The sequence below is a fragment of the Trichogramma pretiosum genome, unplaced genomic scaffold (genome assembly GCF_000599845.2).
Source record: "Trichogramma pretiosum strain Unisexual culture from Peru unplaced genomic scaffold, Tpre_2.0 scaffold67, whole genome shotgun sequence".
Lineage (NCBI taxonomy): Eukaryota > Metazoa > Arthropoda > Insecta > Hymenoptera > Trichogrammatidae > Trichogramma > Trichogramma pretiosum.
The window spans coordinates 1-51686 of NW_019641691.1; the positions used below are offsets into that span (position 1 = coordinate 1).

The window sequence follows — 51686 nt, forward strand, 5'->3', positions numbered from 1 at the left end:
ATACTATCAAGGGGCGAAAGGAACTGGAAATATTAAAAAAATTGAAAAAACCTTCAATTTCCGCCTAAAAATATTGCGATTTGGTCTTAAACGGCCAATGCGCGTGCACTGGACGGTCCATGCGCACGTTCAGCCCTCATAGGCGTGTAATGGAATATTTTTAATTTGGAAAATTGTGTTATTTCGCGATAACTTTGTCAATTTTCATCCGATCCTCTTGAAATTTACAGTGAATACATATGAAAGCACTAGAAATCTGTAGGTTTTACTATCAAGGCGCGAAAGGAACTGGAAATATTAAAAAAATTGAAAAAACCTTCAATTTCCGCCCAAATATATTGCGATTCGGCTGAATTGGGTCAATGTGCATGCGCGGGCCTTATTAAACGGAAACGTAATATTTTGAATTTGGAAAAATGTGTTATTTAGCGATTACTTTGTCAATTTTCATCCGATCCTCTTGAAATTTACAGTGAATACGTATCAAAGCGCTAGAAATCTGTAGGTTATACTATCAAGGCGCGAAAGAAACTGGAAATATTAAAAAAATTGAAAAAACCTTCCATTTCCGCCCGAAAATATTGCGATTCGGCCGAATTGGGTCAATGTGCATGCGCGGGCCTTATTAAACGGAAACGTAATATTTGGAATTTTGAAAAATGTGTTATTTAGCGATAACTTTTTCAATTTTTATCCGATCCTCTTGAAATTTACAGTGAATACGTATCGAAGCACTAGAAATCCGTAGGTTATACTATCAAGGCCCGAAAGGAACTGGAAATATTAAAAAAATTGAAAAACATCCAATTTCCGTCCAAAAATATTGCGATTTGGCCTTAAACGGCCAATGCGCGTGCACTGGACGGTCCATGCGCACGTTCAGCCCTCATCGGCGTGAAATGGAATATTTTTAATTTGGAAAATTGTGTTATTTCGCGATAACTTTGTCAATTTTCATCCGATCCTCTTGAAATTTACAGTGAATACGTATCAAAGCACGAGAAATCTGTTACAAATGCGACCTAGGCCCAAAGTTGACTATAACTAGTATACATTTCATACTTAATTTAGTGCCGGATCTACCTTCAGGGTGGCCATAGGCCTAATTTTTCGGAGGCTTTTATAAAGGCACGAAATAATTAGACAATTTCAAATTATAATTTCATTTTTTATTAATTATATCACATTCACTTAGAACAGTTTTCGGTACAATTAGCTAGATTTATCGTGTAAACTGATTTAAAATCATAGATAAAAATTATATTAATACTTTTCTTCCCTTTTTTCCATTAAAATGTTCAATGAAGTCCTCAAGAGACAAGTTTTTTTATATATCATTTTACATATTCACGGGCCAGTGCTGAAAGATATCCCTTTGCAGAACAGAGCAGGAAGGTGCCACTTCACGTTACGAACTGAAAGATGACACATCAGTGCCCAGTATTTCTGCGTTGGAAGCTTCAACTCTAATTATCATCTTCATTTCAATGCCAGATTCTGGAAGAGCATCTAATTTTAGTTTCAAAACATGAAACATTAACATAGTGTCACTTTAAACACAAAAAAAATCATCCTTTAGAATTACGCGCTGAGAGGCATTTTTCAGCTCGAACGCGAAATGGCATCTCTTCGCCCGGAGCGCGAAGTAGCATCTTTCTGTTCTCTTCTGTGAAGCGTCATCTTTCAACACTACGACATACCTGAAGCCCAGGGTAACTCTTACATACCTCATCTCCTGGAGTTTCATGGGAATATTTAAGATATCTCGTCGAAACTCGTTTCTAGGAAGTTTTCGAGGTCGCTGAAAACTAATATCACTGTGAAAATAGTTTCCAAAGTATCTAGGGCCATGTCAGGTATAATCGTCATTACGAATGAAATTATCAAAACCAACCTTTAAAATTAAGGTGATGCCTTGGCCACAATTTTTACCGACCGAGCACGGAAAATGTATATTGAAATAACTTTTTTACTAGACCGATTTTCGAAAAATGGCTCTGTGGAGCCTTCTGTATTGATGCTGTGAACAACTGCACCAAATTTCAGCCAATTTCATCGAGTAGTTTTCCCGGAAAACAGGATCAAAATTTTTGACTAATGTTTGCAGGATTAGTATATTCTGTAACAAGTGCGCGAAGCAGTTGACTCATCCAGGAGTTGTTTTCACCCGAGCGTAGCGAGGGTGCAAAGACTCCTGGGTGAGTCAACTTCCTCGCGGACTAGTTGCAAACGATATTTTTTAACTCTGCTTGCGAGAAACTAGGGTTTTCTGACGATTTAAGGTTAGAAAGCCCGTGTTTCGCGCACGCAGTGTTAAAAAAAAAATTTTGATCCTGTTTTCCGGGAAAACTACCCGATGAAATTGGCTGAAATTTGGTGCAGTTGTTCACAGCATCAATACGGTGGGCTCCACAGAGCCGTTTTTCGAAAATCAGCCTGAAAAAAAAGTTACGAAAATATACATTTTCTGTGCTCGGTCGGTAAAAATTGTGGCCAAGGCATCACCTTAAAAGTGATTTTGTTTTTAGAACTTGTATACAAACAACCAAACGAAATTGATCAAATATTTACGATACAACTGAAGAAGACAAAATGAATGGGGCCTGGTACTAGGACATGGTAGTTCATTTTCGTAGTGATATTCATTTTCAGCGACCTTTAAAACTCCTGAGTAACGAGTTTCAACGAGATATATTGAATATTCCCGTAAAACTCCAGGAGACGAGGTACATACGGGTCACCCTGGGCCCCAGGTACGCTGTAGTACATTTTCGTCGTGATATTCGTTTTCCGCGACCCCAAAAAATCTCCGAGTGGAGAAATGAGACTCATTTTTATCGATATTTAGCGAAATACACATATTGACAAAACCGTGAGTTCAAGATGCATTTATAAAATGCATTTTTCTCATCCAGGGATGAAATTTTTCATTTCTCCCTCATAAATTTTGTTCAAAAAATTTCTAGGCGCTCTCCCGAATCGAATGTCAAAAACCGCATCTCGATCTGACTTACTGTTCAAAAAATAGGAGAGTTGGCAGTTTTTAGTGCTTTATTTCCTCAAATATTATAACGCATATAATATATTAGTTAGTTAGTTAGTTTATTAAATAGTATATACATAAAATATGTGTAACTTTCGCACTTCCTAAGTGTTTTTCCCCGATCGCAAAAAAACAAGCTTCGATAAACGTGGACTTCACACATACAAAGTTCAAAGATCAAACCATTTGTAACTATTTTTTTTTTGTTTGTCTTAAAATTTTTTTTCAATCTTGGTGGTAGCCTCCATGATGGGGTGATCCATAGGCCGTGCCTATGAGGCCTATGCTATAATCCGGCACTCCATTGCTTGTGCATATGAGACAATACGTATGTGCTGTCAATGCGCGGTATATGTCGCGAGACTCTACGCATTATCATGCATGTTTTCAAATCTGATATTGATCAATGTAGGGTAAGCGGGGGTATTACTGCGTAGCACCTATTACTGCGCATTGCAGAAAATGATTGTTTATGACAATTGTATTGTAAATTAATGAGTAATAATGATTTTAAATAATAGATATTGTCCTCCCACAATATTAATAAAAAAAAATTAACAATAAAACATCAATTTATTAATGTAATATCGATTTGAAATTGAGCTCCTCAATTTAGCTATTTTTTACAAAAAAAATTGCCGATAACACCCATAGAAAAATACTTGTAACTTTTTATGTATGTGACAATTTGGTTTGCAAATATCATTTTTACTTACTTAGTATATCTATTTAATTAATACGTCCATATTAGTTTAATTAGTTATATTTTTCTACAATAAATTTGAAAAATAAAATTAGTTACGTATTTTGAACCGATGTATCAATTACTGCGCACTGTATGTACCTATTACTGCGCATATGTATATAAGGCATTTCATTACAAGTGTCTGCGCGGCCCAATTAAACGAAATCACTCAGTTTCTAACTCACGTAAAAAGTATCGAAATGCACCTAGAAGAAAAAGGGATTCCATCATTTCGATGGGAAATTACCTCAGCTTTCCGACGGTGTGGTCAGATTTTCCGAAATTTTCCATTTTCACCGAGAAAAATTGACATAAAGTTTAAAATGCAAATATCTTAAAAAGCCTATTTTTAAGATTTTTTTAAATAGTCGCAATCGATAGCCGAGGAAATTTCCTATCAATATGCTAGTTTTCAAAGTGTGAAAATGATTATTACTTAGTAAATACTTAGTCATCACGGAAAATTCAGTGCGCAGTAATAGACACATGCCCGCGCAGTAATACCTACACCCGCGCAGTAATAGGTGCATCGGATTTTTTTACAATTTATTATTTTTTGAATACTTTTATCTCATAAACCTCCAAAAAAAACGTTTTTTATGCTTCAACGAAGCTCTCATCTGTTGGAAAAATGATTACCGATATCAAAATCATTTTTATTTTTTGTTAAATCTACTTCAGAATTAGAGATGCGAAAGGTGCGCAGTAATACCCCTCTTTACCCTATACGTGTCTATGAGTGTGTCTTCTGAAAGGAAGTCAACATTGTTATTATGTTATTTTAACACACAGCAATGACCGCTCGCTCCGTCATGATAATATTTTAATTCAATAGATAATTTTGAAAAACCATTAAAATATTATGATTTGGAACTTATTTAGAATAAATAAATACAATAATTAAATAATCCTAAAAATCAATTAACAAATCAAATAATTAAGCAACAATAAATTCTTAAGAAACTACTTAGATTTTTAAAGTGAGCACTTATTCATTATGCACTAGATGGGAAAAAGAAAACCAAGAGATACTATCAGCATCCAGGGCGATTCACCATGAATATTACTACCTCGATAGAATCTCGAAGAAAGTCTCTGAAGCTCTTGGCTCTGCTTTTTTTAAAACAAATCGGTAGAACTAACGGAGGTTCAGTAGTTTCTTTGTAAGTCAAACTTGCACATATTAGATGAACATACGAAATATATTTTTACCGTTTTCTTTCATTTTCGCATAGCTTTATCCTGTAAACAAACTATATTCATCTTTTGGGCGCTACTGCGCTTCTTGATTCTAAATTAGATTTCATTGGAATTTACAAGCTATTTTGTTCACTAATTTTCATAAAAAATGTATTGTATTTTTTTAAAATAAAAAATAATTGTTTTGTATAATTAAACATTGCATTTAAGAAGATTATACACCTCTTTTATCCTGATGTGTATTATAATTTCTGCTATGAAATCGTTTCAATTTAAAAACGTGCAGATATTTCACTGGAAATTAAACGTATATGATTCTATATTTGAAATTTGTGTCAAGTGATAATATAGTACAAGTTGCTGAGCTTTCTTTTATAAATAATGAATATTAGTACAAATTAATTTGCGTGTGGTGGGGTGATTGCGAGTAAAGGTGTAGCTATGGAAAATCTGCGAAAGTAATCCACACCATGCTTTGCAATTATAAAATTGTTCGAGTAAATTTGCATTCTTAAAAACATTAAAAAACTATAACGTTTTATACAAGTCAAAAACTCGCGTCTTATAATGCATATTATCAGGTATCTAAAAATGTAAGCTTACTTTATATATGTAAGAATAAATAAGTCTCAGTTTAGCACGTATAACAAAGAAATAAAGTATTTTTAATTCAATAAAATTTCATTAAATTCATATAAAAAAGTGTGTTATGTATCCATAAATAAACCTAATATCGCTTTTTTGAAGCTTACTTCTATATTTAGCAAGTTTGGATAAATTGCCACTGGAATTGCTGAGAAAAAAAATTGTCAAAGACCATATATTTATTACTTCTGCTTAAGAAAAATTATTTGATAGTATCAACAACTTGTTTCCAAACAAAAATGTTCTTTAAATAACTAAAACTCTGTTTTTTTATCTAATACATGAGTAAATTTTTAGTATGAGTTCATCAGTTTATAAATTATATACGAAAGAGTTTCAGTGAACCAAAGTAAAATTCATTATTAGAAACTAGCATAACAGTTTTTTGTAGAATATTATACTAATTCAATTCATAGATGTATTGAAATAGACGTGCGTTTCAATAATTGATTTTCTTGTTCTTGATTCAACAAACACTCTACTAATAGTTTTAACATTTTTTATAAAAGAAAAGTAATTTTATAAAGCTTGATTATAGTTTTGAATGCATATAGCAATGCCTAAAAATGTGAAAATTCTTTAAACAGACTTGCAGTAAAATCCAAATAAAACTTCGCCGACTATTTATAAATCCTTCATATATATTAAATTAATGAATAAATAAATAAATATCGGTTTTTTCTTAAGAAAAAATAGAATTTTAGCTAAATCCTTCTGTATCGTCATAAACTATGATAATCTCTTCATTTGAAGAAATAAGATATTAATTTTTGCCATAATTTTCAGCTTACTTGTTATTGTGAATACACTAAAAATACACAGAGTAATTGCTGAATCAAATGAAAAAATAAATTTAAAATTCGCAAAATCTAGTGATATTGGCGGGTTGGATCACAAGAAGCAATCAGATATGAAATTATCAGTGACGTCTTCAGAAGTAAGATTTTTGCTTTGGTTTGTGATTATTTTTGGTACATCAATCTTACTAACTTACTAAGACTAGAAATTGTCATTTTAAAAAATTGTGATATCAATTTTTTTAAGAATTAATCATCTTAATAACTGATGGTTCTTGGCAACAATTACTCTAATTAAAATGTTTAACTTAAAAATGTGCGCTTGCAACCGCCGATTCTATGTATCGTCTATGCAGGTTTCAAGCAACTCATTTCCACTGTTGGCAGTGAATATAGATTCGTAAACAATCTTTGACCAATTGTGATGACAAACTGGCTTGAGTCCCATTTTTCCCGTTTAGATAAGAAATCACATGATTTCTCAACGTCAAAAGAAATGATAAGAAATGAGATGAGTTTTCATCTAATGAAATATCTACATTTTTTGTGAATAAAATTTGATTATGCTGTATATTTTTGAGTTGATCATGTAATATTATATATATTTCAAGAAATTTTGGTGTAGGAAAACACGCAGAAATATGATATGGTATCATAAGTATAGGAATAAATTTAAGAACCTTCATTTGAATCTCATTTTTATCCATAATTTTTCTTGAAATACAATTTTTGATTATTAAATAATACTGGATCACTTTCAATATTATATCATAACGTGCCTTCAAAAATATTACATCAACAAATGGAATTAATATACAAATGTACATATTTTATAAAAAACCAGGTGAAAACTCACACGATTTGTGAACTTATTTCATCTAAAAAGGTCTAATCTCTTCCCCCTCTTTTTATGTTCTTGATTTTAGAATTTAGTTAATATCAATAACAGAAGTAGATAGTTTCATAAATTTCGTATTGCGAGTAGGTTTGGACAGGACATTCACAACATCATCTGGATGGTCAACTTAAAAAAATTGATGTTTACTCACCCTCGTACGATCAAGTACATTCGACCCTCAAATCGATTTCAAGCACTCAAAGTGTACCAACAATCAACAGACTTCTACTTGATCAATTAATCATAGTCAAATACGTAAGTTAATCGTTTTCATGGATTTTTAAAAATAATTTATTAAGAAAGTTTATTTATAATTTACTTGCTTAAGATATCTTGTACGATACTAGGGCCCTAAATCAGTACATTATGAAACAGTGGCAGAAGAAGCAGATTATGGCACGGCAGAGTAAAGCGCCCGAACGCAGCGAGTGTGCTTCTGCCGTGCTCATAATGTGCTTCTTATCAAACGTATACAATATACTGTTTTATAGCACTGTATTAAGCTCACATTTATGCCCCCTATTCCGAGTTATAAGTCGCAAAAGCATATTGTGCACGTGTCGTAATGTACTATTACGGCACGGCATAGTTGTGGGCCATATGCTTCTGAATAAATGACGCCATGTGTGCTACCATGTGGTATACTCCATAGTTAAAACTTGAGATTACATATATATATATGGAGTATTATATACCTTCTCTCAGTACGGAATTTCTTTTTTAACTATTGGCTTCGTTCATCACGTCACGACTCTTCGTTAGGTAGTCAATATTTGAGCTGAAAATTTAAATCATCAATTACGTGATGGTAATAATATGATTAGAATACAATTTGATTATTGCCCTACCGAGAGTGAGAGAAAGCAGCAAATATTACAGTTGTCATAATCCTCACAGTATAAAATAAAATATAGTTACATTATATTTCCTGGACGACTCAAATTAACTACTCAAACTATTTTCAGAAAAATAATAATTCCATCAAACTACAGAATCCCAATTTATATGGAAAAAATGGTTGTAAAGAAAGAAGATGTTTCATAAGAAGAAGGCTAGAGGCATCGGATAGCATGAAAAAAAATTTTGATGCAAAAAAGCAACGCAATAGTTCAAGGAAGTCCAGGTAAAAATAATTACACAGACACACAAAAAGAGTTCTGTCGTAGCGATTACAGTACTACATCATTACGTTTTTTGGGACAATGATTACGAACTTGTATCTGAAGGTTTTTTTGTCCTTAAAATTTTTTTAGTAATGCTCATTATTCTTTCACAAAGAATTAAAAAAAAATTTCAACTCGTGTCAATCAAGTGGTCCTAAATGATTTGGATTCATTAATATCACTTTTAATCTTGGATTAATTTTGATTTCGCAAAAAATTTTTAGAATTAGTCAAAAACAAGTGTACATTTTTTTCAGAATGTCTTGAAAATTTTTTGAATTATTCAAATGGCCTTTTCCATAGCAGAAAAATAAGAAATACGTTAATACAAAAATTTTTCAAATAAGCTATCTGAATATTATCAGGTACCATTTGTTAATCTGACGTAATTTAAGGAATTAATAATGTTGTTTGTTTTTTCAATGTTATTTTAGAACAAGTTATAACCATTTGAGGAAACGTTTTGCTGAAGATAATAATACGCGGCTATCTTTTATGGAAAATTCGAAAGATAGATATCAAATGGTGACCCATGGTCCAGCTTTTCCGCATCATTTACCATTTGGTCCATCTAGATTTCTTGGCGTTACTCCGAATGAAAAGAAACCTCTTGATGAACAGGACAATGCAAATGAAAGTGAAAAAAGCTTAAGAAGAGAGGTAAATATTAGAGAAAACCGTTATTCTGCAACTTTCACGATCAAACCCCTTATAAAAATTTCCTATAGGATCTCGCGAAATTCCTACAGGAGTCCTATAGGATTCCAATAGGAATTTCGCGGGATCCTATTGGAAATTTTTATAAGGGACTTAATAATAATACAAGAAAGTTAAAGCCAAGCCCCTAGTTGAAAAAAATTGCGTGGACTTTCATATGGATTACTTTTTTTTTTAAATGTGCATAGATTTTTCGATTATCCCTTGAAAACTCGAATTCACAAGGCACTGTTTTAATCACAATTAATTATCAATGCAGGATCTAAACCCGAGATAAATTATTTTTATGCCCTGAAACTTTCAAAAGTACAGATAATAGATAAACTATAGAAATATTATTAATCATAAAAAAACAATCGAATTATATAAACCATGTGACTCTTGATTTTTTTATTTTTTTAGTAATTGGAAATTGAACGATACCGCAACGCTTTTAGGCTCTTAATGTGAGATTACCTATAAAGACTGGAGGAAATAGGTAAAGCTAATTTATACTGAATAGTGACATTTGGCAAACGTAAAAAGCGGTATCGTTCGGTACCCAATAATAGTATGCATCTATATTAACATTATTTACAAGATATTATGAAAATAATTTATCATTTCAGGAAGAGATTCAATTTCAAGAAGAACAGATCGAAACAAAACCAAGAGAATTGATGCTGAACTATTTGTCCAAGTCGTCCATGATGGATAAAATAATATCTGATATGTATATTTTTGTACAAAAATTGTATGCTAATTTTTCTTAAATAAATTGTTGAAATATTGCATTAAATTTTGAAGTGACTTAAGTTTACGTACATGTTATATAGCTTATTTAACATTTGCTTCATGTTTTATTACCACAGTATATCGTAGTCACATTGTTGTGACACAGCTGAAAATTATACTTCAGGAATTTTTTTCTCGTTCATCATCATACACTATCATCGACTTTGAAAGGCGATGTTAAGTGTTATTGTTTATTTTTTTCGGTAATCGTTGAGGAAGTATCTGCGAGCGAGCCTACCACTCTAGTTATTTAATAAGGTATAACAATGCAAAATAAATATTTCATTTTTAGAATTTATTAAGAAATTTATTTTTTGCATAAAAATGAAAAATATAAGCTTTTCAATTTCTTAATGTTATGTTTTACATATATATATACAGTAATTTTTCATTATGTAGCTTATATCTATTTTCTTAATTGTTCTACTTATTATAATACATTTACATAATTATGCGTGATGTAGCTTGTTCATCTTAAACATTACGTTTATTATTCATTATTTTATTGATCTAAAATTCATGTATTAACTTTATGCATATAAACACTCAAACATACATTCATTACAGCTAAGCACAGTGTATAAATTTTTATTTCTTAAAGTTTTAAAGTAACTTTTATTTGAAAAATATTTAGACAATTATCTAAATGATTCCTCTTTTCTTTACATTACTTATTGAAAAATGCAATGATTTCAATTCATCGTTGAGATACAACTTTTTAAGAGTATTTTTTGGCCGTGTGAAAAATTTCTTTCTTTTGCTTTTTCTGACGACCCGAGATTTTCGTAAATTTGTTCCATTATTGTCTGTTTCGGAGCAAATTTTTTTGAGCTCAAGCAAAGTTATTACAATTACGTTTGAGGATATTGAACGAATAGGTAAATTATTATGCAAATACGGTGGATTAATACTAAATATAATTAAATGTAAAGTAGACTTTACAAAAATGTAATTTTAATAAATTGTCAACGGACATTAGCCGCTGTTTTAATTTATGGACATAGCTGGTAAGACCAATTTAATATTTTTACAGGAACTCTCGGGGATTTTGTGTTTTTTTTTTTTGCAAGGTTTAGTGTTAATGGATTACATATCTATGGAACGAAAAACTGAAAAGCCTCAGAACACATGTAACTATGAGTCAGGGCTGATAAACATGGGTTCTGAGGTTTTTTCGCTTCATAGGTGCGTATACCGTTTTTAATAAATCCCTCAACAGAAAGTAACTGTTTCTCGTTGGCCGCAGCGCCGAAATAGTAGACTACGCAACGGGGGCGGGAGTCGATTTGCACGAGTGTTAAGTTTGCAGCCCGAGCGTAGCAAGGGTTACATTGACACAAGTCCAGTCCCAGTTGCGTATACTAATTTTCATTACAACCTGCAGAAAGTAGATTTTAAGATTACCAGCCGTGCGCGAAAATAGCACTTTCCGCACGCAGTGATGAAAAGGTTAGTTTTGGCTAGGGTGCCATGAAAATGATATTAAGAACTTTTACTGATTGATTCAATAGATATTATGCAATAATATGACGAAAAATGTCTTTTTTCGCACATTTGTTAGTGCGCGAAAAGCGTTTTTGGACACTTGTGTGCGGTAAAATGCCCCATTTTGGACACGGGTGTGCGGTAAAATGACTCATTTAAATGAAAGTATTTTTCGCTTACTATTGCATAAAATTTTGTATGCAACACGTGCCCAGCTTTTTCCGCACACTCGTGCCCAAAAACGCCTTTTGGGTACTTGTTACATAAATAACTATTACAGATGTTTTCATGAGACTTTTTCGTATACTTTATGTGTGAAATTCTTCTTTCTCTAAACAACGTTTTTGAAAAATGTATCGCACTTGTAATATTCGGACCGAATTCTTTGAGATACAAAGCCCAGTTGTGTAACCTTCTTTAGAACATTAATGGTTACGGATGCAACCTCAGAGGAGGCGATCGGACCTGTAAGTTGTTTTGAACAAGCTCTGAAGGATACTTTTTTCACATATTAAGTTTTCTTAGTCATTCCTATCATAAACGTATTATGCTAGGATGGTCTATAGGTCGAATCTTTACCTCGCTCGAGATAGTGGTCATGAACATTTATCAATGTTCCGAAGAAGTTAACATCACCTGAGCACAGTACCTTGAGCTCTGATTATTCCGACACGTGAACGTGTTTTCGGAAAGTATAAAAAGTTGTAAAGAATAATAAAACAATTTAACACGAATATTAAATTTATAACACAAAAGTCGCATGGGATCAGCTGTATCCTAGTAAGAAATCTAAATTTTTAAATTTCTAAAAATGTAATGGAAAGGGGGAAAATATCCCCTTTAAGAATGATGTAAAAATCAACTTCGAAGTATAAATAAGCTCTTCGGTAGAGTTAATTATCCATTTTTATGGACTTGATTCGTCTAGGATTGGTTTTGTTAGTCTTAATAGCATTCTAAAGCGAGCATAGTCTAAATGGTGTAAATAACAGGTTGCTCCAAAACTAATCATAAGAGACTTGAAGGAAAATCAAAATTGTCGAAAAAGCGTAAGAAAAGAAAAAATTTTCACACAGAATAAAGCCCAAAGTGTAACTCTAATCACCGTACCCCAATGAAGATTTAATATATATTACTTTAAACGAGTATTGAAACAAAATTTATCCGAAAAATTGGACACATTCTTTTTCAATTCAAGGTATTTTTGATCATTTATATGAGAAAATTGATTTTCGAATGATGTCTTGCATAAATATCAAGACGGAAATTAAATTCAAAGCCAAATAAGCCACTAATACATCGAATTAATTAAATCAAATTATATTAACCCGAACATTGTCGGAATGAATTAAATTTATAAGTACAATTTAGTAAATCTAGACGGCTATTATAATTTTTCACTCAGGGCAAATATAATTACAACAGCTAGATTTTTTAATATAATTATTAATACATATTCCCATTTAAAGTATTTAGTTTTTAATTGGGTTTTTGAGTTCCGAATATATTCGTAGATTATTTTTATCGTAACGTAAGTAAATACAAGCGTAATTTTATAATGACTACACTTCCTGGGTTCTAAAAACCTTTCAGTTATTACTACAATATTTCGAGAAAAAGATTGTGATCGATTTTTTGACACGAATAATAAATTGTAATTAATACTTATAAATAGACTAAACGCCTTGAAAATATGAACTTAAAATTTTGCGAATTGTACGCTTTCTTTGGACTATTTAGAATTGCTTTGTGGTATTTGAAAGTTACAACATAAAAAGCAATTCAATAAATTAGAGTCTTTTTATGGCCAAACTAAATCCATACGAAAAATATAATTTATGAAGATTTATCGAGTAGAGTAAAAAAAATATCAGGATTTTCTTTTTTTCCATAACTGAAAAGCTTTCCGTTAGTTAGGCATAATTATATAAATTAGATATAACCTATGATGTGTAAATTAAAATAATATTTAATATTACTACGAGATCAAAAAAAGGTGACAAAATATTTAGTCTAACTTAACGAATGATCCAGTAGCACTAGATGTTGTTAAAAAGAGAGGTGACGATTTTCGGTGTAATGTTGGATTGACCGTTTGATATACAAAATTAGCTTGAAGAGTTTCGGTGAGATTAATTTTTTGACGTTTAGTATTTTTTCGGTTCAAATAATCTAAATTATTTTTTATAGAATTCGTTTCTCCAATATTTATCTGCATGTGCAAACTTTTTTCATTTCTTACGATGTCAATTTCATCTTGAATTTGGTCATTGATATCTAAGTCTATATCTTGACTACTTTCATCATAGCTATCACTTATCGAGTTGGCAGCTAATCTATTAGTCATGTGTAATGTTTTTGCAGGTACTAGTGAAATCGTTTGTTGAGAAATTGTCTGATCTGAGATATCACCCTCATCACCTGAACTTTCGGTTTCCTCCGTTGAAAAGTCACCTCCAAATCCATTATTACTGACATACTTCATTTCTCCACGTTCTAGAAGTTCCAATTGTTCCGGGTAAATCATAGCTTTTTTAATGGCCAAAGGATCTTTTCTTGACCATTTAAGAACTTCTTCGTCCATTTTGGCGACTTTGGCAGGATTTATGGCCCATAAACATCCTTTTCGCTGATTACCATTTCCTGCTGGTTTCTCTATCTTCTCAAAACATTTGTTAAGCGATAAATTATGTCTGACAGAATTTTTCCAGCCATTTGGCGCAGTTTTGAAGTATGGAAAATGCTCACTGTAATAAAAATAATTATAAAAATAGAATATATGAAATATTAAAAAAAATGAAACCAATGGGTCAATAAAGTATAACACACCTAACTCCACATCTTAAATCGGGTTTTGGGCAAGCTACAATTTGTTTAAAACGGTCTTTTTGTACAAAGTTAATGGTGCCATGTACATATTCGGTGATAACATAATAGGGTGTAGTCTTTGTGTTTGAACAAAAAAAGTCAAAACGGCGCAAAGCAGCGGAAAGTAACAAAAAATACCTTTATTCCGAAGTTTCAAGCATATTTTTCGATACTCCAAGATTGTTCGTGTCGATTAAAATTTAAGACAAATTACAAAAATTTAAATAATTTACAATGAATAAAGCTCTGTATCGTAAAAACAATTGATAGAAAGTTTTCAAAAATTATAATAAAATTTAAATGCATGCATTATCAATAATAACAAGTTTTTCATGCAGAAACAAAATTTTTTGGTCATTCAATTTTACAAAAAATTGGTCACACTAATCCTATTCTATATGAAAGGGGAGATTTCTAGCGTAAATAGTTATAAGTGTTGTGATTGATTGTTATCGGCATGCTATAGAATGTTTAGTGCCACGCGATTTCGAATGTTGTGACAATTGGAAAATGTATCATATCAGTCTATTGAAGGCTCGAGGCTAATTTTGATTGAAAGTCTTTACAAGTCGTTTGTGTGATAAAAGCTGGTCTGTTGCTTATTTGTAAAAGTTATAAAGGTCTATGAAAACCAAAAAATTTGGCGTTTTAGCCACGCTCGAATATAAATCATTTAAACCGGCGTCACTGAAGGTAACTTATGTCTGGAGGAAAACAAAGAAATAGGCGAGCGGGAGGTTACCCAAAAAACAGGGTTGACCGACCACGGAGAGGGGAGTGGGTAAACGACATGATTCCTTACGTATTTTTCGTCGCTGAATCCGAATATGAAATTTATTTTACTCTAAAATGACAGCGTCATGGAGAAAAACGCGATTTTCATGAAAATCGCGGTATAATGAATTTCTCATTTTTTCGAGTTCAACTCGCTGTAACTTTTTTTGTAGTAAATATTTTTTGATGAAATTTTAACAGCATATTCTAGCACTCAAAAGGAAGAAAATAGCGTCAAGCAGGTGTCGAAAAGTTTATTAGAACCGAAGATATGATTTTTTGAACATAAAAAACGCGAATTCATGAATTCTTAACTTCGGATTAAAAAGTTGAGTGACGAAATTTCGAAATTCAAAATATAAACTTCACAGCACTAAAATATATAGTATAAGGAAGTTTTTGGTAAAATTTGAGATCAAAATATCAATTAGGGAAGAAATGGCAAGAGTTTCAATATTAGCGCACCGAGCGCGCGCTCGCCGCGCGTGCAGCGCAGCAGCCGCCTCGCCGGCTAGCGTTGCGCGTTGGCCCGTGTAATGGTGCATACAGTTTAATAATTAATATATGAAATCCATTTAATTGTTTTTATTGAACATATGGTCAAATCTCAAAATAAAATTCCGTTTCGTTAACAAAAAAAGGTGAAATTTTTTTTTGCGTGCCCAGTGGCCCGGACCCCCGCAAATTCTTCATAGGACCTCCAGGAGTGAAAAAAAACGCGTGAACATGAAATTTGTAAATAGTTAGTTTTTTTTGGGTCACTTTTGTGTTTTAGATGCCGAAAAGCCATCTTTTCACGCAAATACGACTTATTGCTCGATTTCCAAGTCGTTGAAAAAGTATAAAAAATCATCTAAAAATTTTAACTGACCACTGTATTCGATAGGAAATTTCCTCAGCTTTCCGATGGTACTATTTGATTTTCCGAAATATCCAAATTTCACCACGAAAATCGCCATCAAACATTGAGGGCTAAATATGTCGAAAAATGTAGTACGGAAAAAGTGCTTTCTATGGCTTATTTTTGATTTTTCCTTGGGAAAATGAAATTAATCGGAAAATCCAACTGCACCATGAGAAAGCTGAGGAAATTTCCTATCGAATACAGTGGTCAGTTAAAATTTTTAGATGATTTTTTATACTTTTTCAACGACTTGGAAATCGAGCAATAAGTCGTATTTGCGTGAAAAGATGGCTTTTCGGCATCTAAAACACAAAAGTGACCCAAAAAAAACTAACTATTTACAAATTTCATGTTCACGCGTTTTTTTTCACTCCTGGAGGTCCTATGAAGAATTTGCGGGGGTCCGGGCCACTGGGCACGCAAAAAAAAATTTCACCTTTTTTTGTTAACGAAACGGAATTTTATTTTGAGATTTGACCATATGTTCAATAAAAACAATTAAATGGATTTCATATATTAATTATTAAACTGTATGCACCATTACACGGGCCAACGCGCAACGCTAGCCGGCGAGGCGGCTGCTGCGCTGCACGCGCGGCGAGCGCGCGCTCGGTGCGCTAATATTGAAACTCTTGCCATTTCTTCCCTAATTGATATTTTGATCTCAAATTTTACCAAAAACTTCCTTATACTATATATTTTAGTGCTGTGAAGTTTATATTTTGAATTTCGAAATTTCGTCACTCAACTTTTTAATCCGAAGTTAAGAATTCATGAATTCGCGTTTTTTATGTTCAAAAAATCATATCTTCGGTTCTAATAAACTTTTCGACACCTGCTTGACGCTATTTTCTTCCTTTTGAGTGCTAGAATATGCTGTTAAAATTTCATCAAAAAATATTTACTACAAAAAAAGTTACAGCGAGTTGAACTCGAAAAAATGAGAAATTCATTATACCGCGATTTTCATGAAAATCGCGTTTTTCTCCATGACGCTGTCATTTTAGAGTAAAATAAATTTCATATTCGGATTCAGCGACGAAAAATACGTAAGGAATCATGTCGTTTACCCACTCCCCTCTCCGTGGTCGGTATGTCCCCTTTCTAAGCGACTTTTTGGCAACCTCCCGCTCGCCTAAAAGTGTTGCGGGTTAAATAAATGAAAGCTTTTCTTTGTTTTTCTCCAGTCATACAAATTAGGTAACAATTAGTAACGGTTTTGAAAACAATCTATTCTCGGTAAATACTGTTACTATTACTGTCACTATTCGAGCGAACAGTCACCTTGCGCGGCTTTACATTAAAAACTTTATCAAGAGTGCCGGTATTCTACAAAGTATAAAGGAAAAAATTATAAGCGTACTTTTGGTATTTTGGAGATAAAATTAAAAGTTTCATTAATTCTACTTATTTTACTAAACGAAATAATGTTATAATGCTTGAATACAGCTATTTAATGGTAATTGTTCGTTCATTTTTATACGCACCACATGAAGTTATAAATTTCAGAAACTGGTAGAGATCCGGTTTGACTATTTTTCAAAGCCATGGCGATCAAGCATGAGTAAGAATAAGCTGGTTTTGGGAAAGGCTTACTATCGTATTCCAAAGTAACCGAGTCAAATTGTGTATTGGTATTTGTACAGTTCAAATTCAATGAATTATCTATGTTTTTATGCTGCAGTATAATAGATCCTGACTCAATTTCTCTGTCATATATTTTTTGCCGTTGAGTTGGCAGTAAATTGGAACTCTGATATAGTTTAAGATTTTGTAATTTGATTGTTGAAATATTATCTTTATTAGAGGGTTGTTGTTGACATGACTTCTGCATTTTAAGGGGCACTAAAGTTAATGATTTAGAAGAAACTGATGATGTTTTGATATTTTTAGAACAAATTTTAAGGGTGAATTTATTTTTATCGTCTAAATCTTCATCTTCAGATGCTTCATCAACTTCCGAATCACTGCTTTCTATGTTATGATCTCTGTCAGAAAATTCATTGGTTTCTGAAATTTCTTTTTTGAGTGTATTTACAATAGCGTGTTTTTGTTCCAAAATATCATGATTTTTTTTCATATTTGAAGTGAACACAAAATGCCTCCTGGGTGTGTTTAAGCACGAAGAGTTAACTGCAGAAGTTGTAGATGAAATGTCTGGTGTGTTCGATGTAGACAACGCTCGGGAATTATTCACCTGCTTTTCAGAAGGTGACGTGATGGATTGCGATAAAAATCCACGAGCCGATGAAAAAGGCATTACTGAATTTGGATTTACCATAACTGAGGCAGCATCGCAGCTGTTGAGGTCCAAATTAAAATTACTGAAAATAAATAGAATTTTGATTTAGAAGAATTAAGGAGAACAGTTATTATATGTTTATTTTCATGTATGTACATTAAGAAGATCACTTTTTCCCAAATTCCGAAATTGTTTATTCCACACTCTTAGAAATTACTAGTTTGAACGTTAATAAAATGGTTTAGAGAACGAAGACGAGTGCCTAGACCTTGGCTGCAATTCAAAATAGTTTTCAATCCTATTTTTGCTGATTTCTTACGATTATGGTTTTCCCTGACGCCCAAAAGTAATTTGAAGGGCCTACGCTATTAGAAATTGTTTTCTTAGGGACAAAATGCAATCCAAAGATATGCGTAAGTATCACAAAAAATCAGCACCAACCAGTACGATATAATAACATTAAAAACTCGAGAAAAACCACCTTTGTATAATTTGACTGTTATTTTACATTTTCAAAATTAATTTTTTCGATTCTGCAGTATATAAAAATGAAATTGTTATCACCAGCGTATGGCCCATTTTTGAATGTTGGATTTTTAATGTCACTTTTTGAACTTTAGTTACTAGAAGTCTGTTATTCAAACTAGTATTTAAATCAGTTATTGTTTACTTCTTTGTCAAAATTTAGATCTACAGCTTGTAAAATTTGAATATATTTAAGAAAAGTACAAAGAACTGTCAAGTTGAATCAACGTCGTTTTTTCTTAATTTTTTGACGTTATTATATCGTACTGGGCTGGCAATTATTTTTCATGATACTTCGAAAATCTCTAATTCATATCATGAATAAAAATTTTTTATGGTACAGGATCTTTATCTTGCTTTTGGGAGTCTGGGAAAACCAGAATCGTGAAAATCAGCAAAAATAGCGGATGAGACATATTTGCAATGGTAGGCAAGATATAGTCTCTAAACCATTTAGTTAATATTTTCAAGCCATAAACTAGTTATCTAAGAGTTTACAGCAAACAATTCTGCAATGGGGAAAGAGGTGACTTCACTAATGTACATCTGGGGTGAAAATAGTATTGACGATCATTACTGCAATAAAATCGCGAAATCTTTCGTTCTAGTTATTCAAAAAGTCAATTAGAGTTAAACAACAAAAATTACTGCCTGTTTCATTTTTATCTCGTATTTTTGAAGTTATGTTAAAACCCAAACACTAAAAATTCGAGGAACAATAAGTAAATTTGTTTTATTTTCGTCCCTTTGTCATTTAACACCTAATAAACTAATTTTAAAGATAAAGAATATATTACTTTTTAAATACATTACAATTTCAAATTTTCCGAAAAAATGTCAAAATTGAGCATGATGGGGAATCATATATTATTTATTATTCAAAACTTCTATATTAGGATAGCATTAATACAATGATATGTAAAAAATGTAATTACCTGTTTGAACTATTACTGTTGCCATTTATAAGACTTTGAGACGTAAACCAATTGTTTAAATCAACGTGTGAATGAATTGGATCGTCATCTAATTCTAGAGGAGATAAGTCAGTAAAATTAAAACCAAGTTCAGGATGGCCTCCTATTACACTATCTATTTCAGTCTTAATATCACAGTCTAGCATATCTTGTAATGATTGATCTGTTCCCAGAGTCCAGTCCATGATGAAAGATAATTGTTTCTAAGATAACGTTTAGTGTTTCTAACTCAGCAGCATATCTATAAAGTAATTATATTATTATGAAATTAATATTTTTATCATGTTTGCATAGGTACTGTATAATGTTTGATTCAATTATAATAGTAATCAAATTTAAGAACAATTTTACATTAATCAAAGTGTACGTTTGGGTTCTGACGATATATAAGTCGTAGTCACCATAAAAAATTTACATGACATAAGAAGGTACATCATACTATCAGAATGGTCCGAGACTGTCCGCAGGCAAATGGGCTATTGTTAAGCGATTAAAAGACAAAATGGGGCTCTCATTGCAAATGAGAAGCATTTAGAGTTTATCAAATTGCGCTCTAGTTACTAAACTCTTCAGTCGGCTTTTTCTTTGCCTCTGATGCATATTATCGAATATTGGGCGATCCTAATAGTCCCAAGGAAGGTTTTTGGCGTCAGTTATTTGATCAGCCATCTCGTATGCGACACCCATTTGGCATGGGGCGTTAAGGACCATTATGCAACGAACATTCTTACGAGTTAGTACTGACTTTTGTACGATCTCGGAAGATGTGGTATGTGTTTTTGCAGGTATACTACCATTAGATCTTGAAGCGAACAAACGGGCAAGGTTTTATGCAATCAGTAAGACGGAAGATTGTGTCATGGACAGAAATAAAACATTGGAGAGATTTTCCTCTCTGAGTTTGAGACAAAAACACTGAATCATGTGAAGGAAGGGGGAAAACAAAACTGAGCCCGGATTTAAGATCATGGGTTTACGGAAAACGCGGTAAAATGAGCTACTATTTCTCTCAACTTTTTTAGGAGTATGGATACTTTAAAGTGTACGAGTACCACTTTAGGCACGATGAATGAGCAGGCTGACACTTTTGTTCTACAGAAGATGCGAAACAAATACTGTGCTACTGCCTGAGGTTGAAGCATAAGTTTAAATCCTTGTGAATTAAATCCTGGCAGTTAGGAACACCCGTTGGGCACATGCTTAGATCATGCACAATTCAAGGAACCATACATTTTTTTACCTCGACGTTTACGAGACAGTTCAGGATCCTCTATACCCACTCAGTTGGTAATACCTGTCTACCAAGCCATTTTTGTTAAATCTGAAAAATTGGATACTTCATTCGCAAATTTTCCAATTGACGCTCATTTGAAATAAACTTATTGTCATTTTGGTCAAATTGTATCAAATTCTATGCATTACTAAATTAGAAAAACGATATATAACAATAGCGTATAATTTACAATTAAATATTGCATAAAATTTGACTTAAATATTAATGGTGTCTTGAAAATGAATGTCCACTCGAAAAATTTTTTAATAAAATATCAAACTTTTCAGATTTAAAAAAAATGGCTTGGTCGACTGGTGTTATCAATTGAGTGTGTATAGAGTATATTATATTTTACGATATATTTTTCAGATTATGGGAACTTATCTAATATTACATACAAGATAAAATAATTTTTCATAAATGGAGGATCTCAAGGAAGCATGGATCATTTAAATTGAATAAGTAGCATTTCTTGTGCTCTTGTGTTGACAAACATTTTTCTTGTGGTTTCAATTATTTTTACCTATCACTGATTAAAACTCTAAAATTTATTAAATCACAAATATTATATCAAACATAAAAATAAAATAATTTTTCAAACAACATTGACTATTGCATATGAAATGTATTTTTTGTATATAACGTAATCAGTTTCATTTTCAACTATTGAATTGAAGCCTAGTAGTAAAGAGTTTATATTATTATAGATCATTGAATTTTATATAAACTTCATAAAATTGATTATAATTAACTGTTGATTTATAGACTGATATTGTTGCTTATATATTATTTTTACTTATAAGAATAGAAAAAGAATAATTCCAAATAATCAAAAAATGATTTTTAATAATTTTATAAAAGGAATTATTCATTCACAAAACTTAAAAAAAATCTATAATATTATTTTTGAATTTAATTTCCAATTATACTCAAGATTCAAACTTAATTAATATTGTATTCATTAAATAAAAATATTTAATATATCTCTAACTCAAAATTTATTATGCACCTGGTTACAAAGTTTATTATGCGAATTGATAACAAAAGTAAAACATTTCTTTTAACAAGCGAGAGATACAAAATTTCATTGTACAAAAACTTTAATTTAATTTAGATTTGTTATAAATCAAGGGTAAAAGAATTATAGGATTTTAGTACAGAAATAATAATGAATGTTTTAAAATATAATATTTTTATTTTAGAGATCTAAAATTTTGTTTGTAGATCTGGTTAATTCATGGTAATCATCCATTTAAAACAATAAGTTATTGCTTACAAATTTTTTTGAAAAAAATTTGCTCAACCACCTCATTTGTCAAGTAATATTGTGCTCAAAAATATATTAAATTATTTAAAAAATACTTAAAAAGTAGTTAAAAATATATTTAATTATTGGTGTAATAAAATTAAATCTCTAAAAAATTACCAAGAACAACAGTAAATGAAATGTATTATTCACCTTTAGAAAAACTTAATTAATTAATATTGCATTGGAAAAATGTATAACATAAAATTCATGTGCTTTTGCTTAGATAAAATTGTTTTTATCAATAATTTGTAACAACAAAAATTTATTTTATTTTGAATTGGTTTGTAATATTATTTTTACTTTTATCTGTCCTGTAAAATTTTAGATATCGTATTTAAAAACAATGAAGTAACTGCAAGATATTATAGAAAACAAAAAAAATCGTAAAAAAATGTCTGCACTTCATGAATATAAAGGGAACTATATCTATATATATGTACATGTTTACAAAATAAACACGAAAATAAATGAAATATTGCAGTAAAACAATGTAAAATAGTATATAATATTTAATAGAGCTCAATTAAAATGTCATAAAAATGTTTTTGTACTGCTTTAATATATCGCATTCAAGTTGAAACAATAAAAAAAATAAATAAACACGAGCACATTAGTTTGCGCGCGAACGAGAAAGAGACAGCCGAGTATCAAGGGAAATGGATGATACAAATTAGGATGCAGTTCAAGTTTATTTTTTATATTGAAATACATAACAGCGATAAATGAAATAGTTGTACAACTTACCAAAAAGCGATGAAAAAGGCAGTCATTTATTTTCTTCTGACACAAGTGGAGTAAACAGAAGTACGCAAGAAAAACCACATGATAAAACCCGGTGTGAATGCAAAATTTGCATTTAACATTTGATGATGCACCGTTATCGTGATATTAATTTCATTTGGTTTCAAAATATAATTGCTGCATAAAATTCATACCAAATATTCAACTGCACTGCACATGATATTATTTAAAATAGATATGTATATAGATATTGCAAAGAATCTAAACGCGCGCGTAACTTGCAACAATTGTTTGAGGTAATACAGATGAAGTTACTACCTTCACCTTATGAATGATATTGTGTACTAACAACGGCGCTAGTGGTCTTACCGCCAGCCACCGCCATGAACACGAAGATTGAACGAAAATAATAAATAATGAAAGAATTTCACTTCTCCCTGCAACGAAGGGCATCGATATTGCTCTCGCAGTAATAAAATTTAATTGTTATCGTTTTCTTTTGTTTATGTTAATTCAATTTTCACTGAATTTATCAACATGAAATAGGCAAAAATTTAGACCAATAGAAGAATATATCTGTATATGCACAAACTGAATGTATCCACATACATGCAGAGGGAGGGCGTCCGCTGATATGAATAAACCTTAGATCTCTTTTTCTCCCTTCTTTCTCTGATATATGGGTGGTTTTCGTCCATAAATGATCTTTTTTGACATTCAAATTGGCTCGAAAGAGGGATAGGCCTCAAATAACAACGGTCTTTTTCTGAAAGTATTCAATAATCAAGTCTCTGCTGGTTTGGTTTATTGCGATGCAAAATTATCGAAAATGCTCATATTCGGTAGATTTCAGTAATATAAAACTAAATAGGCCCTTTTTTACAAGTCGAAATAGTGACTGAAATATGTGCTGACATGTATTTTAAAAATTCACTAGGATCTCACAAATGCAACATTGCCAAAAGGCAATTGATTGATTGCCGGCTAGCTACAAATATAAGAAAATATTTTTAAAATACCTTTTTTGCGGGTATTTTTTTAGTAGAATTGGAAAGAAATTTCTATTTACGAGATTAGAATAATGAATAATTTACTAAACGTACATTCCAGTTTGTTTTTGAAATATATTTTTTTATAATTTTATATAATCTATTTTTCATGGAAAAATTAATTGATTAACTAAAAAAATAATTAATTTCGTTTTGATTACAATACCCACAAATTAAAAATGAGACATGCGTTTATTAATTTAAACCTTGCAATTTATTAATTGAATTTCTGATATTATATTTTTCTGTTATATATGGAAGACAGTATAGACTGTAGCATGAACTATATTATGGAGATGCTGGGTTCGAACCTCAATTCAAACTGTATAAACGTATATTTTAATTGAATAATTGCACCAAAATATCGTTTTACTTTATGATTAATTATACTCGAAAATATGGAAATTTGATTAATTTTTATAATTTTGAGCAGCGATCAGCCGTACTTAAAAAATTCAATAAAACAAACAACTGGATTTTCACATGGTATTTAACAAAGATTCTGATAGGGTTTATAAAACGCGCAGCGCATTAAAATTTTCTGATAATGCTTTTATGTTTATTTCATAGTACAAATGTAATGAAGAAGATTGAAAATTTCCGAGGAAAAACAGCTATAATAATTAAGAGAAAATTAAAATTTTGTTACGTATTTTTTAAAATTTTTATTTTATATAAATACTCTACAATTTAATTTACAATTATATATATTTTAGAATATTTATATAAGGTCTATTTGTGTATACGGCAGTCGGTAGCAATTTTCGAATCAGTCCAGTATTTTATTTTCAACGGAAAGTAAACAGTCAGGACAAGGCCGGGTGTGCAAATAATCAAACATTTTAGGTGTATAGACCTTTATATGTTGCTATTCTTTCGATCATCTGATACCCTTAGCCTCGAATCTGTAAGTTTTACTGGTCAATCGTGGAACGCAGAAATGAGTTTAACAACACGCTTGCCGTTGAAAAGTAAATCGCAAATAGTAGTTTGACAAACTTATAAATATTTATTTTTGAACAGAAACAGAATAGTATCAATACGTTTGCTATCGTCAATAGTTAGAAATAATAGTCGTTCCGTTTACAAATAATAGTTACATTTTTTGTATTTTTGTACTAACCATGGAAACATTCGATCCTAAAAACTGTAAAATTCTCAAAGAATTTTTGACTTCTGATGAAATAAAAGTGATAGATGATCAAGTTTGCTTCAAATTAGAAAATTATCTCCAAGACAAATGTGAAGAACTATTCACCGCTAAAGCAGTGCTTGAAACATATCGAGTTAATACAGGTAAAAAAATTTTGTTTTTCATATTTTTCACTGATTAATAGTAATTATTCATCCATTCTGCTATGTCATAACCATTTAACTTTCAAGATTTATCAGTTCAACAATCTTGAATTCAATTTATTTACTCTGGTCTAATGAAAATGATTAGCAAAATAAGTAGTCAGATCTTAGTGATGTTTATAAAGTGCTTCCTTATATTACTTGTGCTGTTTCATTTGTTTTAGTCAAAAAATTTGCACTCAAGTATTCTACAAGTTTGTGAATTTGTCTTGCCTTCAAATACATTTATTAAAATTTTGCATGAACTCGAAAGCAACTTAATTAATTTTTTTAGTATACTTACTATGGTTAATATCATTGATTTCTGTGCGACAAAAATTGTTTATAAAACTTATTAACTTGATAAAAATTTGTATGCGATATTCCAATGTGTATACAACAATTAAGGGGAATTTTTTATAAAATCATTTTACAATAGGTAAATTATAAGATGAGCACTGATTTATAATATGCTAGCTTAAAAATAACTCTTTATATAACTTTTGAAATGATGTTTTTTTGGTGCTTTTCATAATGTATTATTGGAAAATCTCTATTGTCAAAATGAAAATCTGATTAGTTTTCTGAATTTAAGTAGATTATTAATAGATTTAACAACAACTTTAGAAAAACTATTGAATTGGGTCTCATCATTTTGGTGTTCAGTTAAGACACAATAATATTTGATAAAAATGGAACAATAATAAAACGAACAAACAAAGCGAACAATAATAATAATTTAAACCTAAACCGATTACATTATTTTTGAATTTCACACGCTTATATCTTAACACATTAGCTCACTAGTGCAAAATTAAAAATATTGATATAAACAGCTTTAAATATTATAATTTAAGTATAGCCAAGTTTAAAGTAATTAGACTTGAAAAAAAAAGATCTATTTCAATCTGTTTCAATATCTATGTGAAAAATAGATTTAGTTACATATTAAAATACTTTTATAGTTGAAGAAATAATCTTGATTATAGTGATATATTTTTCTTATCAAATTGACTAATTTAATTTTAAAATGGTTCATAGATAAAAAATCAGTGAATGTTTTGATTGTCTATTAATATAGTTAAAACTATTGGATAATTTTTTGACTTTTCATAATTAACTACCATATTAGTCAGTTAAATAATATAGATTGCAATACACCAGCATACTGAAATATAATGGTGATGTAAGTGAACTTTTAAATATTCTGGAGGCCTAATTAAAACTGAATAAAAAATTAAGGAAAAAATCACATTATAAAAGCATAAAAATGGTCTGTGAAAATTATTATTGGGAAAGTATAAAAGTAAATGTAATAATTAAAAAAGGGATGAATCGATTTTTCTTGTTCTTCAATTATATGAACTATTAAGGAGTACCAGTCAAGTAGGACCTATTTATTTTGAAGTAACACAAGAAGTGGAGGGGGTAAATGACCGTTGAAATAGCTAAACTTCTTTTGGGGTCTAGCGTGGTCAGAAACACGACATCTAAAAGTGTTTCTAAAGGGGATTAAACGATTATCAGAGCCTTCGGTAAATTCAATGCGGCCATCCAATTGGGGATAACACGATAGTCAGCGCCCTCTGTAAATTCAATGCGGCCGTCCCAAAAGAACCTTAGGACCGCCTCTGATCCAGCTGAAACAGTTTACAGGCGGTTCTAAGGTTCTTATGGGACGGCCGCATTGAATTTACAGAGGGGGCTGACTATCGTTTAATCCCCTATAAGAACCTTCGAACCGCCCGAAAATTGTTTCAGTCGAATTTCGGGCGGTTGGAAAGTTCGTATGGAACGGTCGAATTGAATTTACAGAGGGCTCTGATTATCCATTAATCCCCATAAGTATCTGAATTCGCCTCAAGAAATACACGTTCAGTGTTTCGTTTTAGAGGTACCTTTGAGATTGTCATTCTATACAATCTTATGGTGTAATAATTTGAAAATAGGCTACACTTGACATGTCGGTAACACAAACGATCAGCTGTGCGCTGCCGCGCATGGCGCTAGTTATAGTCGTCGTGTTTCTGACAACGCTGAGTCTAAAGTGACACCGTAGTTGCTGTACGCTCCTACCGTGTGTACACTGTAGATGTAAAACGATTTGTTTCCCAACAGAAAATGTAAACCCAGCTGAATAAGGGATGCCTGTGTGTATAACATACGTACCAATAATAACAACAGTATACAGGCTAGCATAGAAAGAGCCCCTTATTCGCTCTGTTTACGTTTTCTGTTGGAAAACGAATCTTTTTACATGTGGTGTACCGGTACAAACTTAAAAATATGAGTATACTGACTTTCAAAACGCTGCGCTGCGACATCGCTAGACCCCTATTCAAGTCTGACTCTTGGAACGGTCACTTACCCCCTCCACCTCTCTTGTGGGCTACAACTGCTTTAACCTCGCTTTATTTTACGTTATTTTTTCGTAATTATTATTTATAACGAGTTCTTCATTCACAAAATCGCTACCTATTACTAAAAAGTGTAAACAATTTGATCTTAACCTGAAAATATATTTTCTTTTTATTAACTCTCTCCGATGTTAGTTTGAAAACAATAGTTTTCTCAAGGTTTGAATTTGAGTTAAGTAATGACCAATACTTTGGCAGTTCGGGGGCGCTGTACAGCGCTCACAAGGCCAAAGAAAAAAGAAGAAGAATGACCAATACTTACAATAGTGTCGGGAATAATATCTGCTGCTTTTCATGAAGTTTGAAAAGATCTTAAACTCGCACCTTAAAATGTCTTAAGAACGCATCTTGAAATGTCAAACTTTGATCACTGTTTTCTCTTGCCTTATTGTGAAATCATGCCTGTTTTCTTTTTTCGTAAATAATTAAGCCCATATATCCAATTTTTCAAGTTTCACTCTATGATCTCTTTGAATTAATTCTCGTGGACCGCATTAATGTGACTCACTTCGAATCTGTACAACTTACACGATTGGCATTAAAAAAATGGAATGATATTATTCTGAAAGTTTAGAGGTTCTCATTTTCATTGATAGTGTTTCAAATACGATTAAATGTTGTTAACATAATGAAAAATTGGTTTTAAGATAAAAAGTTTTTTCGCGTTTTCTATTATTTTTTTTTTTTTTTCGATAAAAAAAATTTCCAATGCGTTCCTGGTTTACCTCAAAAACTCATCAAATCATAAATGTTTAAACTTCAAAATGACATTGGTTTTATACTGGTTATTTGTTGTGGAGCCAAACGGCGCCCGGAATGCAAAATTTTTCCTTGCACCTCATGAATTTTTTTTCTCGAGGAAAACACAGGAAAAACCACCTTATTGCTTATACTGGTCTGCATTTTGGTCTTATATCTAGTAGGCAATCTTTTTTGACGTTTTGCGACAAACATATAACATCAACCATAAATATACTTAAAGCAGCAGTGTTATTACTATTGCATAAATAATTTACACCCTCATTGTTTATCGCCCTTCAATCTTAGCCATAAAATTGAGAAATGGGATGATTATACGCACATACGTACGGATAGTTTTTGGGAATTCAATTTAGGTGACAAATATTTAAACGAAATTGACCTGTGATGCGTGGTTCGAAACCTCGTTTTTGAGCCTATCAGAGAGCTTCATTTTTTATGAAGCAAAATGCAGATTGTACTCTTGAAAATTTAATTTTTATCCCAAGGTCTTATACTAAAATCACCGGCAATAATATCTTGAACATACCAATGAAACGAATCATGTATGTATAAATAATAAAAAAAAGAATTTTAAAAATATTTGCATACATCATTAAGTTCTGTAAACAATTTTGAAATAATAATTATAATCCATGTTTCAGAACGTGACGTAAAAAAATTGGAAGAAACCAACGAATCATGTCAAGAAAACTTGAAAAAATGCGAAGAAAAATTAGAATTAGCTAAGAGATACACGAATGATCTTCATGGGCAAATAGAAAATTTGTCAGCCGAAGTTCTTCAAAGCAAAGCAACTATAAAAAGGTAAAATTCATGAATTATTTATGTACTTAAATACTATTTACAACATAAACGACAATGTCAACTCGTGGTACGACTTCCACACTGCTGTTGAAGCGCGTGCAGACCCAAGCGCCAGCAGACATTTAGGTTTGCGTTGCTTGACTACAGTTCTCTCATCATTATTTATCCACGCTCAAAATTTCCGCCAAACCATCGCCCGCCAACCTACGAGCAAACCGAATTTATACTAGAGTGTCTCTTAGTATTATTTTAAGTTTTGCTCTCCTTATCCCCACCCCCTTTTATATCGAAAAACAGAAAAGTGCCATAGTACCTGTAATATTTTTTATACCCAGTGACCCGAAAAATGCTCTTCCCGCTTTGCGCAGATACAGGAATATAAATAATGTCCCAATGAGTTTATGACCCTTAAAAAATTTAATCGTGGTGGAAAATTTATAATAAAAAGTCATTTTTTTAGCTAATCTAGCTCTGTAATCTTATTAATAAAAATTAACTAAACTTTTATCATTTCAACGAATTAAAAAATTTTTCATGATTTCTTCATATAGACCAGACTGACGTTAAATTTATGTTTCTATACGTAACCATGTTAAAGCCAATCAAATGTATTATTAATGAAAATAAAGAAAGCTAAAAATACAAATTCGGTTACAGATTAGAGGGAGAAAATTCCGAGTTGAGAAAGCAAAGAGATGTTGTCCAAGAAGAAAGCAATACTCTTCATTCTCAATTAGACCGCAAAGAAGCTGAACTGAATCGCCTGAATAAGGAGCTCGCGTCTCTAGGAGCTCAGTTGGAAAAGGCCATCACAGAAAAATGCAATGCTCTCGCACAATCCGAAGAAATTCGCAGCAAGGAACTGTCTCTGGAATATAGGTACGTCCCTTACAAAGAATACTGAACACTTATTTTATCGCATGATACCAATCCGAAGCTCGTAATAATTACTGTTGAAATAATTTTAAGCTGTTAAATGATGAAACTGCTTGAAGCCACTAATTAATATTATATTACTTCTTAAAATTACATAATTTGAAACGTCCTTCAATATTTTTGTAACGCCTATTATTTTCTTTTTCACCTGTACTTTAATTACTTTAAATTTTACTTGAACGCAGCTATGAAACAGTAATTAACGATACAAGTGCCGTAAGTTAAATTTTTTGGCGTGCCGTAATTTTGGGCCTGATTGCAGTGAGAACTTATCTTCCGCTCGAAAAATTGATCTACTACTCATTACCGAGCTTTCAGTGATTGGTGACAAATCGAGTTATTTTAAAATTTTTAAATTATTCTTAAAGTTTAGTTGTAAATGTACAACGGAGACGTTTTTGTTATTGAGGAGCACGTTCGCGCTCCCTCTGGCAAGCATGACAAAGAGAGCTATGGCATTACGCCCCTTATATACAACGCGTTTGCCATATTCGTTACCCGCAAAATCTCTTTTTTTTATAAAACGTTATCATTTTTTTGTAGAGAAAAACGTTTTCATCAGGAAAAAACGATTCTGGTTCAACAAATTTCCGGTTTGGAAGAAGAGCTAGCTAAACGCACAATGGAATTGCAGAATGTTAGATCAGATTCGTCTACACATTTGTTACTTATTCAATCGCGTTTGTCGCAATGTGAAGAAAATTTGAAAGTGTGTAATGAAACAATTACAAATCTCCAAAACAATAATTCAATTTTGAATCAACGTAATGAAGAACTGAATCAAAAGTTGGAAGAACAACGAAATAATGAATTGACAATGCATGCCTCATATGAGGAAGAAATATCATCTCAGAAAAAATTAGCTGAAATTTTCAAAAAAATTTCCGAAGAAGCAAACGAAAAAGCCGAAGAATATGGAAAAGCGATTACTGAACTGCAAGTATTGTTGAAACAAGCAACTGAGCAATATGGTATATTGGAAACGAAACATCATCAAACTATCATGGAACATAAAAATGAGATGGAACATGAAATGCAAAAAATGAATGAAATTAAACAAGAATTACTCGATTCTCGCAATTTGATAGAATCTCTTCAAAAAGGTAATATTAATCTTTTCAATTTACTCATTTTAATTTACGTCAAGTGTAATAGTTCACCAACGCTTTTCCCCGAATTAATACTTGAAAATAGTTAACAATTAAGATCGTTTTATGTAACCGTGCTTGTAAAGATTACTTTTACACTTTTGAATTTCTGCTGTCAAATTTTACCAATGGCGAATGACACGACTTACTTGTGCTTAACATTATTTTAAAAAGGGGATCTTTCATATGGTGTGATGGGTTTTTCTACCATAAAAACGAAGCGCGACCAAAACGACTCGAAAAAACTATTTCTTCTTTGTTAGAGTCTTGCACCACTCGGAAAATTATAATAAAACGGCCATTTCTAAGTTGTAAGCATCTCCAATACTTTTAAATAATGAAACAACGCATCCCCAATGCAATGGCTTTACATACCAGATTAACGAAGTTGAAATTCATTATTTCAGAGATGAATCGACCCGAATATTTCATTTATTTAATATTACAGAAAAATGCACTACATTTTTTATTTACGTTCCTGTATTTACGGGATCTTGGCAGAATTCGTTAGAGTTCATAGTATAAATGTAGTAGCACTAAATACAACTCTCGAGTTGAATATAACTTAAAGGATCAATTACAGGTTTTGCAAAAAGCTTAAGCTTGAAAGTGTGTAAAACAATTGTGATATTTACTACTTTGTTCAACTTGATAATACGGAAATTACTTTCTCAAAATCGGGCCAAAAATGTTCCATAACAAATTTTTTGCTTAAGGAATAACTATTAAAAGAGTACATAAATGTTAACAAACCTCTTTTAATTTATTAATTAAATTTAGAATGTACTTAAAAATGTCGGAAGGGAGCTAATTGCTAAAGTATTGGTGGGGGTTTTTATTAATTTCAGATAAAAATTTAATTGACTTTAATCATCATTTTTCCAATCATGGAAACTTATGAATATTTTAAATTATCTTTTTTCAGCGAATTTGGACCAAAGTATCGAGGAATTGGCTCCAACAGCAGCTGTAGCAAGTAAAATATTGAAAAAAGGTTTGAGTTTAACCCAAATATACACTCAATATGTAGATACAACGAATGCCTTGACTTCTGAAAAAGAGGAAAATAGTAAATTAAAGTACCAGATGGAAATGATTCTAAAAGAGCTGGAAGAAAAGGCTCCTTTGATAAAACTTCAACAACGCAACTACGAAGAGGCCATGAAAAATGTAAATGAATTGACTTCTAGATTAGATGATCTAATCGTAGAAAATGACAACCTGCAAGTTAATGCTAAAGAAGCAGATAGACTAGTCAAGCATCATGCAGCTGAAAACCAGAGGTTGAAAACTGAAATTAAAGACTTAGCTCGTCAAGTTTGCTATTTATTGCAAGAAGTGCAGAATTCTCGTGTACCGATAAATAACGAATCATTAGACAGAGATTGCTCAATGGACTTAAATCTTTCGGTTTCTTCTCGTATTATAAGCAAACAGTTAGTTACTTTCAAAAATATTGAAGAACTCCAAGAAAACAATAAAAAATTATTGTCTTTAGTACGAACCTTGTCGTCGAGGCAAGAAGAAACTGAAAAAACAACTAACAAACTAAATGTAGAAGAAATGCGAGAAAAAATTTCAAGGTAAACTATGATACATTGTAATTTATTAAAATACATCATAAAAATGAACATGATTCAATATCTAGAGAAAACCATTTAGCTTCGTTTTCGCCTAATTCTTTAAATTATTAATAGCTTCTGATGCAACCTCTTGTAATAGTTTCCTTCAGAAATCGAACAATTACGCAAAAATATCAATCTAATCATCTCTCCTGAAGTTGAAACAACAATAGTTGATATTTTTGAAAAAATTCGCGAAACTAGACATTTTTAAAGTTTTAATGTATTTTATAATTTGTAACATCTTTTATAATAATTACTAACTCGTAGTTAAACTTATATGTGTGTACAAAATATAAAAAGTCACATATCCCAAAAAGCGCGCCAATTTTTTCAACAGTTTACCAATACTTTGTCGTTAAGTTTGCTCACAGATTTTTTAAAAGTTCTATCCACCCGCAGCTTTCCTTTTCATGTTTTGAGGATATCTAAGTTTGCACTAATTAAATTAGTATACTAGAATTATTAAATAAGACTTTAATATTAATTGTTATATTTAATTAAATCTTCAATAAGTGCTTATATTTAAATGAACTCACTTAACAAAATTGATCAAATTTCATTGTTTTTGAAAAAATAACTATTTTAATGAAAAAATTGGTAAAAATTCCACATACAATTTTTTAGCACAGCGATTATGCAGCTTTTTTTACTCGCGAAAATGGTAATTTACGGTACAAGTGCCATGAGTAACGTGAAATTAATTACTTGTTTTTAAAAATTAAATTAAATGTACCTTAAGAGTTCATATCTCTATGATTATAGATGAAAATACAATTTTGAAAGTTAGAATGCATTAAGAGCTTCCTATTGTGATTAATCGTACTGAATGATAGATTGTAATTGCCTTGCGGTGTCGGGCTGGGAGGCATAATAAAAAAACATTGCATAACCATGATTGCTTTAATAAATTAGTAATAATATTTCTGATATTCAAGAATATTTTTTCTCGAAATTCAAGATAGCAGCATCATTAATTTTCTTCTTAAAATGTGTTTTTTTGTATTTTAATAATTTTTTTGTTGAAATTTTAATTCCTTACGTAGTTATGCTTTTGCTCTAACTTTGTTAATGCAAGTTTTCTTGTAAGGCTAATTTTATGTAGACAAACGTACTCTTAAATTTTTAATCTGCTCATTATAAATTGTGTTATTTTTTATTTGTATTATGTAATAATATGATTATGTGATTTATTTTAGATATGTTCAGCAATTGGCAGATATGCAAGAAGCTCAAAGTAGACAAGCCAAAATGTTAGAAGAAATATTGAGGCAACGTGATTTGTATAAAAACATGTACAAAAACCAAGCGGGTCAATTGCCGTCAGAAAAGAGTATTGTGGAAATGAAAAGCCAGAATACTAATCAAAATGAACAAGAAAATACTTCCCAACTTAAAAACTCGAAAGATCTACAAGACCTGCAGCTGAAGTATAACAATTTAGAGACAAAATATACAGATATTCAGAAGGAATTTGATCTGTATAAAAAAGAAAAAGTAGCTCATGTACAATTACTGAATGATGAAATAGAAAAATTGCGTGAAAATTGTGAAAAATACTCAACTCGAAGTTGTATGCTTAAAGCCCAGTTAGAGTCGATTACTGAACGCTTTGGACTGTTGCAATCCAGTGCTGCATCCCATAAAACTCAAATAAAAATGTTGGAAGAAAAATGCAATTGTTACATAGCAACCATCAGTAAGTATCTTACAGTTAAAATTTAAAAATCATTATTTCAAAATACAAAAAATCTATACACTTAGTTGACAATTTTTTAAAGAAAGTTTGAAATAATTCCTAATTGAAAGTTAACATGGATTTTCTTACTGGAATTTTTTTAGAAATTATTGTCAATAGTTTTTAAACTATTTGATTTTATTTATTCAGGAAAAAATTCTTATACAAAACTTAAAAATCTCTAGAAATTCGTTCCCCAATTTTTCCTTGAAAAGACACTTCAATTTAAACTCTAAGACCTTGAACTGACTTTGAAAAAAACTGAGTGTTCATAATTTCTAGCTTTATATGAAAATTATCTTAATTTCGATTTTATATAAATTCCTTTATGAACTCCTTTATGCATCCGATTTTTAATAAATTATATTAATTTGAATACTGCCTGTTATTCTTAATATTACATTATTCTAACTAAATTTTTGACATTCTGCTGCAGGCAAACACGAACAAAGCTTAATACTTTTGAAAGATGAAACGTTATCTGCTCAGAATAGACTGTCAAAAGCAGAAATTCAATTAGAAAATCTTAAGCAAGAAAAGCAACTTTTGAGAGATTCTGAAAACAGACTTTTGAAAGAGCGAGAAGCATTACATCGGGAGAGGCATACTCATGACCTTCTTAAAGCTGATGTTGAATCTATCAAGGCAAGTTTAGAGAGGGTAAATGCCGAAAGTAATCACCGAACGGAACAACGTTTAGATGATACCATTCGTGAATGTTCAGCTTTGAGGCGACGTTTGCAAGAGGAACAAGATCATTTCCGCGATCATACTGCTCATTTAGAAAGACAACTTGAGACTTCTAATCAACGGCTTGAAGAACAGAAACACATCACTGCTCGAATCGAGTCAGAACTCACTAAATTACGTTCAGTAGAAGAAGAATACGTAAAAAATATTGATCAATTAAATATGAAATTGAAAGAAATGACGAAAATTGCAACCCGAATGCCGCAGCAAGGTAACTTCAATATATTAATATTTGCATGAGACATTGAACATCGATATTAAATCGTTTTATCTATTCTTTATTCTCTGTATATTATTTTATCTCATTACTTTACTAGACCTACTACATTTATTCAATTTTACTATTAAAGTAAATTTTCTTATAAAAATATTGAAAAAAACGAATAACTCGTGGCGATTACCCTTAGTTTTTAATTTATTAATATTTCAACGATCGGGAGGATGTGAGACTACTGACTAATATAAAATAAGAATATGTATTGATAATATCAATCTGTACAATTTACTATTTTCACAGACGACGATGAAATGAGAAAAAAACTTGAAAACATGGAGGCCAAGTACGCTGACTGCCAAACTGAAATAAAGTCTCTATTGAGTCAACTGGAAGCTGCTAGGGCTCAAGGACAACAGTATTGTAATATTGCAGAAAGTTCTGAATCACACTTAAGGGAAAGTATTAAAAAATATGAAGAGGAAAAAACACTTTTGGAAAATGAACTGAGCAACGTGAAAAATGAATTAAATTCGACAAAATTGAACTTGGAGAAACTTCAAAATGATAACATGGAAAATTCTACATCCTCGAATCTTTGTTATAAAAATTTGAAAGAAAAACTCGCTAGTGCTGAACGTGAACTAAAAGCACTTAGTAACTTGAAATCCGAATTAGAAGAAAGTAAAAATAACTTAAAAATAGCTTACGCTAATATTTCAGAACTTGAAAACAAGTTCACAAAAGAAATGTCTTCACATTCCGATGACGTAAAATTATTGTCTAAAATAAAAGTCGAAAACCAAGAGCTTCTTAATAAAATTTCATTATTTTCACGGCAAGAAAATCTAGCCAAAGAAGCTTTAGAACTTGAAAAATCAATGTGGCATGATCGACAACAACAATTTTCTTTCGAAATCAGAGAATTACAAGAAAGATTGAATGATGTACTTGATCAAAATAATATACTACACAATACGATTCAAGAATTCAGTGAACAAACTGCCTTAATGCAAACCCTCCAACAATCTGATATGAATTCCAGTTTTTCTTCAGTGAGTTCAAGAGTGAGTAATCCACTGATGAGTGAAGAGCCCTCAAATTCAACTGAACAGTTACTTCAAGTTATAAAGTATCTTCGTCGCGAAAAAGACTTAGCTGTTATTAAATTTGATGTTTTGAAGTCAGAAAATTCAAGATTAAAATCACAAATAGAACTATGTACTAAAAAAAATCAAGAAATGAAAGAATTGTTCGACCAGGAACGAGAAAAGAGTGAAATAGATATTGTAACAGCATCAAAACACTCCGAACTTTTAAGAAAAATAGAAACATTAAATGCCATTACTGATTCTAATCGTATTTTACGCGAAGAAAGAGATTCACTTCTTTCAAAAGTAACTAATTCAACTAATCAACTCAATAGTTTATTAGATGAAATAACTCCTCTACGCGAAAAAAGTACCGAACTTGAAGCAACAGTTGATGTTTTGAAACAAGAAAACACAAGCTTAAAGGCCGAAGCTTTGCGTTGGCGTCAAAGAGCTAATGCTTTAACTGAACGATCGAACAAAGCTAGCCCAGAAGATTGGCGTCGTTTGCAAAATGAACGCGATAATCTTTCTAAACTATTATCTCAGGAAAAAGAAACAGTTTCAAAACGTTCAGAAGAATTGGACAAAGTTAAAAGTGAAAAGAAAAATTTAGAAGATCAAATTACCCAATTGCAAACGCAGCTGAAAACGTACGAAGATAAAATTGCCTTACTGACTAATGAAAACCAAAAGATGAAAAACGAAATTGAAGAGTCATTGCTCAACATAACTGGCAAAAATAAAGAAATTGATTCGTTAAAATTAGAACTTACTGAAAAAGAATCATCACTAACCGAAATTAAAATGAAAGAAATACAAATTCGTAAAATAGCAAAAAAATATAAAACACAATACGAAGATTTAATGAAAAGTAGGGACGATGAAACAAAGAAAGATGCAACTAATGTACAACTTACTGAAGAACGCACATCTGATTCCGAACAAAAATCAGAAAATATTTCGAATTTGCAACAAACAAACTTAGAGTTGAATGCAAAACTCACCGATTTGAATCAACAAATACTTTCTGCAAAATCTGAATCGGACGATTTGAAACGGGAAATAGAACAGATTAATAACGCCAACATCGAAAAAGAAGAACGTGCCAAGCAAGTACTCAAAGGGGCAAGAACTAAAATAATGCAATTAACAGAATATAAAAAATTATGTGAAAAGGAAATGCTTGAGTTGAAAGAAAAATTAGATTCGAGTACAACTGAGAATGAATCTCATGCCAGTGAATACGAAGCTAAATTGATGGCTCTGAAATCTCAAATGGAAAGTCGAATTTCACGCTTAGAACATGAGCGATTGGATCTTCAAGCGGAAAAAGAAGTTTTATTGCAGCGTGCTGTGTTATTACAACGCCAACTTTCTGGACAAATCAATTCTGGTATTGGAACAACAGATCCACCAACGGCCAATATAAAACCAATGTCTGCCCGAACTGAGACTCCGTTGGCTAGCATACGCCCGATGAGTGTAGTTGTACAATCTCGAACCGCGGCCGTATTACCTACTACTGTTGGAACCTCTGTACATTTAATAACACAACAATCTCAACAACTTGTGCATACAACGGAAACTAGTTCACCTACTAGCTCACACATGGATTATCAACCAGCTAGCACAAGTCGACAGCATACTCTGCAATCTCATTTAGGAGATTCAGCCGAGTCGACGCAGCGCGAAGAGACCGATACCTTTGAAACAGGAACAACGTTACAAAATCAATTGCAACAGCAACAGAATCAATCCCAAGCCGTAGCTTTAGTAAGTCCCCGCATAGAAGCGCATCAACAAACGCAATCCTTGACAAATGAGCAACAACAAACTATACCAAGTAGCTCAACTCAATCAGTCAGTACCTCGCATACCAACATACCCCATAAACGGCCACGTTCATTTGAATCGACTGTTACTGGAGTAAATTTGAATGAAACACTCGACCATTCGAGATCGGAACCAATTCTTAGTCCGAAGAACAAAAAAAGTAAACAAGAGACTATGACTTCTACTATTGTAGCCAGTGCTTTGGACGTTGAATATCAGGTAAAAAAAGTGCATTATTTAAAATTTAGTAAATGAAATAAAAAAACTACTATAAAAATTTGAAGTCTGAACTAATAACAAAATTAAAAGGTGTGCTCGTGTTTTTGGCCGAGAATACTAGTTCGTTTTCGTGAACTGATACTCATACATAATACTGACGTTATAGATTTTTATTATTCAAAATCAAATAAATAATCCTTTATTTTTGATATTCTTAAAAGGCACACTTTTTTCAAATATTATAACAAATGAAAAAACAATAAGAAGAAAAATGATTTAAAGAGAATTCTATAGTTTTATATATTTTTGAATATAAGTTTAAAAATCATTAATAAGTCAACTAAAATTATTTAGGATCTTCTTTAATGGTGTACTTATTCATTATCGACTAGTTTTCCGTTAGTAACCATTCATATCTATTTCAGGTTCCTACGTCGAGTCAAAGAGATCAAGACGATGACGTCGAGGAAAACTGTGGAATGCTAGATTGTGATGAAGGTCCTGAAAACCAAACTATTCAAGAAGAAGATTTTGATAACGAAGATTACGGTGAACTTGAAGAAGAGGAAGAATTACCTTTTAGCGTCGAGGTTGGCGAAGGAAACAACGAAGTAGAAATAATTATTGACGAATCTGCCAATGAAAACGTTTCTAGACACTTACAATCGAACACTTCGGGTGATGTTATACATCAGTCTGAGGCTATAAGCAGTGCTGGGTTAGCGGGAGATTCCTCATTCGTTGGAAGAATGACGCGAAGTATTGGACACATGCAAAGGCCTCAACCACAACTTTTATTGGTATGTTAATAAGTTAATTATTCCATTTTTTATAATTAATTGTAATTTCAATCCATCTATCTAAATTAATTAAATACGTAAAATTAAGTTATATTTTTGTATACAGTTCCATGAACTTTAACACCTAATGTCTCTGAGAGATTAAGGATTTATACACACCTTGAAATCAATAATTTTTTTATGACATTTTTGAGTAGGAGTTTTTCTTTCTTTTCTATTGCACCTTTCAACGCTCCAAAATTTCAATTTTTCTCTGTGCGTATTAAATTTTTTCTTCTGCGTATTCTGGAAAGTTATGGTTTTGTGTCACCTTTCGTAACTTTCGGAGCATATCGTTTGAGCTCCATCAAAAGAATCGCGTACAATTCGTTTCTTGTACAGAGATCGAACGAGTAATTTTGTCGTTTTCGTTAAACTTGATAAAAGTGCGATTTGTCCCCTTTGTGATGAATTTTTAAGAAAGTATGCTTAAATATTCCTTGAAAAAAACAATGAACCACACATCAAGTCACATGGGTATGGAAAAAAATAATTTTAAGCAGAAAATTTTAAAGTTTTTCTGAAGTTTTTCTGTTTTTGCAATAGTGTCCTTTAAACCCAGTCAAAAAATGTGCTTTTGAAAAAATTAAACATGTATGCTTAAACTTCAACGTTATAATCGTTAAACTCAACTGTTTTCGGAATAATAATTTTGATAAAAAATTGTATCATCTTTACAATATTATATTATTCACTTGATGGTAATAAATTTATTATTTACTTTCCTACAGCAAGGATTTGATGATATCGGTGATGATTGTATAGTACCTAGTACTCCTACCCTTTTCGTACCTCGACGAATTGATAGTTTTGGAGAAACTGTTAGCTCGCCTCAAGTGCCTCATACAAGATTTACGTTTGGAGACTCTTCCACTTCGACGACATCATCATTAGTCCAATCACAATCATCGGCATCTTTTAGTAATTCAAGAAGCATGATGAACGTTTGCAGCTCTGATTTAGCCCAAATCGTCCACGATGGCATTGATGATTCAAGAGTTGATCTTTCGGAATTGGACAATGAAAATCAAGCTCCAAATGAGCCAATTACACAGCAATCTGATTCTCCCAACGAAGATAGTATTTTAGTGAGTAATTATAATATTCTTAAATAAATTATTTGTCTTAAATTTAACAAAACAATATAAAAAGAATATTCCCATTATTTTATGTATATGTACATTAAATCTTATCCCTACTTTTCCTCGCCCCCATCCATTTTTTTTTACTTTTGGATCGAAATCCTAAAAGTCAACTTAAAACAAATTTTTGAACCAAGCGTAGTAGAATAATATTTTTTACATATTTTTTGGTTTAACTTGATTCATTACTAGCACTGACCAAGTATGATTATTTTGATTTATTGACGAAAATTTTTAATTCGTTTAATTATATAAATCAATAGATCAAAATCGAATCGATCTCTAAATATAAGAAATCAGTTTTTGAGACGAACTACTCATTTTTCGAAATCTACTAATAATAACTTCATTATACCTTTTGTAGATGTTAAATCAGCCAAGCAACGTACCAAGCTTATCACAAGCTGTAGTACCTGAAGAAGATTTACGTCAGTGTGCCGAAGCAAGTAGTGATTCTAAAACTTCTAATAATTTAGAAGAATCTCCTTGTAAACAAACGGAAGTCAAATCCTCAGACGAACATGAGCAACCTACAGGTAATATTTATAATTATTAAGGCTTGGATCGCTTTTCACTTTCCTTAAAGCTTTATGCATGGTGTACATTTGAATTAATATTTACCGAACTTCAGATTTGTTTCCTTTTAATTAGTTGTCAATGTATTGCACCCTTTTTTGTTTCAATTCCTAATTTATTACCATAGAAAGATAAAAATATAGCTTATATGACTTCATTATTACAATTAACATTTAAGTAAACAAGTGTTATAAATGCCTTTTGTAAAAAAAATTCAATTTTGAAGAATCAATTTTACAAAAAACATTGCAAAATAAATTAAAAATTTTTATTCAAGGTTTTTTTTTGGTATTGCTAATTACAAATCTAAAATCACAATTTAAAAATTTTAAAATACTTTGATCATTCTGATAACTGATGAATATTAAACTCTATTTTACAGAGGACAAAGTTTTCAATCCATTACCTGAAGAAGAATGTAGCTTTTCTCAGCCTACCGTAGAAACAGCAACACAACAACAGTCTCAAACTACGCCTGATGACACGAGTAATAACGAATCGAGGGAATATAATTCTGAAGCTGAAGCATCATCTGCCGATATCACTCAAGCTACTCCTGCTTCTGAACTGTCTTCTGATAATGCATCAATGCCAATGAGAGGAGTAACAACTCGAAGATCAGCGAGATCGTCTTTTAGAGCAAGTCGAGGAACTCGGCCAACTCCAATTGTGTGGGATTCACAATCTCCATCACGAGGTAAATAAAACAACTTAAAAAAGATTCATTTAATTGTGAAAATTTTTTAATTTTTCCTCACAAGTTAATGTTATTTTTATAGCTATTTATGTGCTTTATTTGTGACTTGATTATCTTCTTGATTATGATATTAAAATTATTTTTCCATTTTTCTAATTCTTAATATGGGGAAACAATTACAGTTCCAAAAGTTAATTCATAAGTATCTATTGCTCAACATGAAAACATTGAACACAAGCGTTTTCAAACAGAAAAAAATAGGTCCACAAACTAATCAATGTAACTTATTTAATTTTAATATTCAAGTTTTTAAATTGAAAATAACAGATAAAAATTAATAAATGCCTCTTTTGTCTTTCTGACTGTCTACCTACATAGACACTGGATTCACTATCCTCGTCCATACTTTTGAATTTATCCCAAATTGACGACTTCCTTTGTGCACTTCAGACAGTAATAATAATTTTGGTCTAGCAAGTCTAGCAATTTCCCTTTTCCTATTCTATCTTTTTTGTCATGATTAAACACTTAGGCCCTGGACTATCTAAAAGCGACAAATAAAATTATTTGGCTAAATTAAAAATTACTTCTGTTTCAGGTCAGATGACAAATAGAGGAATTTCTAGAGGAGGAACTAACGATGGGACACGTTCACGAAGTTTAAGAGGTCGAAGAATGCGAGCAAAACATCCCTATGGCGGCTATTAAGCTTTCATTAATTTTAAAACTGTATTTTAGTCACATATTTCCTGTATAGATTAGACATTTTTATACAAATTGCGTTACCTTAATGAATGTTCATTGAAAAAATTTCCATGCTAATAAATTAAAATTTGAGTTTATTTATATGTTTTGTTCTTAACAAATTACAATAATTTCAATCAAACAAATTCAAGATATCTGTTTCCTTATTTGAGTTACTTCCATCATTTATTCATCAGCAACAAAATAAACTTGATTTATGCTAAGAGTATCCTGCTTTTTACATACATGGTGTACAAAAAAGTCCACTCATGACTGTATAACTGCCGCTTTATACATATTGAGCATTTGGCTCACAGTGTGGGAGCCACATTTTTTTACGCATTTTCAAAGGAATTTTTCATATGGTAAGTAATTTATTTGGCAGTACTCTGTGTCATTCATTAATATTTATGGCATAATTTTCTGCAAAATAATAATATAATGAGTTAGCGATGAAAGTAATGATTCATTGCTCGATTCGTCGTCAATATTTCTAAATTAGAGAAACTGCCTTGCGCATTTTGCAATTGTCACTTCTTATAAGGGTAAGTATAAACTGTTACTGATCGAGAAATAGAGTTATATATGATTAATATCTTCATGAACTCAAAGAATGATTATTAAAAATACAATAAATCAGAAAAAGAAACATTTTTTACGAAAACAAATATTTTATGAGTTATGCATTATTTTTTGTTGGACTAAAATTTACTTTTCTTCTTCATTAATTTTTAAAAAAATTTCCATTTTTTATCATTAATGAATTAATTTTACTATTTACTTTGACACATTTGAAGTCCCACATGCATCGGCTGTATCAAGATTTCTTTGATTGCCCTGTATGAGTTCAATGAGGTTTTTATTTATGAAGGTATTAAAAAAAAATCTATAAATTAAGCTTCTATCAATCTTACATTTTCCAGGATTTCTGAAATATTATAGAAGATGTAATAGACAATAAATCGAATTTATTTTTAAGTAAATGGAGTATCTCAAAACCACTTGCATTAATCATAATCAAAATAGTTTCAATTTTAATTGAAAAAGTATTTTAACGATAATCGTCAAACTTAATTTTTTCTTAAAAATGCCTGCACTTTCTATTTGAAAAAATCGGCAACTACATTGATTCGTTGCAGTAATTTTTTAATTTTGTAAAAACTTTTTTTAATGATTCCAAAGATTTGTTACAACGGATTAGATATTTGAATAAAGATCAATCTTATAAAACGTATACAGCACAAAAATATAGGATCTACTTTAAATAAAAATCTGAAATTAATTGTAGTATTTTTCGAATTGACTATCAACGATTCGATTTCACTTTTAATACTTTCGTCGCATTAGACACACTTTCCGTATAGCATGAATTTCCAACGTTTTTTTGACTCTTTTTAATCGAATACCTATTGAAGTAAGCGTGAAAATAGGGCAAGTGAAAACAGTTATTTTATACTGATAATATAATTTACTTTTAAAGTTCATGCTTTTTCTCATCTATTATCGTTCTCACTTTAATGCTTCGTCGATAGTAAAACTATCTAATCAGCATGCATCTACAGCATATATAAAACCACTCGCTGCACTTGAAAATCATAAAGATCTTATAAATAGCAGCAGAAATTATTATATATTACACTTTTAAAATATTAATTTATTTTAACATTTCATCGAAATGTAATTTAAAAAGTTTTATTTTCATTGTCAACAATATGGTAAAATGGTTTCGAATTTTGTACTTCTTACTAAGTTTATTATTATTAATAAGCAGTATATTAACCGAAGATGGAAGCAATAAGTAAGTTCAATAAATCAAGATTTATAAGAATCCTCACATTATCTATACCCTCTTAGCTTTACTAGGCTAAGCGTAAGTCTAATTTTCGAGTAAAATAATATAGAAAATAATTGTCTGTGGTAGATAATTCTAAAAAGTAAAAAAGATTATGCTCAAATTTTTGATAAGATTGTTGTTCAAATCTTATATTACTTGAGTAAAAAAAAATTTGAAAATTAATTTCTCTGAAAAATTCTTAAAAACATTGGAAAAAAAATATCCATTTAATTTTGAATTTTTTTTTGAATTTCAACGGTTAAAAAACTTTGAATTTTAAGATAATCATTATTTTTGTAAGATTGAGAAAAACCAGTTTACTAATTCAAACCTATTTCTCACAGCACATTGTATTTTTGCAAGTTTTAAAAATTTTTTTCCAAGAAGACAGGGTTGCTAATTCGAGTCTGCCTCTAGAGAGTATAATTACTCATAAAAATCACTAAAAAATCATCGCATTGTTCGAATACACCATCTTCCAGATGTTTCGACTGGTTATAATTTTTGCCATCGTGCCCGCGCTTTTCTGGTTCATAAAGTTTACCAAGTTGTCACACTGGTTTCAAAAAAATTGTCAATTAACACGCGCTACAATTCAAAGAATCACAACTCATTTTCAATAAAGTCTTCAAACAATTCTAAAAAAACTTATTGGCATTCTTAGTTGGACAGCATTAAATTATGCTAATTCCAAGACTTTTTTTTGTATTTTTTCTCGATCAAGTGTTAAAATATATATTTCAGTCTTTGCAATTTTTAATTTCAAAAAAAGAAAGACTGTGAAAACAAAATGTAAAAAGCGTGTAAGAATATTTTTAGATTATTTCAACCCCTTTTTTAACGAACGTGATTCTAGAAATTTAATTTTTATATAAAAGATACTTTTATGTTTGCAGCATACACTTGAAAATTCACGTGCCAAAATTGATAAAACATCATATCCATACAAAAACCGTTTACATACATTTGCATGGTACAGAACCGATCGCAGTGTTGAAAACCCCCGAGGAAGAAAATTATATGAAAGACTGGGCATCTTATAATACTTTGAACTATAACAGCCTGACAGAGAACCATGTTGGTCAGCAGCACTACAAAAAATTAAGATTCGTTAACAAAGATATATACAAACCAACGCCTTTTAACAAGAAAGTGGTATTGAAAATTCCATCAGAAAAATATCGAATCCAAAGTTATAAAGATGTAAATGACGATGATCTTGGATTATTTGAAGTACCAACGAATCCAAATGACGATGAATTTAACATTAACGTCCATGAGCTTACCAAACGTCCAGTTGCAGTTTTACACTATGATATTCATGAGGACGTAAAAGAAGATTCTCCAGAAGATGATCCCGATCAAAAAAATTCGTATGGAGGAACTTATCATCGGGATATTCATTCAGAATCGGGGCACGTAATACAAAAAGACCATACAAATTTTTACGATAAAGAGAACGAGGAAGAAGATTTCGCTAAAACGATGTATGAAAATAATGCTTTTGATAAATATTCAGATCAAGGAAATTATGCCATGTATGATAAAGAAATGGGAAATGAGCAGCGGGCAATAAGAAATTTGCCCTCCCGAAAAATTTACCGACCCGTCGCAGCTAAATGAAAATCAATGATTAATTGAAAACATCACACGATGATAAATTTACATAATAATATTGTAGCATTTAGAACTTTCATATTTCATTTATTGAGAACTTAATGAGGCTCATTAAAGTGTATGTGAAAAATACCATAATTATCATTAATTATTGTTAATAAATCATCTTTGAATTAAGAAATGATCAATGTTTTTTTTTTCAATTTATGAGAGAACGTTTTTATGTATCAACCTATATATTTAGACTTCAGCACAAATTTAAAAAAACTTAAAAAAAAACAACGAAAACCCGCATTAATGGTCCGGAAATGTCCACGTGGGATACAAATCCAAACGAGTAAGTACAATAAGGTAGTGAACTGTCTCACTCCCGTCGCTCTAGTGCGTCAAGTCGTCGTTTTATTTAAACATTTAAAATGAAATATCTATTACATTTTGTATACATTCGTATGAATAAGATCAATCGTTTGAAATTGAGAATTCTAAAATGAATCAGTTTAAAATACTAAGAAACTTTAACACAGTCACTTATATATATATGATCAATTTTGTCTGAGTAACAGAATCAAAAAATGAATTTTTGAATTTTTGCCTCGCTTTATCAAATTCGATCAAATATCTCTTTATTGAAAAAAAAATACCCTCGCAATAATGTATGTATTTTTACGATCATGTACTGTCAATTATGTTTGCTATGATGAATACTGGAGGCGCCATAGTCCACGATCACCTCGTGATTTTTTGATCCACGAAATCGTGTTAAGACCTGAGGACTTTGGAACTAGGCATTGGCAAATTTTAACTGGGTGGTGGGAACGATAGTTTCAAAATTGCCCATAACCTCGTGTTCTCACTCTACTTTCCTTAGTACTCGGCGCAGAAACGAGATTCTTCAGATAAAATTTTATAGGTATATCAACTTTTTTAATGTGCATCTCATTATGTATGTTTTCATGAACGCGTTATTATTATGTAAATTTTCATCTTTATTTTGCTGCAAAATTTATTTCAACTTTTTTTTTTAACCATTGGTCATGCTTATAATTTCAATGGTGAAAATAAATGCATTCACCGCCTCGTGATTCATCTAATAGAATCTTAACGCCGTAATTTAAAAAGCTTCTCATGAATTAAACATTTTGATTTTTCATTATACTGACAATTATGCTAACGATAATTATTTATCCTTACTTCTTTTAAACTTGCCTTTTTTTATTCGTATGTAAAATGTTCAAGATATCTAAGAAAGAACCAACAAAATTCAAAGCAAAATAACCAAAAAACGTTGGTTAAAATATTCATTGAAGAATATTTGCTCAAGTAAACTCTTAACAGTCACTATTGTCCTGGAAAATGCTAGTATTAACTCTAAAGTATTTAGTGTATCTCAATGTGAATCACCAGATTTTAAACAAAATTAAATGTTGATTAAGGCTTATTGTCTAAATGAAAATGATATCTATATATTCTCCTTTTATGCAGAATGATAAGTTTTATAAATAACTTGGTCTAAAAATGTTGACTGAATTTTGAACATCTTATTTCAATCACTTTCAAGTGCAGCATAATATATATTCTATATATTTCAAAAGTAACAAACGAAGTCAAAAAAATAATTTTATCTTTTTGATACATGAGTGCTCGAATCCCTTACAGATTGTTACACTGTTTTATTTGTATATTAATCATAAACCTAATACTAATCATAAATCTAATTAATTTTTTACTTGTAATTAATCTATGGAAATCGTATTAAATAATTCCATATTATTTCATATAAAACTAATTAAATACATAAATATTTATAACCTTAAGTAATGCAAGTAAATAAAAATTTTATAGAATCTGTACATTATCATAGTACATCATGCCAGAACTCACGGAATTAAACAAAGCTGTTGTATCAGACCCTACCAAAGATGAAAAAGTTGAGTCAGCTACCGATTCTGATTCAGATGACACTATTCCAGAATTAGAAGATGCTACAACCGGCGGAGATGTTGCTGGAGCTAGCATTTCTGGAATGCCTGATATTGTTTCAAAAGCCAAACAAAGCAGGGGAGAAAAAAAAGCTCGAAAACTTATGAGTAAACTTGGATTGAAACCAGTGAGTATTTCAAAAAGTTTTTCTTTATTTGATAACATGATCCAAAATTATTTGACTCGAAACATATTTCTTAACATAATCTGTATGACATACAATTAAGATGCAGCATTTATTTCAAATTTTAATATTCTTTTGACATATAATTCATATTTTGACCTTAAAGAAAAAAAAATTTGATTAGAATTTTTACTTAAGTACTTTGTATGAAAAATTAAAATTGCTAACTTTTATTAATAAAAACTTTCAACAAATTATTTAATGTGGGAAATATTTGATCCCATGACTGTTTTGTCTTCTTCAATGGTTTTGTATAATTAATTTCTGATGCAGGTTAATGTATGTATAATTTAAAGCTCATTGTTACTTCATTAAAAATATTTTTTTATTGATATATTTTAGGTCTTGGGAGTAAACCGAGTCACTATTAGGAAATCCAAGAATATACTTTTTATCATAAATAAACCAGATGTCTTCAAAAATCCAGCATCTGATACCTACATTGTTTTTGGTGAAGCAAAGGTAACGCATTAGTTGAATATTCATTCGTTAATCTTTAGAGTTTCACACAAAACTCAATTATTTATTATTTCATAGATTGAAGATTTGAGCCAACAAGCTCAAGTAGCAGCAGCTGAAAAGTTCAAGGAACAGCCAATTCTATCATCTGTTGAAGCTGGTAGCGGTGCAACTGTAAGTTCATAATTAAGTCACCAAGTAGTTAAAAATTTAATTTTGATAGAATTATGCAATAATTTATTTAATCTAATAGGTTGTGGCACCTATACAAGAGGAATCTGAAGAAGAAATTGATGAGGCTGGTATTGAAGATAAGGATGTTGAACTTGTAATGAGTCAAGCTGGTGTGTCCCGTGGCAAGGCGATAAAGGCTCTTAAAAATAATCAAAATGATATTGTTAATGCTATAATGGTAAGCTTGGGTTTATATATTAAAAAAAAATTCAAAAGTTTAACTGACTTTGATATCTAAATGGAATTAAATAATACATTTCCTTAATTTAATACGCTAAAAACATTTAATTATTACAACTAACATAAAAACATTTTTTAATATTGTGTTTTTTTTTTTTTTCAGGAGTTGACAATGTAATATTGGCAGTAATTTTTTTTTTAGATATCAAATCATTTTTAGTCAACTAACAATATCAACATCTATATCTAAAAATGAAGTAATGAAAAGACATTCATACTCTGTATGAAGTGGAGTTAATCAATAAAATCTTGTTTGATAACCTACTATATTTGTATAATTATTTATTAGATTGCCAACAATCGAACAAGACGAAAAATATCATTTTTCAAGCATTAAATTATTCGTTTTCAGCCCATAAAACTTCAGCACGATACATTCATTCAAAATTGAAAACACATACAATTTTTTTAAAAACTCGAAAAAGAAGATATAAGATGTCAGAGTCATATCTTAATTAAGCATTGTTTTTTTTCTCATAAAACCGCATGAATATTATTTTGTATAAACCACTAGGCCTACGAAGACATTTTATAGCTGCACCTGTATGCTAAAAATTAAATTAGAAGTCCAACTCATGTAGAGATTCATATCAAAGTCAAAATAATGAAAATTTTTCATTCGTAGTCGTAGAAGACAGCTTTATAAGTGCATATAATTTCGTGAACTGATGTTAAAGAATTACATCAAAAACGTACGATAGCAAAATCACAATGTTTAAATTTGTATTAATTTTTGTGTCAATTTATATAAGTAATAATAACGGAGTGTCTTAATAACTAAGTGATCCGAGCCTAATATTTTATAATATTATTTTAAAATATTAGCCTAAAATTTTATAATATAGCATAATATTTTTAATAGCCGAGGCTAATAGAAATGTGCTATAAGGCTTTCTTTTTCGCTTCATATGTGCGTATAGGGGAGAACCGCCTATTATGGCGCAGTGCCTTTTGAAGCTACCTAAGTATCGCACTTGATGACTCGTGTAGGTGTTAAAACTAAATTACAGTGCATAATATAGTATTAAGAATAAATAGAGCATACTTTGAACTAAGGATGTTTTTATATTATTAATATCTATTTAATAATATTAAAAATAATTATAATGATTTCCACTTCAATAATAATGATCCGTATAAATAATATTCTATAATACTTGATTTTTATACTGAATATCGTTCAGAGTGTAAAAAAAAATTAAGCCTCATGATATACCTTGTAAGTACACTATTTAGAATACAAAAAATTATAGCATGAAAAAAAAGTTCGATCGATCGGTATTCAATTGCAAGTCTACAAAAATAAACAGCAGGTTATATGAACCAAAGAATATAGATACATTAGATACATTATTAAAATTACAAATAGAAGTCCAAAGCCCTATGCTATGTACAGACCACCTAAGTATTCGAATGGCTGTGTCGCTAGCACACCAGCATGATGATCTATTAGGCATTGTCCCGATATGAGTTAAACGCGAGGTGGCGCACTTGTGTTATGCGACGTCATGCGCACGGTACGTTTTTCGCGAAAATTTATATAGCGAAAAGAAGTTCGTCGTCTGCTTCTTCTTCTTCTTCTTTTTTTGGCCTTGGAATCTTAATAGATTGCCGGTCTGCCACACTTCATGATTCGTCGTCTGCTTTACGGACGTTACACTGTGTAAAAATAATAATAATAGTAACAAGTCGGATAACACAAGTGCGCCACCTCGCGGTCAACTCATATCGGGACAATGCCTAATAGGACTTGAGTTCAACTCTCGAGTCTCGGGCAAGCAAGACTTTTATTAATTTATTTGAAAAATTCCGACTCAGCGTCAATTAAGCATAGAGCTTTGAACTTCTATTGAGACATAAAAAACAATGAGTTGAATTTTTAGAATATGTTTTCCTCGTAAGAAATGGTCATCTTGGCGATCAGTCGCTTCAGTACCGAATAGTATTAAGAAATAAATCATGTAACAAGAAATAAGCGTAATCATAACATAACTTAACACTTTCAGTTGATAACAATAAGTTGAATTTTGAAAATATGTTTTCCCCGTAAGAAATGGTCATCTTGGCGATCAGTCGCTTCGGTCCCGAGTAGTATTAAGAAATAAATCATGTAACAAGAAATAAGCGTAATCATAACATAAC

General features: G+C 31.0%; 4 protein-coding genes across 5 annotated transcripts; 3 read left to right on the forward strand and 1 right to left on the reverse strand.

The window, feature by feature from the left end:
• Positions 1-5472: 5472 nt before the first annotated feature.
• On the forward strand, positions 5473-10553 carry LOC106659399. Its single transcript, XM_014381955.2, has 7 exons — positions 5473-5569; positions 6420-6570; positions 7416-7583; positions 8294-8451; positions 8926-9151; positions 9817-9920; positions 10550-10553. The coding sequence occupies exons 1-7, from the start codon at positions 5556-5558 to the stop codon at positions 10551-10553; spliced, it is 825 nt and encodes a 274-aa protein (XP_014237441.1). The 5' UTR covers positions 5473-5555.
• Positions 10554-11722: 1169 nt separating this feature from the next.
• LOC106659400 lies at positions 11723-23637 on the reverse strand. Its single transcript, XM_014381956.2, has 4 exons — positions 23081-23637; positions 19716-19995; positions 17501-18337; positions 11723-14214 (listed from the first exon to the last, which is right to left on the reverse strand). The coding sequence occupies exons 2-4, from the start codon at positions 19937-19939 to the stop codon at positions 13476-13478; spliced, it is 1800 nt and encodes a 599-aa protein (XP_014237442.1). The 5' UTR covers positions 19940-19995; positions 23081-23637; the 3' UTR covers positions 11723-13475.
• A 1394-nt stretch (positions 23638-25031) lies between these two features.
• Positions 25032-43088, forward strand: LOC106659402 (nucleoprotein TPR). Its single transcript, XM_014381959.2, has 13 exons — positions 25032-25422; positions 29282-29444; positions 30102-30323; positions 30924-31483; positions 32454-33111; positions 34350-34849; positions 35325-35849; positions 36156-38998; positions 39424-39798; positions 40569-40925; positions 41344-41515; positions 41938-42252; positions 42851-43088. Exons 1-13 carry the CDS (start codon positions 25251-25253, stop codon positions 42958-42960), a joined length of 6972 nt encoding a protein of 2323 aa, XP_014237445.1. The 5' UTR covers positions 25032-25250; the 3' UTR covers positions 42961-43088.
• Positions 43089-47232: 4144 nt separating this feature from the next.
• LOC106659401 (nascent polypeptide-associated complex subunit alpha) lies at positions 47233-49808 on the forward strand. Of its 2 annotated transcripts, none has more exons than XM_014381958.2 (6): positions 47233-47357; positions 48309-48554; positions 48954-49073; positions 49149-49244; positions 49324-49482; positions 49648-49808. In XM_014381958.2, the coding sequence occupies exons 2-6, from the start codon at positions 48315-48317 to the stop codon at positions 49660-49662; spliced, it is 630 nt and encodes a 209-aa protein (XP_014237444.1). In that variant the 5' UTR covers positions 47233-47357; positions 48309-48314; the 3' UTR covers positions 49663-49808. The 2 variants fall into 2 exon arrangements, with proteins under 2 accessions (XP_014237444.1, XP_014237443.1); XM_014381957.2 differs by having other exon boundaries at positions 47235-47357; positions 48290-48554.
• The last annotated feature ends 1878 nt before the right edge of the window (positions 49809-51686 follow it).

What these genes read in the sequence shown, in the direction of transcription:
- LOC106659399 (XM_014381955.2), top strand. An exon ending in TATCAGTGACGTCTTCAGAA is followed by an intron (nt 6,571 to 7,415) that starts GTAAGATTTTTG and finishes TATTGCGAGTAG; the next exon opens with GTTTGGACAGGACATTCACA. An exon ending in AATTAATCATAGTCAAATAC is followed by an intron (nt 7,584 to 8,293) that starts GTAAGTTAATCG and finishes AACTATTTTCAG; the next exon opens with AAAAATAATAATTCCATCAA.
- LOC106659400 (XM_014381956.2), bottom strand. Translation starts at nt 19,939, where the DNA reads ATGGACTGGACTCTGGGAACAGATCAATCATTACAAGATATGCTAGAC. An exon ending in AACAGTAATAGTTCAAACAG is followed by an intron (nt 18,338 to 19,715) that starts GTAATTACATTT and finishes ATTTATTTTCAG; the next exon opens with TAATTTTAATTTGGACCTCA. An exon ending in GAAATTTATAACTTCATGTG is followed by an intron (nt 14,215 to 17,500) that starts GTGCGTATAAAA and finishes TTTTTATTACAG; the next exon opens with TGAGCATTTTCCATACTTCA.
- LOC106659402 (XM_014381959.2), top strand. Translation starts at nt 25,251, where the DNA reads ATGGAAACATTCGATCCTAAAAACTGTAAAATTCTCAAAGAATTTTTG. An exon ending in AACATATCGAGTTAATACAG is followed by an intron (nt 25,423 to 29,281) that starts GTAAAAAAATTT and finishes TCCATGTTTCAG; the next exon opens with AACGTGACGTAAAAAAATTG. An exon ending in TTCACAATCTCCATCACGAG is followed by an intron (nt 42,253 to 42,850) that starts GTAAATAAAACA and finishes CTTCTGTTTCAG; the next exon opens with GTCAGATGACAAATAGAGGA.
- LOC106659401 (XM_014381958.2), top strand. Translation starts at nt 48,315, where the DNA reads ATGCCAGAACTCACGGAATTAAACAAAGCTGTTGTATCAGACCCTACC. An exon ending in GTAAACTTGGATTGAAACCA is followed by an intron (nt 48,555 to 48,953) that starts GTGAGTATTTCA and finishes GATATATTTTAG; the next exon opens with GTCTTGGGAGTAAACCGAGT. An exon ending in AAGCTGGTAGCGGTGCAACT is followed by an intron (nt 49,245 to 49,323) that starts GTAAGTTCATAA and finishes TTAATCTAATAG; the next exon opens with GTTGTGGCACCTATACAAGA.